The sequence below is a fragment of the Elephas maximus genome, chromosome 1 (assembly GCF_024166365.1).
Source record: "Elephas maximus indicus isolate mEleMax1 chromosome 1, mEleMax1 primary haplotype, whole genome shotgun sequence".
NCBI classification, from domain to species: domain Eukaryota; kingdom Metazoa; phylum Chordata; class Mammalia; order Proboscidea; family Elephantidae; genus Elephas; species Elephas maximus.
The window spans coordinates 38945577-39017665 of record NC_064819.1 but is presented as its reverse complement, the minus strand read 5'-3'; the positions used below and the strand labels follow the sequence as shown (position 1 = coordinate 39017665).

General features: G+C 40.7%; 1 pseudogene; it reads left to right on the top strand.

Moving 5' to 3' along the window:
- The first annotated feature begins 13097 nt into the window (after positions 1-13097).
- LOC126076600 (protein Shroom3-like) lies at positions 13098-57828 on the top strand (annotated as a pseudogene).
- The last annotated feature ends 14261 nt before the right edge of the window (positions 57829-72089 follow it).

Sequence of the window (72089 nt, the reverse complement as noted above, 5' to 3'; positions counted from 1 at the left end):
GTTGTCAGCCCCATTCCCTCCTCAGAGTGTGACCCCCTACTGCTACCAGAAACCTGTGTATACACCAATCACCACTGCTCCTCTAAGATTGTAGGTGAGAGCTTGCACCACACACTAGGTGACTGACTACTGGGACACCTAGCTGAATGTATATAAGAACAGTGAATGGACTCCTAGGCTCCTATACCTGGTAACAGCTCTAGCCATCTGGTAACAGGACATTAGTGCTTCACAGGCTCCGATAATCAAGTTAGCTCACTCTAGTGGCCTGTGTCAGTATATCAAAACAAAACAAAGCAAGAAGCTAGGACATAATGAGCCAACATAAAATAAATTAATACAATAACTTATAGATGGCTTGGAGACAGTGGTAGATATTAAATCACATAAAGAAGCAGATCATGATTGCCTCAACAAACTCCCAAAACAAAGAATCAAGGACTCTTCTGGATGAAGATGTGTTCCTGGATTACCAGGTGTAGAATACAAAAGATTAATATACAGAACTCTTTAAGACCTCTGGAAGGAGATCAGGCAAAATGCAGAACAAGCCAAGGAGCACACAGATAAATAAATAGAGGAAATTAAGATTATTCAAGAACACAGTGAAAAATTTAGTAGGCTGCAAGAATCCATACAGAGACAGCAATCAGAAATTCAGAAGATTAACAATAAAATTTCAGAATTAGAAAACTCAATAGAAAGTCAGCAGAGTAGAATTGAGGAGATGGAAGTCAGAATTAGCAAGGTGGAAGTTAAAACACTTGGCAACAGTATATTTGAAGAAAAAGCAGGTAAAAGAATTTTAAAAAATGAAGAAACCCTAAGAATCATGTGGGACTCTATCAAGAAGAATAACTTGTGTGTGATTGGAGTACCAGAACAGGGAGGGATAACAGAAAATACAGAGAGAATTGTGAAGATTTGTTGGCAGAGAAATTCCCTGATATTGTGAAAGAGGAAAGTATATCTATCCAAGATGCTCATCAAACCCCATACAAGATAGATTCCCCCCAAAAGTCAACAAGACATATTATAATCAAACTTGCCAAAATCAAAGATAAAAAGAAAATTTTAAGAGCAGCCAGGGATAAGCAAAAAATTACCTACAAAGGAGAATCAATAAGAATAAGCTCAGACTACTCAGCAGAAGCCATGCAGGCAAGAAGGCAATGGGATGGCTTATATAGAGCATTGAAGGAGAAAAACTGCCAGCCAAGAATCATATATCCAGCAAAACTGTTTCTCATATATGAACATGAAATTAGGACATTTCCAGATAAACAGAAGCTTAGGGAATTTGCAAAAACCAAACCCAAACCACAATATATACTAAAGGGAATTCTCCTGTTAGAAAATCAATAATATCAGATATCAACCCAACTCTAGAACACAGGACAGAACAGCCAGATATAAGCCCAGAGAGTGAAATCACAAAAATAAATCAAGATAAAAAAAGCTCAAAACAGGGAATCAGTGATGTCATTATGTAAAAGATGACCACATTAAATCAATAAAGAGGGTCTAAAGTAGGCATAGATCTTCCATAAGGAGAGGAAATCAAGGCAATATAGGGAGATACAAGTTAGGTTTAAACTTAGAAAAATAGGGGTAAATATTAAGATAACCACAAAGAAGATTAACAATCCTACACATCAAAATAAAATACAAAAAAAACCACAAAGACTCAGCAAAAACAAAATCAACAACAATTAAAAAGAGGAACACACAATTTACCAAGAAAAACTACTCAGCATGAAAAAAATAAGTGGAAAAATGAAACTGTCAACAACATACAAAAAAAGACATCAAAATGACAGCACTAAACTCATACCTATCTATGACACTGAATGTAAATGGACTAAATGCACCAATAAAGAGACAGAGAGTTGCAGAAAGGATAAAAAAAATCATATGTCTATATGCTGCCTACAGGAGACACACTTTAGACTTAAAGACACAAAAAATCTAAAACTCAAGGGATAGAAAAAACTTGTCAAGCAAACAACAATCAAAAAAGAGCAGGAATGGCTATACTAATTTCTGACAAAACAGACATCAAACTTAAATCTACCACAAAGGATAAGGAAGAATACTATATAATGATTAAAGGGACAATATACCAGGAGGTTATTACCATACTAAATATTTATGCATCCAATGACAGGGCTTCAAGGTGCATAAAACAAACTCTAACAGTATTGAAAAGCAAGATAGACAGCTCCACAATAATAGTAGGAGACTTCAACACAACACTTTCAGCAAAGGACAGAACATCCATAAAGAAGCTCAATAAAGACACGGAAGAGTTAAATGCCACAGTCAACCAAACTGATCTCCTAGACATATACAGAACACTCCACCCAACAGCAGCCAATTATACTTTCTTTTCCAATGCACATGGAACATTCTCCAGAACAGACCACATATTTTTTTTAGGTCATAAAGCAAGCCTTATCAGAATCCGAAATATTGAAACATTACAAAGCACCTTCTCTGACCATAAAGCCATAAAACCAGAAGTCAGTAACAGAAAAATCAGACAAAAGAAATCCAACACTTGGAAACTGAACAACACTTTGCTCAAAAGTGATTGGATTATAGAAGAAATTAAGGACGGAATAAAGAAATTCATAGAATCCAATGAGAATGAAAACACTTCCTATCAGAACCTTTGTGACACAGCGAAAGCGGTGCACAGAGGTCAATTTATATCAGTAAATGCACACATCCAAAAAGAAGAAAGGGCCAAAATCCAAGAATTATCACTACAACTTGAACAAATAGAGAGCAACAAAAGAAATTCTCAGGCACAAGAAGAAAGCAAATAATAAAAATTAAATGAAATAGAGAACAGAAAAACAATTGAAAGAGTTAATAATACCAAAACCCTTGGCCAGACTGACAAAAGAAAAACAGGAGATGGAGCAAATAACTCGAATAAGAAATGAGATGGGCAATATCACAACAGACACAACTGAAATTAAAAGAATCATAACAGAATACTATGAAAAATTGTACTCTAACAAATTTGAAAACCTAGAGGAAATGGACAAATTTCTAGAAACACATTACATACCTAAACTAACACAAACAGAGACAGAACAACTAAATAAACCCATAACGAAAAAAAAAAAAAAGAGAGAGAGAGATTGAAAAAGTAGTTTTAAAACTCCCAACAAAGGAAAGCCCGGGCCCTGACAGCTTCACTGGAGAATTCTACCAAACTTTCAGAGAAGATTTAACATCACCACTAATAAAGGTACCTCAGAGCATAGAAAAGGATGGAATACTCCCAAACCTATTCTATGAAGCCAGCATAGCCCTGATACGGGAGCCAGGTAAAGACACCACAAAAAGGAAGTCTACTTGGCTGCTGTTGGGTGGAGGGTTCTGTGTGTGTGCATGAGATCAAGTTGGTTGATTGTGGCATTTAGTTCTCCACGTCTTTATTGAGCTTTTTTTCTGGATGTTCTGTCCTTCGTGGAAAGCGGTGTGTTAAAGTATCCTACTATTATTGTGGAGTTATTTCTCTTTTCAATGCCGTTAGAGTTTGTTTTAGATATTTTGGAGCCCTATCTTTGTTTGCATATATATTTATTATGGTTATGTCTTCCTGGTGTATTGACCCTTTAATCATTATGTAGTGTCCTTCCTTATCCTTTGCGGTAGATTTTACTTTAAAGTCTATTTTGTCGGAGATAAATATTGCCACTCCTCTTTTTTGATTGTTGTTGGCTTGACATATTTTTTTTTTCCATCCTTTGAGCTTTATTTTGTGTCTTTAAGTCTAAGGTGTGTCTTCTTGTAGGCAGCATGTAGACGGATCATGCTTTTTTAATCCATTCTGCCACTCTCTGTCTCTTTACTGATGCATTTAGTCCATTTACATTCAGCGTAATTATTGATAGGTATGAGTTTTTAATTTTTTTTTTAGTTTATTGCTGTCATTTTGATGTATTTTGTGTGTGTGTTGTTGACAATTTCTTTGTTCCACTTAATTTTCTGTGCTGAGTTGTTTTTCTTTATGCATTTTCTTTTCATCCTTTTCATTGTTGTTGACATTGTATTTGCTGAGTCTTTATGTTTTCCTTGTTTTTCATTTTGATGTATAGGATTGTTAGTTTCCTTTATGGTTGCCTTAATATTTACCACTATTTTTCTAAGCTTAAACCAATTTTTTATTTCTTTATATTGCCTTGACTTCCTCTCCATATGAAAGATCTATGGCTACCTTATTTAGCCCCTCTTTTGTGTTTTAATGTTGCCATCTTTTACATATGGATGCCTCTGTTTCCTTATTTTAAGTATTTTAGCTTTGATTTATTTGTGACTTCTCTATCTGAGTTCATATCTGGTTGCTCTGCCCTGTGTTGTAGTCTTCGGTTGTTATCTGATGTCATTGATTTTCTAACCAGAGGACTCCCTTTAGTATTTTTTGTAATTTTGGTTTGGTTTTTACAAATTCCCTAAACGTCTGTTTATCTGGAAATTCCCTAATTTCGCCATTATATTTTAGAGACAGTTTTGCTGGATATATAATTCTTGGTTTGCAATTTTTTTTTCCTTCGAGGAAAAATAAATATGTCATCCCATCGCCTCCTTGCCTGCTTGGTTTCTGCCAAGTAGTCCAAGCTTAGTCTTATTGACTCTCCTTTGTAGGTGACTTTTCATTTATCCCTAACCACTCTTAAAAATCTCTCTTTATCTTTGGTTTTGGCAAGTGTGTTTATAATATATCTTGGTGACTCTCTTTTGGGATCTACCTTGTGTGGGGTTCGATGAGCTTCTTTGATAGATAAATTCTCATTTTTCATGATATCAGGGAAGCTTTCTGCCAACAAATCTTCAACAATTCTCTCTGTATTTTCTGTTATTCCCTCCCCCGCACCCCCCACCCCTGCCCCCACCACCCTGTTCTGGTACTCCAATCACTCATAGGTTTTTCCTCTTGATAGAGTCCCACATAATTTTTAGGGTTTCTTCATTTTTGAAATTTCTTTTATCTGATTTTTCCTCAAATAAGTTGATGAGTGCTTTATCTTCAGTCTCACTAATTCTGACTTCCATTGCCTCAATTCTCCTCCTATGACTTTGTTGAGTTATCTAATTCTGAAATTTTATTGTTAATCTTTTGAATTTCTGTTTGCTGGTTCTCTATGAATTCTTGCAGCCTGTTAAATTTGTCATTGTGCTCTTGTATAGCTTTCTTAAATTTCTCTATTGCTTTGTCTGTGCATTTCTTGGCTTGTTCTGCATTTTGCCTGATCTCCTTCCAGAGCTCTTGAAGAGCTCTGTATATTAATCTTTTGAATTCTACCTCTGGTAATTCCAAGAAGCTATCTTCCTCCAGAAGATTTCTTGATTCTTTCTTTTGGCACTTGCTGAAGCCATCATGGTCTGTCTCTTTATGTGATTTGATATTGACCGTTGTCTCTGAGCCATCAATAAGTTATTATATTTATTTATTTTATGTTTGCTTACTGTGTCTGAACTTCTTGTTTTGTTTTGATGTGCCCAAATAGGCTGCTAGTTTGATTATTGATGCCTTTTAAGCTCTCACATCCTGATGCCAGGTGGTTAGAGCTGTTACTAGTTATGTGAGCCCAGGAGTCCCTTTACTTTTCTTGTATTGATTCAGTGCAAGTGTCTAGGTAGTCTGTCACCAAATGTGTAGTGCAGTCTCTCACCTATAGTCCTAGATGGGCAGGGGTCATTGGAATAGACATAGGTATCTAGCAGCAGTAGGGGGTCATGTGCTGAGCAAGGCAGGGTGCTGACAGCTGCCCCTGAGTGTCCGGGAGGAAAGCATGTCCCTGTGCTCTAGTGCACATAGGTGGATGGGTTTTGTAGCTGGACTATGGGCTCCCGATGCTCTTGGCTGTAAGGACTGGGAGCCACCACTTATTCTTGGACTTCTGTCACAGGTGGCTAGGTGGCATTGGTGGAGCCACCAGTAATCAGGTCCTTGATTTGCATAGGTGTTATTGTTAGGTGCCGTCGAGTCAGTTCTGACTCATAGTGACCGTATGTACCATAGAACAAAACACTGCTCGGTCCGGTGCTATGCTCCAATCGTTACGCTTGAGCCCATTGTTGTAGCCACTGTGTCAGTCCATCTTGTCGAGGGTCTTTCTCTCTTTCTCTCTACTTTACTAAGCATGATGTTCTTCTCCAGGGAGAGATCCTTCCTGACAACTTGTCTAAAGTGTGTAACATGCAGTCTCACCATTCTTGCTTCTAAGGAGCATTCTGGTTGTACCTCTTCCAGACAGATTTGTTCATCCTTTTGGCAGTCCATGGTATATTTCGCCAACAGCACAATTCAAAGGTGTCAATTCTCCTTTGGTCTTCCTTATTCATCATCCAGCTTTCACATCTATATGATGCGACTGAAAATACCATGACTTGGGTCAGGTGCACCTTAGTCTTCAAGGTGACATCTTTACTTTTCAACTTTTTAAAGAGGTCTTTTGCAGCAGAGTTACCCAATGCAATGCATCTTTTTATTTCCTGACTGCTGCTTTCATGGGTGTTGATTGTCCACATAGAATGAAATCCTTGACAACTTCAATCTTTTCCCCATTTATCATGATGTTGTTTATTGGTCCAGTTGTGAGGATTCTTGTTTTCTTTATGTTGAGACGTAATCCATACTGAAGGCTATGGTCTTTGATCTTCATCAATAAGAGCTTCAAGTCCTCTTCACTTCAGCAAGCAAGGTTATGTCATCTGTGTAATGCAGGTTGTTAATGAGTCTTCCACCAATCCTGATGCCCCATTCTTCTTCATATAGTCCAGCTTCTCAGATTATTTGCTCAGCATACAGATTGAGTAGGTATGGTGGAAGGATACAACCCTGACTCACACCTTTCCTGACTTTAAACCATGCAGCATCTCCTTGTTCTCTCCAAACAACTGCCTCTTGACCTGTGTACAGGTTCCTCATGAGCACAATTAAGTGTTCTGGAATTCCCATTCTTTGCAATATTATCCATAATTCGTTATGATCCACACAGTCAAATGCCTTTGCATAGTCAATAAAACACAGGTAAACAACTTTTTTGTATTCTCTGCTTTCAGCCAGGATCCATCTGAAATCAGCAATGATATTCCTGGTCCCACGTCCTCTTCTGAATCTGGCTTGAATTTCTGGCAGTTGCCTGTTGATATACTGCTGTGGCCACTTTTGAATGATCTTCTGCAAATTTTTTCTTACATGTGATATTAATGATATTGTTAAATATTTTCCACATTCAGTTGAATCACCTTTCTTGGGAACAGGCACAAATATGGATCTCTTCCAGTCATCTGGCCAGGAAGCTGTCTTCCAAATTTCATAGCATAGATGACGGAACACTTCCAGTGCTATATCCATTTGTTGAAACATCTTAGTTGGTATTCCATCAATTCCTGCAGCTTTGTTTTTTGCCAGTGCCTTCAGTGCAGCTTGGACTTCTTCCTTCAGTACCATTGGTTCCTGATCATATGTTACCCTTGAAATGGCTGAATGTCAACCAACTGTTTTGGTATAATGACTCTGTGTTTTCCTTCCATCTTCTTTTGATGCTTCCTGCATCGTTTAATATTCTCCGCACAGAATCCTTCACTATTGCAACTCGAGGCTTGAATTTTTCTTCAAGTCTTTCAGCTTGAGAAATGTCAAGTGTGGCATGATTCAAAAAAGAAGAAACAGTTACAAACATCCATTAATAATTTGAATGGGGAATGTATGAAGTATGAATCTAGGAAAATTGGAAATCAACAAAAATGAAATACATAAACCTTGATATCCTAGGCATCCTAGGCTTTAGTGAGCTAAAATGGACTAGTTTTGGCCATTTTAAATTGGGTAATCATATGGCCTATTATGCCAGAAATGACAATTTGAGGAGGAATGGCATTGCATTCATCATCAAAAAGAACATTTCAAGATCCATCCTGAAGTACAACGTTGTCAGTGGTAGGATAATATCCATATGCCTACAAGGAAGACCAGTTAATATGACTATTATTCAAATTTATGCACCAATCACTAAGGCCAAAGATGAAGAAATTGAAGATATTTACCAGCTTCTTCAGTCTGAAATTGATCTAACATGCAATCAGGAAGCATTGATAATTATTGGTGATTGGAATGTGAAAGTTGTAAACAAAGAAGAAGGATTGGTAGTTGGAAAAATATGGCCTCGGTGATAGAAACTATGCCGGAGATTGCCTGGTAGAATTTTGGAAGACCAACAGCTTCTTCATTGCAAATACTTTTTTTCCTCAACATGAATGACAGCTATACACATGGGCCTTGCCAGATGGAATACAGAGGAATCAAATTGACTGCATCTGTGGAAAGAGACAATGGAAAAGCTCAATATCATCGGTAAGAACAAGGCCAGTGGCTGACTGTGGAGCAGACCACCAATTGCTCATATGTAAGTTCAAGTTGAAACTGGAGAAAATTGGGACAAGTCCATGACAGCCAAAGTATGACCCTGAGTATATCCCACCTGAATTTAGAGACCATCTCAAGAATAGATTTGACACATTGGACACTAATGACTGAAGACCAGACAAGTTGTGGAATGACATCAAGGACATCATACATGGAGAAAACAAGAGGTCATTACAAAGACAGGCAAGAAAGAAAAGACCAAAATGGGTGTCAGAAGAGACTCTGAAACTTGCTCTTGAACATCAAGGAAGCTAAAGCAAAAGGAAGAAATGATGACGTAAAATAACTGAAGATTTCAAAGGATGGCTTGAGAAGACAAAGTATTATAATCAATAGATGAGTACCCTGCTTAATGGGGAGAGCAGCGTCAAATGCCACGAACCTGCCACTCCACCTTATAGGTGATACTGTTGAAATTAGGCTTCAGGAATATATCTTGTTATACTGTGCTAATGAGGGCCTATGTTGTAGAAATGAGCTCACATAGGTCTATGCAGGGGTGAAAGGCATTCAAAGTCCATGGACCCCTTATGCTTGTGCCTAGGCAAAGGAGCTGTGCCTCTCCTGAGTTCCAGTTCCTTTTTCCCTGTTTGTTAATTTGTTGCCTCTCCAAAGCCAAGACAGCAGCTCAGTGCACTATATGGGTCCTACTTCTGGCCCAGGGGACACGGCAATCGCTGAAGCAGCCGGACCAGTGCAGAGTGGGGACAGAGTTTCTTCCCAAAAGGGGTATTTTTTGATCCAAGCAGTAGGTTAGACACACATACTTACCTTTTGCTGAGAGTGCTGCTTCTCACTGATTCTGGAGGTTTGAGCAGATCTCCACTGCTTGATCTCTTTTGATGTTGAAAACACATTCCTAGCACCACTGTTTGCCTCACAGTGCCTGCCAGCTGATCTGGCCTGCGGGGTGCTGGTTCCCACTGGGTCATGTCTGGCAACTCCTTGCTGTTTCTGAACCATCTCTCCCTCCCCCTGCCACTCAGTCTGATTCCTCAACTTTGCCTTTGATGTTCAGGGCTCCTAAATTGTCATATATAATTGATTCACATGTTTTTTTCAGGTCTTTGTTGTAAGAGGAACTTCAGGAAGCATCTGTCTACTTCACCATTTTAGGGCTGCCTCACGATTTTATTTTTAAATTGCTTTGTTGTCCTGAACAAAGTCATCATTTTCTCAGTATCCAACTAACTATTCTTATGAGAATTATACTTCCTCTGAATCCTGGCTTTCAGATTAATAAATTGCAAAAATTACCCTAAAGATATCAAGTAAATGACAAATGCCCCTTTATATGACTGTGGCTTATTTGAAAAGCCATGCTGTAGTTAATCACAGAGTCTATTTCCTGTGTCACAGTAAGTCACATAGGACAAACACATAGAAATATGTCCCTAAAAAGGTCAAGAAAAACCACGTATCTAGACTAAAAGAATGATCAGAAGTATGCTGAATCATGTTGCAGCTAAAAAGGGAACGGGGGAAATTTTCTTCACTTTGTTAATATGCTCAAGAGGTTTAAAGTAAGACTAGAAAAAGGAAACAAAGAAGAGAGAGAGGAAGGAAAATCTAGCAGATGCACATTGAGGAAGTTACTGTTTTGAAACGTGCACAGTGTCCCTCTGAGAGCGGGGGATCTGGAAGACTAGTCACCCTGTTCTAGGGAAATCGGTGCTCAGTGTGTAGGAGGCAGTTGTCAGTGGGAATAACCCAAGGTACTACACTTCTTTAAATTCACAAGGTAAAAAGCACTAACAAAATTGTGTAATCTTTCCACCCACAGAGCTATCTCAGAGAATAATTAGACTTAGGAATCATGTCTTGCAGTAATTATGATTTATGTATAATTGTTATTTGATAATATGTAACATTTATGGAGTATTTACTATGTGCCAAGCACCTCTGTGAACTAATTCATTTCATCTTCACACACAAGAAAAAACTCTAAAACCACTGATATTATTATTATTTCCATTTTACAGATGGAGAAACTAAGTACCAGAAACTCGCCAATGTCACCTAGTTAGAAAGTGATAGAAAGGAAGTTTGAACTTAAGCCTTCTGGCTGTAAAGCCAGAACACATAATTACCATGCAGTTCTGCCTCCACCTCACCTAGTCCTCAGGCATCCTTCATCATGAAGTGATCAGATTCTGCATGTGTGTGCACACACATGCACAAACATGCATGCACACATATATGTACACACACACTTGCACACATGCACACACAAAAACACACTCCATGGGGCAGCAGCCCTCAGTTGTACAGGTACCATTATCAATTGACATTATTTCCCACTGATCCCTGGGGGTGTCTCTCATTCTGGGTAGCCGCTATCTCATTTCTGCCTATATCCTTGGGGCCTGCCTTTTCCTCTCCTCTCCTCTCTTCTCTGCTCAGGGTCGGGAGGCCCGTTGTCTGCTCACCTGCTGCCTTCTCTGTCAGCTCTGGCCAACATAGCCCCCAGCTCCCTGCATGGGCCCTCCCAGTGCTCACTTCTTATTTTAGCCATGATCTGCTGTGAGTTTCACTGCAAGTCACTTGTTTCAAATGAGAGTCAAGCTTCCAAGTCAAAGAAAAGTTTATTTTTTATTGTATGCAACACCAATACACAAACCACATGAAAACTGAACGCTTAATACATTAGTATGAGCAACATCCAAACCTGGAAATAAAACCTGGCTGGCCAGCCTGGAAGTTCTCAGAATTTCCCCCCTCTACCAATACAAAAAAAAAAAAAATTTTTTTTTTTTACCAATCCCAAATTCTTCTTCTTCCAAGAGAAACTCTTCTCCGGAATTTATGCTTATCACTTCTTTACTTTTCTTCATTGTTTTGCCAGCACTACCACTTTCTAACTAGGTGGGGTTTTTATTTTGCTTATGGGGTTTCTAATTTTGTTTTGTTTTGGGAGGTTCTAGGAGGCATGTCCTTTAAGTGCCTTTTAATCTATAGTTTGTTTTTTTTTTTTTTTTCTCTCTCTCTCTCTTTCAGTTTACTTGTTGAAGAAACCCAGGTTGTTTCTTCTCTAGAGTCCCACAATCCAGGTTTTGCTGACTACATCTCCATGGTACAATTTAGCATATTCCTTTTCCCTCTGAATTTCTTGTAAATTTATAGGTGGATCAAGAGGCTTAATATCATTCTCATTTGATTTTTTTTTTTTTTTTTTTGGCAACCCTGCTTCGGAGGTGGTGAATGGCTCATTAAAAACATAATGAGGACTCAAAGTTATTTCATGACCCATTGACAAGTCTTGTTCACTGTATGTGAGCATTCCTTCCTGAGTGGGAGAAGAGTGGTATGCAGTCACTTTGTTAGGTGCTGTCCATTCTCTTGGGCACATCATAGTCTGTGTCACCTATGTGGGTGTCATCTGCCACATGTGCTACAGGAAGGAAAGGCTGAGAAACACAGGCCTATTCTCTTTCCAGAGAAAGACATCTTCCTGAAGCCCAGGGGACAGAAGAGTCTAAGGGAGGCCATGGAGCACAACTGGGATGAGACCGTGTAGCAGAAGGAGCCACCGGGAGAAACAATCCATCAGCAAATAACCAAGGAGCAGCAATCACTCCCAGCCAGAGGCGTGACTAGACCTGGATCAATGTGAAAAAGGGCTAGATTCCTGTTACCCTGAGGGGAGAATGAATGTGTGCATAGAAGGAAGTTTCCTGGTCTTTTATTGCAATCTTGGGGAAGCAGATGTGGGGGAAGGAAAGTGAGGCGGCGGGTAGTGGGAGCAGTTGCAAAAAAAAGGGGTCCATAATTTAATTGGACACAGCTATACTTGGTGTTGGACACAGCTATCCTTGGTGCAGAGTCCTGGTGGTGCAGTGGTTAAGCATTGGGCTGCTAATCAAAAAGGTCAGCAGTTCAAATCGACCAGCTGCCCCTTGGAAACCCTATGGGGCAGTTCTACTCTGTCATATAGGGTCCCTATGAGTCGGAATTGACTTGATGGCAACAGGTTTGGTTTGGTTTTGGTTTACTCTTGGTGTAGTTTACCATTAAAGACTGAGACCATTCCCGGAGACCTGTGGGCTGACCCCAACCCTCAGCCACTGATTCGACAACATCTCACTGGGCAACTTCCACGTGACAGGCACTGTTCTAGGCCCTGAGAGAGCAGCACCTCATAACACTTCCAAAAAGACAAACAGATAGATAAAATAATTTTGGTATAGCTTGACAATGTATTTTAAAAGCTTGATTCAATGCCAGCATTTACAGACAGAGAGAATTCATTTTTGAGAATCAGAATCAAGATTTGCAGTTTTTCTCAAAGAACAGGGAGCCTGACAACCCTGGGCTGTCACTGGCCCTGGGCAGGAATCAGGCAGCATGGCTGCCTTTAGAATGTCCCACTCTCTCTAGGAGATCCAGCCCCATCACTGTCTACCCTGACAGCACACCCTTTGCTCTTCACATCCCCTTCTTGACTGCTGTGGGCCCGGGCCCTTCCCAGGGCTTAGCCCTGCTCCCTACCACGGCCTACTGACACCTCCATGGGGATGCCATGTGGTGTCACTACAGATCCTGTCCTGGGCAATCTGCCTTTTGACCTCGTCTTGAGAGCTGAAGATGCAAACCTGAGAATACAGCCTATCCAAAGTTTTAGTACCAACCTGTGCAACAACCACAAAACATGACTTCGCCCTTCACCAATGTCATATCTGAGCCACTTGGCTTTTCCGAGGGCATCCAGGAGTCCTGGAAGCCCAGGGAGAGTACATCAACACCTGAGCTCCTTCCTTCATGTGGTACCATGGAACCAGAGGATTTCCAGGGGTGGCAAACTCCGGTATGACGGCCTTCCCTGAATTAGGCATGTGCCAGTTTATGTGCTGAAAGAAGGATTTCCTTAGAACTCACTGCTGCCTTCCCACCTTCCTTGGAGTTGAAATATGTCTTTCCTCCTTGGGAGTCAGTGGATGCAGCTTCTGTGTCCTGACTGGTGCTTTCCAGGCTGTGACAGGTGGCCAGCCTGCAAATGACAGGGTCATGCGCAAGCAGAGAACCTGCAGACCATTTCAAGAAATTTAAGGAAGTTGAAAGTATAACTCTTGGCATTTACAGTGTAATTCTTTGAATGCATGGTTTTCCCATGCATCACCAAAATGGCACTGCTGAGTGTTAGTTGGGGTGCAGAGAGGAAGAGTGAGCACAGGCTGTGGTTCTGGGGGTTGGACCTCCGGGGCAGCATATTTTTCCAGTGGACACATCAGAGCCCACAGGGCATCTCTTCCTGAGACCCAGCCCATCACTTGCAGTGGAGATGATTTTTTTTGGGGGGGGGGAAGGGAGAAAAGAGCTAGATCACAGAATTAAATGATTCTCATTCATAAGATAATAAAAGTATGGCATTTTAGACCTAGAGATCACCCAACATGTTATTTGTCTGGCTTTTTCTGTGACGCTAACTTTGCAATGAACCACTCGTGCCCTGACGGTCACATTCTTGACTCCTCTTTTTATTACTCAACTTAACAGCCCCTCACATCATTGCTCCAGCATTCATTCATTCAGTATCAATCAGCAATTATAGAGCACCATCCTGTGCTGGGAGCAGGGAGACCTTGCCCTGGAGGTGTTTTTTCAGCCTAGTACAAAATTTAAGACTTGACATGGTTATAATGTAAAAAGTTGCAAGTGCCTTAAAAGTTCTAGGTAAAGTGCTGTTGAGTCTGGTGGAGTGAGGGCTCCGACACCAGGGAATCACTGAAGGCTATACCAGAGTTGGTGGCAGAGCGAATCCTGTAGATTGGATTGGGGGAACACAACTGGCCTGGTGGGGAGGAGTGGGGTTCCAGTACTCTGAGTCAGGGAAGCAAGGCTGTGATCAGATACATCGAACACCTTGATTGGACAAGTGTGTGATCAAGGCCTTCACAGATGTCAAGGGCAGGCATGAAGTCTGTGTTGGGCAAGAGCCATGCTCAGAAGGAACCCTTGCTTGTTTTAGCGCTCTGTCCCTGATGTCTTGACATCCTTAATGTTTAAATAAGGGACTCCACCTGCACTTTGCACTAGGCCCATCAGTTCTTCCATTGCCATTGTTGGTGCCATCTTCAGGGCAGGGTGACCCTGTTGGAGGCAATTCTCCTTCCACGCTGGAAACTCTAACTTTTCCCAACTCCAGTCCTAACACAAGTTGAAGTAGGACCCTCAGAGAGAGTTTGAGATCTTCTGGCTCCCTCCTGCCCTAGGCCCTGTAGCAGCAGGCTCCCAAGGGTTCCCCCAGTTCATCCTATAACCCTGGTCTTCTAACTTGAGCCGAGAGTGGCCAGAGCCCTTCTTTCTCTGGGGGACTTTAAAATGCCAAATACTTTGCTTGCATTTTCATTAAGAGGAAACATCTGCTCTGGCGTTTGAGGGGCTTCAGGTGTTCAAGTAGAGATAGCCATAGTCTGAGGGCTGCTGTGGAGGTAAGAAGGTGGGCAATGACTTCTGATCCTGGAGGCCACCCTTCCCTTACTTGCCCTGTTGTTGAGGGCAATCAAGAATCCCCTTGGTTAGGGTGTTCTTTTGTTTTGTTTGTTTTTTAGCAATTTTAGTAGGTGCATACTAGTATCTCATTGTGGTTTTAATTTGTACTTCCCTAATGACTAGTGGGTTTTTTTGTTGTTTTAATGACTATAGGGAAACGCTGGTGGCATAGTGGCTAAGAGCTACAGCTGCTAACCAAAAGGTCAGCAGTTTGAATCCACCAGGCACTCCCTGGAAACCCCATGGTGCAGCTCTGCTCTGTCCCACAGGGTCATCCATGAGTTGGAATCAATGGGGTTTAGTTTTTTGGTTTAGCGACTAAAGATGTTGAGTAACTTTTCATGTGCTAATTTGCCATTGTATATATTGTTTTTTTTATATATATATTGTTTGGTGAAACTTCTCTCAAATCTTTTGCCCATGTTTTTATTGAGACTTGTGCTTTCTTCTTATTGAGCTGTGAGAGATCTTTAAGTAGTCTAGACATCAGTCCTTTATCAGATTTGTTCTGATATTTTCTTCCAGTATGTGGTTTGTCTTTTTGTTTTCTTAACAGTGTCTTTTGAGGATATAAAGTTTTAAATTTTCTTTTTTTTTAATTGTACTTTAGATGAAGATTTGCAGAACAAACTGCTTTCTCATCAAACAGTTAGTACACACATTGTTCTATGAAACTGATTAACAACCCCATGATATGTCACCACTCTCCCATCTCAACCCTGGGTTCCCTATTACCAGCTTTCCTGTTCCCTCCTGCCTTCCAGTCCCTGCTCCAGTGCTGGTGTACCTCTTTAGTCTTGTTTTTTACCATGGGCCTGTTCAATCTTTGGCTGAAGGGTGAACCTCAGGAATGACCTCATTACTGAGCTGAAAGGGTGTCTAGGGGCCATACTCTCAGGGCTTCTCCAGTCTCTGTCAGGCCAGCAAGTCTGGTCTTTCTTTTTGAGTTAGAATTTTGTTCTATGTTTTTCTCCATCTCTGTCCGGGACTCTCTCTTGTGATCTCTGTCAGAGCGGTAAGCAGTGGTAGTCAGGCACCATATAGTTATACGAGACTCAGTCTGGTGGAGGTTGTGGTAGATGTGGTGCATTAATCCTTTGGACTAATCTTCCCCTTGTATCTTTAGTTTTCTTCATTCTTCCTTGTTTCTGAAGGGGTGAGACCAGTGGAGTATCCTAGATAGCCTCTCACAAGCTTTTAAGACCCCAGAAGCTACTCACCAAAGTAGAATATAGAACAGGTTAGGGTATTCTTGAGCCAGGTTTTCACAGTACCTTGAACACTGACCAAGGTTAAACCTTTGTCTTTTTCTTTCACAGCACTTTGAGAAACATCTGAGCATTCCTTCTCCTGTCTCACAGCAGAAACTAGAAATTGAATCATGTTTGTCAAGGGCATGTGTAAGCCACTAGTCCAGGAATCATGACAAAATCCACCCAGGTACTTCAGATGACCACACCTGATTCTCCCCTGAAGATGTAAATAGCCCTGCCTGTGACTGTGGAGGGCAAGACTCTGTTCCATAAAAAAAGTTTGAGACTTAAGGCTATTAAGCCTCACATTTGGTGGTGTGGTGGCCTTCAGGTCTTTCTTCATTCCCTGGTTTGCCAGAGAACACTTGTGTGGCCATGTCAGCCTTCCAAATAAGGAGGAAGACAGGTGCGGCAATGCGCCTTAGGAAGCAAGAATTCATTCATTATACTGATCCCCTTATCATTATAAGTAAATATTCAGTGACTCCCCAAGTGGGTTCAGAACTGTACATTTAGCATTATCATTCATTTATGCAATCATTAGTTCAGCCATTCTTTCATGCACCATATCATTACTTCATTCAGGGAACATTTCAGACACCATGCTAGGCATGGAGCAGAACCCAAGAGAATTACCAGTCATGGCTCCTGCCCTTAAGCAGCTCTCAGCCTGCTTGGAAAGACACATACACATACTATTTTGGCCATTGTCAAAATGCAAGAGGCTATTTCTGTAGTTTTCTGTGAAGTCTGAATTTACACCTGCAGTGTGATGAATTACTTAGTATGGGCTTTCCTGCCTTGGTCTTGTAACTCCCACTCAAGTGATTGTATGGGACTATGCAAATAAGATAGTTGTGGCCCACCAAGGGGATTGGTCAGTTTTTCCTTAAAAGAAAGCTAATTCCAGAGCAGAGAGGAGAGCCTACCACCACCAAGAAAGGAGAGACCAGCAGGAAAGACCTGCAGGAGACAGCACATTGGGCTTCTTGGACCATGGAGCAAGAAAGCTGAGTGCCTTTGGGCAGAGATTGAGGGCCAGGGAGAAGCCTATGCCTGACCTATGAATTTGGGACTTGCCAGCCTCTGTAACTTCATAAGCCATTTCCTTTATGTGGTTCGTGAGTTCTGTGAGCCATTGCAGTGAATTAAGGAACCTAAAGACGGGAGGGAGAGTACTGAAAGGGAGATGGAGTAGTTGATGTTAGAGATGATAGAGTGGTACAGCAGCTTGGAAAAGTTGGACATTTGGGACATCTTTAACCTCCACCTCATAGGAACCAGCTTTGTGCTGGTCCTTCTAAAAGAAATTATTCATTTAAAACCTCAGCCCCTCAGCTTAATCATCACTCCTCAAGCTTTAGAGAACAAGATGTTCTTTTTTGCTTTCTCTCTCTTTTTTACTCTTAGAAACTCAATGAAAATCAACCACACTTCACATTTGGGTCATCAGATCTATGGACCACGAAAGATTTTCTGTGACACATTCACATTCTTACTCATTCATATAGTTGCAGCTCTATCAGCCTGGGAACTAGCCTCCAAAGGAAGGGTAGTTCTTGTAGGTATATTTTCAATGCAGGGCCAGAAAGTCTTATTTATTTATTTTTGCAAAGGACGTCTTCATTTTGAGCCACCTTTCCCTGGACAGTTTTAGGGGAGGAAAAGAACGTACTGTGTTCTGAAATAATAAAATTTCAGAGGCAGAGCCTCAAAGGCTTGTTTCGTCCTTCAAAACACACTTGCAGAGATACGGTGAAGCCAATGTTAGAATTAGCATTCACATGAGGAAGGGACCCTACCCATGAAGGCCCTACTGCTATATTTCATGGAAAGATCTGGAATTGTTACCCATGCTCAGATACTATTAGCAGACTCAGCATTCATTTCTACGTCAAATAAGGGAAGTCAAGAAAAAAAATCAGATTTGAAGGATCACTGAAAATATGTAATAATAATTTGTGGGCAGAGGACAACTCTGATTAAAACAAAAAGTTTTGTGAATGAGGCCTTGGCCAAACCATTGCATTGAAGTAAAAGCTTACCTGAAGTAAAGTTTGCTTCTCTCCCACAACTGTCTGGTTCCCTCCAGAGAACCTCTGAACCACTAGGAAGTGAGGGAGCAACTTTATGGTCTCACCCATGTTAGCTGACCTTCTTCAGGACATCAGTATCAACTCCTGCCCAGAGCAGAAGGGAGTCACTGAATATGATCTGTGGGCCTAAATCCAGGTGAATCTCTTAGCTCAAGTATCACCTTCTTTGTGAAGTCTTCCTTCATCTCTAACTCACTCGTGTGTGAACGTGTGACTTTAATCACACTTCTATTGTGGCATATGAGACATTGATGGTTCAGTGGTACAATTTTTGCCACTGAACGTGGGAGACCCTGGTTTGATTCCCAGCCAATGCGACTCATGTGCAGCCACCACCCATTTGTCAGTGGAGGCGTCCATGCTGCTATGTTGCCGAACAGGTTTCAGTGGAACTTCCAGACTAAGATGGACAAGGAAGAAAGACCTGTCGCTCTATTTTCAAAACTCAGCCAATGAAAATTCCATGGATCACAACAGTCCAATCTCCAACGAATCACGGGAATGACTCATAGGATTGGGTAGCTTTTCATTCCCATGTGCAGGAGGTCACCATGACTTGGGGGCTGACTCGATGTCAGCTAACAACAATTATGGCATAAATTATATAATAATTCTTAAAAAAAAAAAAAGCTGTTTTTTTTCTCTAGACCATGAATTACTTAAGTGTATGTATATGTATATTTTTGTTATTGTTGTTCATCTTTGTCTTTTTGGTACCTAGCCACAGTGCCTAAAATGCCTAAAACCCAGAACCCTAAAACGCATAGTACATAGTAAATGTTGACTGAATGAGTAAATTAATGCTAACATAATTCAGTCTTTTGCCTGACATATACAAATAAAAGATTGGCACTTTCAAGGTTAATATTCTGTAGATATAATAAAAATATGAGCATGATTTGTCACCAAAAAGCATAGAGGCCTCTGGGAATAAAATCATAAGACAGAAAAGTTTTGAATACGGCTTATTGGAAAAACCCAGTAGTGGCCTTGGGTAGCCAAGGGACAAAGGAGCACTCACTTGGGGATCTGATGTGACTGAAAAACCTCATGTTCTCCAGAGGGAGACACCAGCTCGTATCATGAGGAAATGATGCAACAGATGGTGTGTAAGAAACAGAGGAAAGAGGACCTCAGAGACCATCTGGCTCAGTCCTCTCACTGATGAGCAAAGTTCCTAGGGGAGATGAGACTGACAGACAGAGCCAGAGGGGGCTAGGACCAGGTCCACAGTCAGCCCCTTGGTTCAGAACCCCTACCTCTGAACCATGACCTCAGATTTGGCAATGTCAGTGTGAGAGCTCTGATCTCTTTTGTGCTATAGCCACAAGCTCACGAATACTGTTGGAAATTATACCCAAAGTTTGTTTGAGGTCATGGGCCAGAGTGAGGCAGCTTTATCAGAAGTTACCAGACAGGCAGAATTGATGAGTGCAGTCAGAAGCCTCAGGTGGCTGATCTGTAAACGTTCTCCAGTTACAGGAGCAGGATAAGAAAGGCTTTTGGGGTTGGTTAAGACTCTTGGATCTAGGGTTTGGTTTTTGGTTTAAGCAATGTTTAAACCAGGGTTTAAGTCCTAGCTCTGCTACTTACTAGCTGTGTAAACTCAACAGAGTGATTTACTCTTTCTAGCTATAATCTCCTCATCTGCCCTGGAGTATGACTGCCTGTTTTTATTCAAACATTGTCACTTAGCAACAGAGTGACCACAGAAAAGTGAGTTAACCACTTTGTGCTTTAATTTCCTCAGCTGTAAAATGGGGATAATAAAGTTACTTATTCATAGACTAGTAGTAGTGGTTAAACAAGGTAATACCCATGAGGAGCTTAGAAAACAGTGTGTGGTACATAGTAACTTCTCAATAAATGCTAGCCCTTATTTACTATTATTGTTTTCTATAACTTGGGGCTAATCAAACCTATTTTACCTAATACACAGAGTTGTGGCTGGGATCTAATGTATGTAAAAGCACTTTGTAATTTGGAACCTGGAGGGTATAAGTATTTAAACTTTGGAAAATCATCCAGAAGAGGACCTGGCCTGCAGGTGCTCAGTAGATAGTGGTAGTTGTAATTGTTACTGAGCATCAGGCAGGTGATTCCAAAGTGACAGTTTGGCCTTCAAACTCCACATTTGGGTTTGAATTCACTCTCAGAACTTGCTCCCTACATGCCTCTGCTTCTTCGATCCATCAACCAACAAATATTTGTTGAGGCTTACCCTGGGCCAGGCTCTCCTCTGGTGCTGGAAACACGGTGAGAACAGGACAGGTATAATTTTTAAACCCTAAAGTTTATAGTTTACTAAGAGAAGAGAAATACGAAACAGATAACTACATACTGATTTTACAATAATGTAAAAAATAAAGACTGTCAGCCTGAAATTTTATTTTGCCCTCCTTCTCAGTTAATATATTAGCTTCTCACTGCTTCATGGATGTTGGCGGAAGATAGGAAACTCCTGGGTCAGAGAAAAAAGGTTTATTACTTGCAGCAGAGCGTGCACATCTTGCCCCCAGTTCCCACAGGGGTGACATGATGCGCCTGGATGCAGGTTATGCAGGCAGTGGTTTTTAGTTGCAGCTAAGGAACACTGAGTTCAGGGATTCCACTGCTTTTATAAAAAGAAGTAAGCAAGCCTGCTCTTTGCCTTGGGGCAGTGTTACCTCATCTCTCAAGATTATCAGCTGTAGAAACAACCCTGAGAAATGGCCCAACTGAAGAAACAGTCAGGGCCTTTTAGTCTTGGCGTGCCCAGCAAGTGGTTAAGAGACCCAAGGAGGACTATCTCTTCTAACAAAGACACAAAAGACAAAAAATAATACCCATGATCCTACCACTTTAACAAAGCTGTTTTCTCTTTGTTTTTACCCTTCCAAAACTTATCTTTATGCATACATAGTTTTCAAAGTTGTAAACATAGCATATTTAATGTTCTAATGTTCTGCTTTATTTCATAAACTTTATATCATGAACAGTTGCCCATATTTCTTCACAGTTTTCACTGTTATCCTGCATATTTTGCTGGGTTGATGGACCATAGTAGTTGGGTGTTTAGGTTGTTTCTACTTTTGTTCTTAGCCTGTCTATTTTAAAAAGCAAGATAAGGCCCTAAGCACAGTAAAGAAAATGCATTGGGGTTGAGATGGGTGGGTGAGCAGAGCAGGCTCCATATGCCGTGCTTGCTTTCCAAGCCTGCACCTGCCCTTCCTCTTCCTTCCATCCCGCCACCACATTCAGCATCCTTCTCCAGGTAGCCAGGACCTCCTGGAGCTCTGAGGTAACTTCAGTTTGGAGAAGAAAATACCTGGTTCACTGCATCCCACTGTGGGAATAACTTGTAACGCTAGCTTTCAATTAGGTAGGACAGTTTCATTCTAAAAGAAAATGTCAAAGGCAGGCACTAACAAAACAAAAGGAAAGACTCATTAATACTGTGCTTATAGCCTTTTTTTTTATAGCCTTAGTGAAGAGGCATTAGGGACACAGGAGCTGCCCCTGAATTCTGAATCTCCTGTCCATGCTGGCTCATCAAGTGGTCCCTGGGGCTGACTGGGATCTTGCAACAAGTTTCTCCATCAATTGCTCCAAATCAGATATCTATAGTTCTTACCAAAAACAACATTACACATTGATATATTCTTTTCTCTTGTACAGTTGTCTGTTTTATGTAAGATTGATAATTTGTTTCAGGGTCCCAGCAAAAAACACATAATACATTCAATTAGGATAATTCAAGCAGGGCTTAATAAATGGACCTATTTATAGAGTTGTGGACAAGGTATTGGGAATTCTAAAAGGAAAGTGAAGTTTACTCCTGCCCTTGTGACAGGGATGTGCTTACCATTCTTCTGGGCCCAGCAGAAGCGAATAGATAGGACCACCTTGAGAGCACGTGTGACTTTACATGATTTGGGTGGAAGTTACTCTCCTTCTTTCTGCTCTCTTGTCTGGATTCCCACTGGCTGAAGCTGACTGGAAGCCAGTAGACAGCAAGTCCTTGTGGTGGTCTTTTCAGACGAGCCCCAGGACACCTAGCACATGCAGCAGGGTGAGCAGAGTAGAGAGTGGACTGTGGGGGGAGGGTGAGAAGAGACCTGGCACAGAATTCCTGTGACAGTAAATTTCTCAAATGGAACAGACCACATCCTGAATCCACAGCCTGCCAGTGGTAGACAGGAACATAAGAGTAACTTGGTTCATACCCCTTCATTTTCCAGATGAGGAAGTGAGAGCTAGGAAGATAAATTATTTTCTGAGGCCCCACAACCAGTTAGTGGCAAAGTTTTCACATTTTCCACAGTGAAACACACAGAGTAGTTGGCTCGGTAACTTTTTGTTGAATAAAACTGAAGCACAGAAGTCAGCTCTCCAAGGAGATAGCATAGGATTGTGATGCAGGATAATGGCTCTGGTATCAGACTTGCAAGGCCTCAGACTGCAGGCAGCCTCTCTGAGCTTAACTCTAATTTGTAAACAGGGATGACGACTGTGTTAGTCATCTAGTGCTGCTATAACAGAAATACCACAAGTGAATGACTTTAGCAAAGAGAAGTTTATTTCCTCGCAATAAAGTAGGCTAAAAGTCCAAATTCAGGGTGTTAGTTCCAGGGGAAGGCTTTCTCTCTCTTTTGGCTCTGGAGGAAGGTCCTTGTCCTCAATCTTCCCCAATCGAGGAGCTTCTCAGGTGCAGAAGCCCCGGGTCCAAAGGACTTGCTCTGCTCCCAGGGCTGCCTTCTTGGTGGTATGAGGTTTCCATTCTCTGTTAGCTTCCCTTTCCTTATCTCTTGAGAGATAAAAGGTGGTGCAGGCTACACCCCAGGGAAACTCCCTTTATACTGAATCAGGAATGTGACCTGGTAAGAGTGTTACAATCACACCCTAAGCCTCTATTAACATAAAATTACAATCACAAAATGGAGGACAACCACAGAATACTGGAAATCAATGCCTAACCAAGTTAATACATACATTGGGGGGGGGGACATAATTCAATCCATAACAATGACAATATCCACATCATATAGAATTTGTGATGATTAAATGGGATAAAGCAATATGAGGCGCTTAGCAGTATGCCTCTTTTTTTTTTTTTTTTTTTATTACGTAATAAGGGCTCAGTAAATGTTAGCTCTTTAAAAAAAGCAAGCAAAAAACCTCAGCTCATGAGTTGTCCCAAAGAGGACACTATGTGAAAATAAAGAATTTGGAAGAGGCTAGCCCAGCAAGTATGCAAATCCATCGAGAGAGGATGGAGTTGGAAAAGGGAAAATCTTAGTATCAGAAACAGAGAATGTTAAAATAGCGACCTCTGAACTTTTCATTCCCAGCCCCTCATTTTACAGATGAGGAAGATGTGACTGGGAGCCAAGTCAGGTTACAATCAGTGTGGGACAGATTGTCACCTCTGCCCTCCCCGTCCCCCCATGACTGAAAACGAGGTCAAGATCACTCCAGGAAATTACTCCAGCATCACTCCACTAAAAAAAAAAAAAAAAACTATAAGAGGTTTAGATGGATTAGTGGATGACAGAGGGCAGGTGGGTGATTTGGAGGTACTTTCCCTAAATGGTACTCTCCCTCATTCGCCTTGGTTTATGGTGTAGACATAACTTTTAGCAGCTGCTGCCCCTGGAGACCCACCTGGGGGGAAAGAGGCAGCAAAGGGCATATAAAGCAGCTTATTCTAGTGAATCTTTCCAAGTTACCTTTGATCAGTTCCTCTTAGCTTGTAGTTCTTGGAAACACCTTTTCTCCATTGATTTGCAATTGCCAGTGTGGAGGCCCTAAGTCTCCCCAGAAGTTGCCCAGCACCTGTTTGGCCAACCCACCCTCCAGCTGAGGGCCACAAGAGGAGGAACAAAAACAAAACAAAGGCGCTCTCTGAATGCATACCCTCTGCTCCTGCTTCCTGCTCCTCTTTAGTTAACTGATTCTTCAGGCCAAGATATAGAAGAGTTGGGCTTCAGATCAGACTCTTTTGGAAGCACGAAGTTGAGTTTCATAAGGAAACCTTGTGACAGAGAAGTGGAGGATGTTTCAACCCTCATTGACAGGGTTTCTAATCTTATGCTTGTGCCACATAGGACTTCAGAAGGAATATGAATATGGAAAGGGGTAGGCAAGGCTTGAGTGGGAGAACAGCCAAGAAATCAAAGCCCCAGGCTAACTCCTTGGTCAGCATTCCAGTTTGCCCTACATACTCATTTCTATGAATTAGAATGAAAAGTGATATACAATTACAATTTTTCCTGAATACATTTTCAATTGTATCCAATTGTATAAGGTTCCTTGGGGGTGAGGAGGGACAGAAGAGGGATAACTGCGTTATTGGCTTCTGAAAACAAGACCAAGGTCCCTCATCTGCAGCTCTTTCTTGAGGGAATGATTAGGCTGATGCTTTCTGAATCTTATAATTGGTGGGATATTAGACATCATCTCCTTAATCTTCCAGAAATGCCATCAGTCGCTTCATGTGAAGCTAATATCCTTACCTTCCAAAGTGGTCTATTCCTTTTCTCCTTTTTTAACAGTGCTTGCTGTTAGAAAAAGTTTCCTGATATTTAGCTGAATAACCTTAACACTAAGTCATCCAAATAAATTCCGTATGGCATTAAGTGGAAATAGAAAATTATAAGCCTCAGATATCTTGATCCAGCCTTGATTAAACTTAAAGTGAGTTTTGATGCCTCACACTTCCATGGGAGGAAACTTGAGAGAAACCAATTGCTTTTCAGATTGTTAAACACTGAATTAACCAGTAGTGTTTGCTTATATTGGGAGAGAAGTTTAACCAATATTTACATATGCTTTAAAATAAATTTTAAGTTTAATCTATACTTATCGTGTATGTTGCCATCATAAAATTGAGTTTATCAGTCTGCTTACATAGGGCAAAAGCTTTTTGGTAATATTGAAATTTTTTTTTAATTATTTCACCTTGAGACCATGGATGTTTGTCATAGGAAATGGTATTTGTTAGAGTGATTGTTGTAGAAAACAACCTCAATTTGTGATCTATGTTTTCCATAGAGGTCTGGCCTAATTTCCGAACTTTGAGATCATTAACTGGCTGACAACCACCCTGATGATCACTTCTGTGTATACTTAGGTGCTGTACAGACCCTCACAGAGACATTATCGTGGTTAAGGGTTTTCTCTCAGTAAAAATATTTGATTAATATAATATAGTGATTATTGAAGATTAACTTCATAATATAATGTAGAATCTCAATTTTTCTCAATAATCATAAAGACTAAAATGTATATACATTTCAGTATGTTTTTAAATCAGAAAATAATTAGTCGAAGAGCCCATATAATTTTTATGATACTTTTGTATTTTAAATTTAAGGTAAGTAAATGTACAGATTCTTCTTTCCCAGAATCACATGATATTTCATCAGACTACAACATAGCATCTTAGACAATAATGACAACTATTTTCTCAACAGAAATAAATTTTAATGCATATTGTGTCTCAGATATTAAATGGCAATGAACCCAAAAGCCCTGGAATTCTGTTTTCTGATACCAAGAGAGAAAATTTCTGAGATTATAGTTTTACTCAGCAAAAATATCCATAAGAATAGTCAGGGAGTTTTTCTTTTCTTTTTTTTTTTTTAATGTAACTTTCATAAAGGAAATGAGAGCTATGTGGAAATTGAAGCATAGTTTATTCACATATCTCTCAATACTGCACACATATTTGATTGTATTCTAAACAAGTTGGCCCACATTTTAGGTTTTCCATGTTCTGTGATTTTATTTATGCTAAGAAAGCATATACCACTATAAAGAATTATTACATCAACCTTCTACATAGTGAAAAACAAATCATAGATCCTTGCACCTTAGACACAGAATCACTAGTTTGAAAGAAATAACACTGCTGTAAGTCTCTCTCACAATGAGCTCATAAACACAGTTTTTCTGCCAATAAATAATGTGGTCCAAGCACCAGAAGCTGCTTAGTACCTTATTCAACAGGTATACCGTTATAGGAGTCTAATTGCAGCTAGCTGTTCTAAACATGGGTTTACAATAGTGTTAGTAGACAATGTGTTCCAAGCACTACAGAACACTTAAACACATTGTTGAAACAACATTAGAGTGTGTCTCCAGCAGCTAGCTGTGCTAAACACAGTTTTTCTACTTTTGTCAGTAGTGTGTTACAAGAACCTGAAATTTCTAAATGCACTATCTGTCAGAAATAACTTTATAAGGAGTCTTTCTTGCAACTAGGTCTGTTAAACATGGTTTTTCATGTTTTGTCAGTTAATAGGTTGTTACAAGCAACTGAAAGTGCTAAACACATTTTTGACAGACGTAACAATACAGTCCTTCTCACAATTATCTCTTAAACACAGTTTTTGAACTTTTGTCCATACTGTATTACATAATACAATAGGTAGCCTCTTGCAATTAATTGTATCGAACAGATTTCCAAACTTTTTCAGTAGATAGTGCATTATAAGCAGCACAAAGTGCTAAACACATTATTTGACAGAGATAACACTACAGAGAGTCTTTCTTCCAACTGAATATATTAGACTCAGTTTTTAAATTTTGTCACTAGATATTATGTTATATGCCCCAGAAAGTGCTAAACATGGTTTTTAACAGACATAGCACTACAGGAAATCGCTTTTGTAACTGTTGTTATATACTATCCAGTCAATTCTGACTCACAGCGACCCCATGTTGCCCAGTTCTGTGCCATTCTCTCCATATGGGTATGTTTAAGCCCATTGTTGCACCCACTGTGTCAAACAATGGCCTCTTGGTCTGTGTACAGGTTCTGCATGAGTACAATTAAGTGTTCTGGAATTCCTATTCTCCGCAATGTTATTCATAATTTGTTATGATCCACAAAGTTGGATGTTTTTGCATAGTCAATAAAACACAGGTAAACATCTTGATCTGAGAAGCTGGGCTATATGAAGAACGGGACATCAGGACTGGAGGAAGACTCATTAACAACCTGTGATATGCAAATGACACAATCTTGCTTGCTGAAAGCAAAGAGAACTTGAAGCACTTACTGATGAACATCAAAGAATACAGCCTTCAGTATGGATTACACCTCAACATAATGAAAACAAAAATCCTCACAACTGGACCAATAAGCAACATCGTGATAAATGGAGAAAGCATTGACATTGCCAAGGATTTTGTTTTACTTGGATCCACAATCAAAGCTCATGGAAGTAGCAGTTGAGAAATCGAAAGATATATTGCATTGGGCAAATCTGCTGCAAAAGACCTCTTTAAAGTGTTGAAAAGCTAAGGTGTCACTTTGAGGACAAGGGTGCACCTGACCCAAGCCTTGGTATTTTCAATTGCCTCCTATGCATGTGAAAGCTGAACAATGAATAAGGACGACCCAAGAAGAATTGATGCCTTTGAATCACAGTGTTGGTGAAGGACTAGAGTCAGAGTTAGGTCTAGGGCTAAGTTTATGGTTAGATTTAGAGTTAGGGCTGGGGCTAGGGCTAATGTCATGGTTAGAGTTAGGGCTAAGACTGGTGCTAGATCTAGAGTTTGGGATAAGGTTAAGTTTTGGCATTATCATTAGAGTTAGGGTTAGAATTGACATTGGAATTAGTGTAAGATTTAAGGTTAGAGATAGATCTAGGGTTAGGGTTAAGGTTGAGATTTGGGATAGAGCTATACTTAGGTGTTTGTTTAGGGAAAGGGCTAGACCAGGGGTTAGGGATTTGGTTAGGTTTAAGGACAGGTTAGGGTTTTTTTTTTTTTTTTTTTTTTTACTCTTAGGTTTACAGTTAGCCCTAGAGCTAGGGTAGCGTTTAGTGTTTTGCTAGGGCAAAGGTAAGGTTAAGGGTTAGGGTTAGGGCTAGGGCTGGGGGTAGGATTCGGTTTAGGGTTAGGGTTATGGCTAGGGTTATGGCTAGGGTTATGTCTAGGGCTAGGGCCCTGAATATTGTTAGTGTTAGGACTAGAACTTTTGCTAGATCTTGTCCTGGGGTTTGGGTTAGTTTTTAGGTTCGGGTTAGCGTTTGGATTGCAGCTAGAGCTAGGGATAAGGCTAGATTTTGAGCACTTTGGTTAAAGTTCAGGCTAACATTAGGGCCTGGGTTTGGGCTAGGGTTAGTGTTAACATTAAGGTTTAAGTTAGATTAGACTAAGTTAGATTTAGTTTGAGGATTTGGCCTAGGATTGGGCCTCTGGTTAAGGTTGTGATTCAAGTTAGCGCTAGGACTTGGGCCAAGGCTAAAGTTAGGGTTAGCACTAGGATTAGCATTATGGATAGGGTTAGGGCTGAGGCCTGTGACATAATTGTGGTTAGGATTGGGGCTAATGCTAGATCTAGGGCTAAGGTTTGGTTTAGTTTTAAGTTTAGAGCTGATTTCAGGATTTGAACTGCAGTTAGAACTAGGGCTAAGGCTAGTAATGGTAGGGCTAGGGTTCTGGTTTGTACTAATGGTAGGTTTTTCAGTAAGTGTGAGGGTGAGAGTTAGGGTTTAGGGTTAAATTTAAGGGTCAGGGTTATAATTAGGGATAGAACTTTGGTTAAGGTTTGATCTAGTATTAGGGCTAGGATGGCTAGGATAATGTTTAAGGTCAAAGTTATATTAATTTTAGAGTGAGGGCTTAGTCTAGGCTTAGGGCCCTGGTTAGGGTTAAGGTTAGAGCTAGATCTAGGGTTAGGGTTAGTGTTATGTTTAGGGTTAGGGGAACAGTTAGAAATAGCGTTAATGCTTGGTCAAACACCAAGTCTAGGGTTAGGTTTAGTGCCAATGCTAGCACTAGGAATAGAGTTAGATTTAGAGCTTGAGCTGAGACCAGGTCTAAGACTAGAATTAGTGTCAAAATTAGGTTTAGGGTTAGGGGGTAGAGCAAGGGTTAGGTTAAATTCTTAGGCTAGGGCTAGGTTTAGGGTTTGGTTTTTGGTTAGGGCTATGCAAGGTGAGGAAAGCTCTGTGTCGGTGTTTGGTGACAGCCCCAGTAAGGAAAGACCCTCACTGTGCATCCTGGCAGATAATCTGAAGAACTGACATGTAGCCCTTTCCAGATTCATGAGTTCAGGGAAACTTACTGACACGGGCAAGCAGCTGCTCTCCGGTAGCAGCCGGCTGGAGTATTTTCCGCAACCACCTAGCAAGGGACCCAAGCTTATATACCATTCCAGCTGGGACCAAGGCTCATCGTTTTCTCCCATGTTCTTGGGCAGTCAGTGTTCCCAGGGACTTCACGGCCAGGCCCAGATGTTTTCCTTCTTGTTGCTAAGGCATTCCTTGGCCTTGGCTGCTGGCCCAGTCATGCCACTCCCGACCTTAGCCCGAGTCCATCCCGAATTCATCCCCAGCATGCTTTGGGGAAGAGCAAAGCTGATTCCATTAGGGAGGGGATGCATATAGCTGAATAGCATTACCCTACAGTTGGAAACCCTCCCAGACCTCACCCAGAGGTGTAATGAGGGTGGGGGGAGAGGGGAGCACTTGCCCCTGGGCATAAGTCCAAGTGGGTACCAGATGAGGTTTGAATAACATTCTGAGGTGCCACAAATATAAAATGTGTCTGACTGAGGCAGCTGGACAACAAAGGGGGAGGAAGGCATTCAGTCTTGAATGTCTATTCATCTTGAAATTGGGGGGCAAAGAAATGCAACTTAGAAATTGCCTTGGGTGCTCATTAGCCTCTCTATGCCCTTGACCTCTCTTCATTTATATCCTTTTTGGCTATAATAAATCTCTAGTCATAAGTATGGTATACTGTTTAGGAGATCCTGTAGGTTGCTCCTGTAAATTATCAAGCCCAAAGAGGCAGCAGGAGCCACCAGATCAGAAAGTAAGAGTGTTGTGTGGACCCCCAAGCTTGTGACTGGCATACTGAAGGGGTAGTGGGAAATCAGCCCTGAATCTGTGGTTAGTGTTATGAATATGTTAGAGCTATGGTTACAACTTGGGTTCAGACATAGCAACGATTGCGAGGATGGCGTGGGACTTGGCAGTGTTTCTTTCTGTTGTACATAGGGTCTCTATGAGTCAAAACCAACTTAAGAGCACCTAACAACAACAAATATGTAAAACCCTAGGATGAAATGACTGAACTAAAATATTCTGTTATAAAAAGCATTAATACATTTCAGAATAAAAGTGGCTGAAAATTGTTAAATTCTTATTCTATGGCCAGCTTTGATCCTCACAAAAATCTTCAAAGTTGGTATCTTACTGCATTCCTAATTTTATAGATAAGGAAAAGAAAACATGGCAAGGTTACTTAACTTTCCCAAGACACAAATCTAATAGGTGGTAGAGCTGGGATTTGAACTCAGCTCTAGATGTATTCTGAACACACTCTTATTCTCTCAACCACTCTGCTAAATGCCCTCGCATATGGATACAGAAACAAGTGGTTAGGTGACTTGATTTTATTTGATGGGCTAATGATTATTGACCCATAGAACTTAGCATTTTAAAGTCCCTGGTTCACATATTTATTTAGGGGAACTATGAGGAAAGACAATACTTAGGGTACTTGAGATGGATTAAGGCAGCATCCCCAACCATGGATGTGACTACAGAAAGGCCTCTGATTTACAAAAGAATCAGCTACAAAGACAAAAAGTTTTCCATATTTTCAAGTCTTTATCTTACGGCATTGTTTTTGTTGCTGTTGTTAGTGGATGTCCAGTAGGTTCTAACCCATGATGACCCGGTGTGTTACAGAGTAGAATTGATACATAGGGTTTTCTTGGCTGTAATCATTAAATTTTAGTACAGGTTAAAATGCAAAATACCTTAATAGATGGGGCAACATACTGAGATATCATCATTCAAGAAGGTATTTACAGAACTTCACAAATTAAAGAACAGCAAGTACTCTAACAGAAGTGTCTTGGGTCTGGTTTCCTGAAAGGAGAATCTGAGACAGTGTGTTGTTGTTAAGTGCTGGCGAGTCGGTTCCTACTCACAGCGACCCTATGCACAACAGAATGAAACACCACCCAGTCCTGAACCATCCTTACAATCGTTGCTATGCTTGAGCGCATTGTTGCAGCCACTGTGTCAATCCACCTCGTTGAGGGTCTTCCTCTTTTCTGCTGACCCTGTACTCTGCCAAGCATGATGTCCTTCTCCAGGGACTGATCCCTCCTGACAACATGTCTAAAGTATGTAAGATGCAGTTACACCATCCTTGCTTCTAAGGAGCATTCTGGTTGTACTTCTTCTAAGACAGACTTGTTCATTCTTTTGGCAGTCCATGGTATAATTAATATTCTTTGCCGACACCACAATTCAAAGGTGTCAATTCTTCTTTGATCTTCCTTATTCATTGTCCAGCATTCACATGCATATGATGCGGTTGAAAATACCATGGCTTGGGTCAGACGCATCTTAGTCTTCGAGGTGACATCTTTGCTTTCCGAAATTTTAAAGAGGTCCTTTGTAGCAGATTTACCCAATGCAATGCGTCTTTTGATTTCTTGACTGCTGCTTCCGTGGCAGTTGATTGTGGATCCAAGTAAAATGAAATCCTTGAGACAGTGTAGAGTAATGCTATTCAGCTGTATGCATCCCCTCCTAATGGAGCCAGCTTTGCTCTTCCCCTAAGCATGCTCAAGATGAACTCAGGATGGACTTTGGCTAAGGTACAAGGCTGGGAGCGGTGTGACTGGGCCAGTGGCCAAGGCCAAGGAATGCCTTAGCAACAAGAAGAAAAACATCTGGGCCTGGACGTGAAGTCCCTGGGAATGCTGGCTGCCCAAGGATGTGGGAGAAAACAATGAGCCTTGGTCCCAGCTGGAATGGTATTTAAGCTGTGTCCCCTGCTAGGTAGGTGCGGAGAGCTAAACTGGTCCAGCCACCAATAAGCCCTAAGTAAGCTTCCCAATAAACCATGTCATGATCCCTGGTTCCAGAGTCTTCAGTCTCTTGGAGATACAGCCGACCTTAAGTTCAGGTGCCATGGGTTGTTACACAACAGACGGGATTCTTATGTAAGTGGATACTGAGCGAACATCCTCAGGTACAACCTGTAAGGGAAGGCAGGGCAGAACACAGGAAGGAGAACCTCAGTCTGATCCCATGGAGGGGCTCTGGAGTAAGAAAAGCTCCAAGGAGTTGAGGAAAGAAGTTGGTCTTTTGCATCACAAAAAAGCCAGTCATTGATCCCCCCTTTTTAACTCCTGCCCCTACCATGCCTGTGTAACTTGAAATCTCCCACTCCCAGGCATTGCCAGTAGAGGTGGCTTCCAGGGTATCAGGGTCACTCCTGGTAGAGGTTATGGTTGTGAATGATCGGCAGCCTGACTCATAAGAGCAGAGGGAAAGGGTGAATGCATCACCATTACCTTCTACTTCAAAAAAACTTGGACAAAATGCTCTGAGGAAACAGAAAGGAAAAATATTTTTTTCACCTGGTGAAGAGGTAATTTTTTAGTCATTAACACCATAATATGAATGAGGTACTAAAGAGTTAAATTTTATAAAGTAGTGTTGGAGAGGGGAAGGGAAGAGGGAGGGAAAGAGGGAAGGCTAGAGAGAGAAAGAGAAAGTATCAAAGGAAGAAAGGAAATGAAATGGATTAATGAACCAAACCACAGCCATTGCAATCTAGTCAATTTCAACCCACAAAGACCCTACAGGACATAGTGTAACTGCTCCACAGTGTTTCCAAGGCTGCAATCTTTACAGAAGCCAACTGCCATATCTTTCTCCCACAGAACTGCTGGTGGGTTTGAACCACCCACCTTTGGTTAGCAACTGAGTGCTGTACCACTGCACCACCAGGTCTCCTATGGAATGGATTACCTACATCAAAATGTGCTATGGTGTTTAAAAAGCTTAATTGTGTAGAGTTTTATGATCATTCATCAGAATAGGAATAGGTAACATTGATATGATGGCTAGATTAGTTACATGTATTTTCTCCCTGGAAGACCATAATTTAAAACCAGCTGTGGGGCTTTTAAATAACTTTGTGTCCTTAGCCTATTCTGCACATCTTAAAACCACAGGCTATCATTTGACAGCTTACTGCAAGGTGGACAGTATCTTCTCTGCAAGCATCTCAGATCAACCATCTTGACAGGTGAAAGGTTTTTCTGGGGGGCGTGGCAGGCCTAGGTAGACATCATTGGAAAATACCAGCAGTAGCTTTCCTCTAACCTTTTGATAAACAGTCCTAGAAAAAGGTCATCTTTCCACCAGTGCTAGTAAAGCAGAACTTTTTAGAGCACAAATACTTATTGTAAAAACTCCTCCATTATTTGCTAGTGGTCCCACACTTTCCAGAGCAGTATTAGCATAAATAAATTAACACTTTTCTACCTCTCCTTTCTCTGTTTGGGCATGTAGTGTAACTAATAGATCCACTTTTGAAGAACTTTAGTTTTTGCCAAGGTATTTATGAAATTACATTAGTGTTATTCCTTATTAGTTTAACCTGAGATCCTAATGACTTTTTCAAAGGGCAAGTATAAAAACTTACCCCAAGATCAAGTTGATTGTTATCACTGTGATTTTTTTTTTCCAAACATGTGTAAATTAAGTGACTGCAAGTTTGCAAAAAGGATGAATAAGCTGATAAAGATCAAAGTGACACCTTCCAGTGCTCACTGAATTCTAGGCTTGGAGCCTGCCTCCTTGTGTAGGACCTGTGATCTATTTTCTCTGGCCATAAGTCATATTTTCAATCTCACCCTGCTCGACATCTTAGGCAAATCGTGGTTTGAATTAAACCATCACTTTATAATATGATAAGAATCAGCAGTTCTTTTCTTAAAGAAAGAAAAAAAAAAAAAGACGTAATTATTCCACAAAGCACACCACCTCCTATGTCATAATACCTGTATTTATGGCAGTGGGATAGTCATGATCTTTGTTGCAACTATTTGATTCTGCTAGAGCTTTAGTTTTTTTTTTTTTTTAATTAACTTTTATTAAGCTTCAAGTGAACGTTTACAAATCCAATCAGTCTGTCACATATAAGTTTACATACATCTCACTCCCTACTCCCACTTGCTCTCCCCCTCTTGAGTCAGCCCTTTCAGTCTCTCCTTTCATGACAATTTTGCCGGCTTCTCTCTCTCTCTATCCTTCCATCCCCCCTCCAGACAAGAGTTGCCAACACAATCTCAAGTGTCCACCTGATATAATTAGCTCACTCTTCATCAGCGTCTCTCTCCCACCCGCTGACCAGTCCCTTTCATGCCTGATGAGTTGTCTTCGGGGATGGTTCCTGTCCTGTGCCAACAGAAGGTCCCTGGACCATGGCCGCCGGGATTCCTCTAGTCTCAGTCAGACCATTAAGTTTGGTCTTTTTATGAGAATTTGGGGTCTGTATCCCACTGATCTCCTGCTCCCTCAGGGGTCCTCTGTTGTGCTCCCTGTCAGGGCAGTCATCGATTGTGGCCGGGCACCAACTAGTTCTTCTGGTCTCAGGATGATGTAGGTCTCTGGTTCATGTGGCCCTTTCTCTCTCTTGGGCTCTTCATTGTCGTGTGGCCTTGGTGTTCTTCATTTTCCTTTGCTCCAGGTGGGTTGAGACCAATTGATGCATTTTAGATGGCCGCTTGTTAGCATTTAAGACCCCAGACACCACATTTCTAAGTGGGATGCAGAATGATTTCATAATACAATTATTTTGCCAATTGACTTAGAAGTCCCCACAAACCATGTTCCCCAGACCCCAGCCCTTGCTCTGCTGACCTTTGAAGCCTTCATTTTATCCCGGAAACTTCTTTGCTTTTGGTCCAGTCCAATTGAGCTCACCTTCCATGTATTGAGTGTTGTCTTTCCCTTCACCTAAAGCATTTCTTATCTACTGATTAATCAATAAAAAACCCTCTCCCTCCCTCCCTCCCTCCCCCCCCCCCCCGTAACCACAAAAGTATGTGTTCTTCTCAGGTTTACTATTACTCAAGATCTTATAATAGTGGTCTTATACAATATTTGTCCTTTTGCCTCTGACTCATTTCGCTCAGCATAATGCCTTCCAGGTTCCTCCATGTTATGAAATGTTTCACAGATTCGTCACTGTTCTTTATCGATGCGTAGTATTCCATTGTGTGAATATACCACAATTTATTTACCCATTCATCCGTTGATGGACACCTTGGTTGCTTCCAACTTTTTGCTATTGTAAACAGAGCTGCAATAAACATGGGTGTGCATATATCTGTATGTATGAAGGCTCTTGTATCTCTAGGGTATATTCCCAGGAGTGGGATTTCTGGGTTGTATGGTAGTTCTATTTCTAACTGTTTAAGATAACGCCAGATAGATTTCCAAAGTGGTTGTACCATTTTACATTCCCACCAGCAGTGTATAAGAGTTCCAATCTCTCCACAACCTCTCCAACATTTATTATTTTGTGTTTTTTGGATTGATGCCAGCCTTGCTGGTGTGAGATGGAATCTCATCGTAGTTTTAATTTCCATTTCTCTAATGGCTAATGATCGGGAGCATTTTCTCATGTATCTGTTGGCTGCCTGAATATCATCTTTAGTGAAATGTGTGTTCATATCCTTTACCCACTTTTTGATTGGGTTGTTTGTCTTTTTGTGGTTGACTTTTGACAGAATCATGTAGATTTTAGAGATCAGGCGCTGGTCGGAGATGTCATAGCTGAAAATTCTTTCCCAATCTTTTCCCAAAAAAAGAGTCTTTTTTACTCTTTTGGTGAAGTCTTTAGATGAGCATAGGTGTTTGATTTTTAGGAGCTCCCAGTTATCAGGTTTCTCTTCATCATTTTTGGTAATGTTTTGTATTCTGTTTATGCCTTGTATTAGGGCTCCTAGGGTTGTCCCAATTTTTTCTTCCATGATCTTTATCGTTTTAGTCTTTATGTTTAGGTCTTTGATCCACTTGGAGTTAGTTTTTGTGCATGGTGTAAGGTATGGGTCCTGTTTCATTTTTTTGCAAATGAATATCCAGTTTTGCCAGCACCAATTGTTAAAAAGGCTTTCTTTTCCCCAATTAATTCACACCGGTCCTTTGTCAAATATCAGCTGTTCATACATTTTTTTTTTTTTCATACGTGGATGGATCTATGTCTGGGTTCTCAATTCTGTTCCATTGGTCTATGTGCCTGTTGTTGTACCAGTACCAGGCTGTTTTGACTACTGTGGCTGTATAATAGCTTCTGAAATCAGGTAGAGTGAGGCCTCCCACTTTCTTCTTCTTTTTCAGTAGTGCTTTGCTTATCCGGGGCTTCTTTCCCTTCCATGTGAAATTGGTGATTTGTTTCTCTATCCCCTTAAAATATGACATTGGAATTTGGATCGGAAGTGCGTTAAATGTATAGATGGCTTTTGGTAGAATAGACATTTTTACTATGTTAAGTCTTCCTATCCATGAGCAAGATATGTTTTTCCACTTAAGTATATCCTTTTGAATTTCTTGTAGTGGAGATTTGTAGTTTTCTTTGTATAGGTCTTTTACACCCTTGGTAAGATTTATTCCTAAGTATTTTATCTTCTTGGGGGCTACTGTGAACGGTATTGATTTGGTTATTTCCTCTTCGGTGTTCTTTTTGTTGATGTAGAGGAATCCAAGTGATTTTTGTATGTTTATTTTATAACCTGAGACTCTGCCAAACTCTTCTATTAGTTTCAGTAGTTTTCTGGAGGATTCCTTAGGGTTTTCTGTGTATATAATCATGTCATCTGCAAATAGTGATAACTTTACTTCCTTCTTGCCAATCCGGATACCTTTTATTTCTTTGTCTAGCCTAATTGCCCTGGCTAGGACTTCCAGCACGATGTTGAATAAGAGCGGTGATAAAGGGCATCCTTGTCTGGTTCCCGTTCTCAAGGGAAATACTTTCAGGTTCTCTCCATTTAGAGTGATATTGGCTGTTGGCTTTGCATAGATGCCCTTTATTATGTTGAGGAATTTTCCTTCAGTTCCTATTTTGGTAAGATTTTTTATCATAAATGGGTGTTGGACTTTGTCAAATGCCTTTTCTGCATCAATTGATAAGATCATGTGGTTTTTGTCTTTTGTTTTATTTATGTGATGGATTACATTAATGGTTTTTCTGATATTAAACCAGCCTTGCATACCTGGTATAAATCCCACTTGATCAGGGTGAATTATTTTTTTGATGTGTTGTTGGGTTCTGTTGGCTAGAATTTTGTTGAGGATTTTTACATCTATGTCCATGAGGGATATAGGTCTATAATTTTCTTTTTTGGTAATGTCTTTACCTGGTTTTGGTATCAGGGAGATGGTGGCTTCATAGAATGAGTTGGGTAGTATTCCATCATATTCTATGCTTTGGAATACCTTCAGAAGTAGTGGTGTTAACTCTTCTCTGAAAGTTTGGTAGAACTCTGCAGTGAAGCCATCCGGGCCAGGGCTTTTTTTTGTTGGGAGTTTTTTGATTACCGTTTCAATCTCTTTTTTTGTTATGGGTCTATTTAGTTGTTCTACTTCTGAATGTGTTAGTTTAGGTAGGTAGTGTTTTTCCAAGAACTCATCCATTTCTTCTAGGTTTTCAAATTTGTTAGGGTACAATTTTTCATAATAATCTGAAATGATTCTTTTAATTTCATTTGGTTCTGTTGTGATGTGGTCCTTCTCGTTTCTTATTCGGGTTATTTGTTTCCTTTCCTGTTTTTCTTTAGTCAGTCTAGCCAATGGTTTATCAATTTTGTTAATTTTTTCAAAGAACCAGCTTTTGGCTTTGTTAATTCTTTCAATTGTTTTTCTGTTCTCTAATTCATTTAGTTCAGCTCTGATTTTTATTATTTGTTTTCTTCGGGTGCCTGATGGATTCTTTTCTTGCTCACTTTCTATTTGTTCAAGTTGTAGGGACAGTTCTCTGATTTTGGCTCTTTCTTCTTTTTGTATGTGTGCATTTATCGATATAAATTGGCCTCTGAGCACTGCTTTTGCTGTGTCCCAGAGGTTTTGATAGGAAGTATTTTCATTCTCGTTGCTTTCTAAGAATTTCCTTATTCCCTCCTTGATGTCTTCTATAACCCAGTCTTTTTTCAGGAGGGTATTGTTCATTTTCCAAGTATTTGATTTCTTTTCCCTCGTTTTTCTGTTATTGATCTCTAGTTTTATTGCCTTGTGGTCTGAGAAGATGCTTTGTAATATTTCGATGTTTTGGACTCTGCAAAGGTTTGTTTTATGACCTAATATGTGGTCTATTCTAGAGAATGTTCCATGTGCACTAGAAAAAAAAGTATATTTTGCAGCAGTTGGGTGGAGAGTTCTGTATAAGTCAATGAGGTCAAGTTGGTTGATTGTTGTAATTAGGTCTTCCGTGTCTCTATTGAGCTTCTTACTGGATGTCCTGTCCTTCTCCGAAAGTGGTGTATTGAAGTCTCCTACTATAATTGTGGAGGTGTCTATCTCACTTTTCAATTCTGTTAAAATTTGATTTATGTATCTTGCAGCCCTGTCATTGGGTGCATAAATATTTAATATGGTTATGTCTTCCTGACCAATTGTCCCTTTTATCATTACATAGTGTCCTTCTTTATCCTTTGTGGTGGATTTAAGTCTAAAGTCTATTTTGTCAGAAATTAATATTGCTACTCCTCTTCTTTTTTGCTTATTGTTTGCTTGATATATTTTTTTCCATCCTTTGAGTTTTAGTTTGTTTGTGTCTCTAAGTCTAAGGTGTGTCTCTTGTAGGCAACATATAGATGGATCGTGTTTCTTTATCCAGTCTGTGACTCTCTGTCTCTTTATTGGTGCATTTAGTCCATTTACATTCAGCGTAATTACAGATAAATAAGTTTTTAGTGCTGTCATTTTGATGCCTTTTTATGTGTGTTGTTGACAATTTCATTTTTCCACATACTTTTTTTGTGCTGAGGCGTTTTTCTTAGTAAATTGTGAGATCCTCATTTTCATAGTGTTTGACATTATGTTAGTTGAGTCGTTATGTTTTTCTTGGCTATTATCTTGAGTTATAGAGTTGTTATACCTTTTTGTGGTTACCTTATTATTTACCCCTATTTTTCTAAGTAAAAACCTAACTTGTATTGTTCTATATCGCCTTGTATCACTCTCCATATGGCAGTTCAATCCCTCCTGTATTTAGTCCCTCTTTTTGATTATTGTGATCTTTTACCTATTGACTTCCATGATTCCCTGTTATGTGTATTTTTTTTAATTAATCTTAATTTGTTTGTTTTTGTGATTTCCCTATTTGAGTTGATATCAGGACGTTCTGTTTTGTGACCTTGTGTTGTGTTGATATCTGATATTATTGGTTCTCTGACCAAACAATATCCTTTAGTATTTCTTGTAGCTTTGGTTTGGTTTTTGCAAATTCTCTAAACTTGTGTTTATCTGTAAATATCTTAATTTCGTCTTCATATTTCAGAGAGAGTTTTGCTGGATATATGATCCTTGGCTGGCAGTTTTTCTCCTTCAGTGTTCTGTATATGTCGTCCCATTCTCTTCTTGCCTGCATGGTTTCTGCTGAGTAGTCTAAACTTATTGATTCTCCCTTGAAGGAAACCTTTCTTTTCTCCCTGGCTGCTTTTAAAATGTTCTGTTTATCTTTGGTTTTGGCGAGTTTGATGATAATATGTCTTGGTGTTTTTCTTTTTGGATCAATCTTAAATGGGGTTCGATGAGCATCTTGGATAGATATCCTTTTGTCTTTCATGATGTCAGGGAAGTTTTGTGTTAGGAGTTCTTCAACTATTTTCTCTGTGTTTTCTGTCCCCCCTCCCTGTTCTGGAACTCCAATCACCCGCAAGTTATCCTTCTTGATAGAGTCCCACATGATTCTTAGGGTTTCTTCATTTTTTTAAATTCTTTTATCTGATTTTTTTTCAGCTATGTTGGTGTTGATTCCCTGGTCCTCCAGATGTCCCAGTCTGCATTCTAATTGCTCGAGTCTGCTCCTCTGACTTCCTATTGCGTTGTCTAATTCTGTAATTTTATTGTTAATCGTTTGGATTTCTACATGCTGTCTCTCTATGGATTCTTGCAACTTATTAATTTTTCCACTATGTTCTTGAATAATCTTTTTGAGTTCTTCAACAGTTTTATCAGTGTGTTCCTTGGCTTTTTCTGCAGTTTGCCTTATTTCATTTGTGATGTCTTGAAGCATTCTGTAAATTAGTTTTTTATATTCTGTATCTGATAATTCCAGGATTGTATCTTCATTTGGGAAAGATTTTGATTCTTTTGTTTGGGGGGCTGGAGAAGCTGTCATGGTCTGCTTCTTTAAGTTGTTTGATATGGATTGTTGTCTCTGAGCCATCACTGGGAAACTAGTTTTTCCAGGAAATCCGCTAAAAAAAAAATGCAGTCAGATCCCTATCAGAGTTCTCCCTCTGGCTCAGGCTATTCGGATGTTAATGAAGCCGCCTGGGGAGGGTGGGGGAGGGAACAGAGAGATAGGAGAGTAGCACCTCAGAATATAGCCAGAGTTGCTTGTCTTGCTTGGAATGACTATTATTTCTGAGATTCCCGCGGGGCGCATCGCCTATGTGTGCTGGCTGTGTGGAGATTGCCCCCGGGGGGTCTGGCCCGCTGGAGTCATGGTCAGATCCTCCGCTTCCAGCCCCACGCCCAGCGTCAAGGCTCCCCTACTGGGACGGTGCACTCTCAACTCCAAAATCAGTCGCTGCCTCCTGGGGACTTCTCGTCCCTCCAGCCACGTTGCCGTGCCGCCCCCGCGAACCAGTTGGGGGTTAGTTCAGGTGGGTGGAGCAGCTCCCCGTGCTTGTGCCGTGACGGAGTGTCCCAGCTGGGATGCTGCTCTCCCCGTTCCAAGACCAGTCACTGCCTCCCGGGGACTTTTCCTACTGGCTGCGTCCCACGCCGTCCATGGAACCGGCTGGTCCCCCTCCCGGGGTTAGTTCAGGGGGGTGGAGCAGCTCTCTGTGCTTGTGCCGTACCTGACTGGTACACTGGCTCCAGGCTCTGAAAACAATCGCTGCTTCCCGGTATTAGTTCATTCTCTGTCTCTAAATCTGTGTTTGTTGTTCAGGGTTCGTAGATTGTTATGTATGTGATCGATTCACTTGTTTTTCTGTGTCTTTGTTGTAAGAGGGATTCGAGGTAGCGTCTGCCTTGTCTGCCATCTTGGCCCCGCCTCCTCGAGCTTTAGTTTTTGAATCAGAGTCATAATATTAAGTATCTTATAGTAAGGCCAGATAAGAAATTAATGTGAACTACATTTAATTTTTACAAGTGTTTACTTAGTTTTTCACCAAATAAAACTTCAATAGATTTTTGGCACATAACGTTGCAAGATGTGAACAGTCTTCATCCAATTACTCTGAAGCAAAAACACTCCCAAAGTGTTGAAAAAAAAAATCTTAAATCTCTATACAACATTAAAAGTAGGATTAATGTAGTTAAACTATCATCTTGATTCGAATTCTCTCTGTTACCAAGGCACCTCATCTCTACTTTACTACCCAATTTGTCTCCAATTACATTCCACGGTATGTTCTTACAGTCAGTGTTGCCACTTGCTGGTCTCCCATTAACTCTCCAATTTTGGCTCTGACTGCCTCTCTGATTATACCGTTGACCTTCTAATAGCTGACTCCAGCGGATTCTCTGCACAGCGCAAGGCCTCATTCCTCTGGGAGAATTTTACCACCTCCTTCCCACCACTCCCCAAACTCTTTCTTCTGGTTGGGGGCAATCCTCTTTCCTTTTAAGTCTCTGCTTCCTTCCTTACATTGCTCCTGGGCTACCTTTTTTTAAAAAATAGGACCATTTCCCAGGTGCTCTTTTATTGTCTATGCAGCATAGGAGTTAAGAGCATTACAGTCAGAAAAAAGCCTATGTGTTAATCCTGATTCTGCTAATTACTAACTGTATGACTTGGAGAAAGTTATTTAAATTTTCAGATGCTCTGTTATCTTATGTGTAAATTGAAACTTTTATTCCTTATTTAACAACAATCTTGTACAATTAGGTGATTTTTTGGAAAAAAGCACTTTATATAGTATTGGCTTGTAAAATAAACTCACAAAAAAGTTATTTTTTTCTTTTATCTCTGGATAAACATATCTATATTCACTAGGTTGTAAACTTCATGAAGGCAGGGATACACGACTTTTTTTTTTTTTAGGCATCATATATTTTTATTACAAGATATTTTAAAATTGGAGTAGATACAACTGTGACAGAAAAACAGCTTCGTACAAAAAATACACTTTCAATTATTTTAACAAGCAAATAAAAACAATCTTCATTTATTTGCTTTTTCAAGAAGTTAATATATGGTAAAAAATTCAATATTTTATATAACAGACATGTAATTAAGCTTACATGGAAAATGATCTATATTTAATTTTTACAAGTGTACCAGGTATGACACCATCCATTAACTGGATGCCATCCTAGTCTACCTTTCTCTTTGGCATTCCTATCTATCTGGTTCCCAGATACTAATTATCTTTAGAATTTACCTCCTCCCCTCTATTTCTACTAATTCTTTTATGTGGATGGGTGCATAATTAGCTACATCTCTTTTTGTCTCTTTCAAAAACATTCCTACAGTGAGCTTTATCAAACTCAAAATAACCCTCATTTTACAAATGAAATAACGGAAACTCGTAAAGGTTGAGCATTGCTCACAGCCTCTCAGTAAGCAAGTGGCATAGTTGAATATAGAATTTTTTAAATATGTAATTCATTTCAATAAGACAAGATCAGAAGAATTCTTTTGCACTTTCCCTTAATTCCTTTTTTTAAATTTTATTGTGTTTTAGGTGAAATTTTACAGTGCAAATTAGTTTCTCACTCAAAAATACATACACAGATTGTTTTGTGATGTTGGTTGCAATCCCTGTAATTTGTCAGCCCTCTTCTTCTCCATTCCCTTTCCACCCTGAGTTCTCCATGTCTATACGTCCAGTTTTCCTGTCCCTTTCCGCCTTATCGTCTTTGCTTTTGGGCAGATGTTACCCAGTTGGTCTTGTACACTTGATTGAACTAAGAAGAACTTTCCTCAAGTGTGTTATTTTTTGTTTTATAGGCCTATCTAATATCTGATGGTTGTTTGCAGCTGTTTCTTCTCATTTTGAGTTGTGCCACATCCGCAAATGAAGGTCTTGAAAGCTTTACCCCATCCACTTCATTAAGGTCGATTCTACTTTGAGGAGGCAGCTCGTCCCCAGTCATCGTTTGAGTGCCTTCCAACATAGGGGTGTCATCTTCCAGCACTATGGCAGACAATGTTCCACTGCTATTCATAAGGTTTTCACTGGTTAATGTTTTTCAGAAGTAGACTACCTGGTCCTTCTTCCTAGTCTGTCTTAGTCTGGAAGCTCAGTTGAAACCTGTCCTCCATGTGTGACCCTGCTGATATCTGAATACTGGTGGCATAACTTCCAGCATCACAGCAACACACAAGCCCCCACAGTACGACAAAGTGACAGACACATGGAGGAAACATCCATTAAAAATCAGAACCTAGAATGTACGAAGTATGAATCTAGGAAAATTGGAAATTGTCGAAAATGAAATGGAACGCATAAACATCGATATCCTAGGCATTAGTGAGTTGAAATGGACTGGTATTGGCCATTTTGAATTGGAAAATCATATAGCCTACTATGCCGGGAATGACAACTTGAAGAGGAATGGTGTTGCATCCACTGTCAAAAACAACGTTTCAAAATCTATCCTGAAGTACAACACTGTCAGTGATGGGATAATATCCATACGCCTACAAGGAAGACCAGTTAATACGACTATTATTCAAATTTACACACCAACTGCTAAGGTCAAAGATGAAGAAATAGAAGATTTTTATCAGCTGCTGCAGTCTGAAATTGATTGAAAGTACAATCAAGATGCATTGATAATTACTGGTGATTGGAATGTGAAAGCTGGAAATAAAGAAGAAGGATTGGTAGTTGGAAAATATGACCTTGGTGATAGAAACAATGTCGGAGATCGAATGATAGACTTTTGCAAGACCAACGACTTCTTCGTTGCAAATACCTTCTTTCACCAACATAAATGGTGACTATAAACATGGACCTCTCCAGATGGAAAGCACAGAAATCAAATGACTACATCTGTTGAAAGAGATGATGGAAAAGCTCAATATCATCAGTCAGAACAAGGCCAGGGACCAACTGTGGAACAGATCATCAGTTGCTCATATGCAAGTTCAAGCTGAAACTGAAGAAAATCAGAGCAAGCCCAAGAAAGCCAAAATACATCCCACCTGAACTAAGAGACCATCTGAAGAATAGATTTGATGCATTGAACACTAGTGACCAAAGACCAGACGAATTGTGGAATGACATCAAGGACATCATCCATGAAGAAAGCAAGAGGTCATTGAAAAGACAGGAAAGAAAGAAAAGACCAAGATGGATGTCAGAGGAGACTCTGAAACTTGCTTTTGAGCATCGAGCAGCTAAAGCAAAAGGAAGAGCTGATGAAGTAAAAGAGCTGAACAGAAGATTTCAAAGGGCATCTCAAGAAGTCAAAGTAAAGTATTATAATGACATGTGCAAAGAGCTGGAAATGGAAAACCAAAAGGGAAGAACACGCTCGGCATTTCTCAACCTGAAAGAACTGAAGAAAAAATTCAAGCCTCGAGTTGCAATAGTGAAGGATTCTATGGGGAAAATATTAAACGACACAGGAAGCATCAAAAGAACATGGAAGGAATACACAGAGTCATTATAACAAAAAGAATTAGTCGATATTCAACCATTTCAAGAGGTGGCATATGATCAGGAACCGATGGTACTGAAGGAAGAAGTCCAAGCTGCCCTGAAGGCACTGGCGAAAAACAAAGCTCCTGGAATTGATGGAATATCAGTTGAGATGTTTCAACAAATAGATGCAGCACTGGAGGTGCTCATTCATCTATGCCAAGAAATATGGAAGACAGCTTCCTGGCCAACTGACTGGAAGAGATCCATATTAATGCCTATTCCCAAGAAAGGTGATCCAACCAAATGTGGAAATTATAGAACAATATCATTAATATCACATACAAGCAAAATTTTGCTGAAGATCATTCAAAAACGGCTGCAGCAGTATATCAACAGGGAACTGCCAGAAATTCAGGCCAGTTTCAGAAGAGGACGTGGAACCAGGAATATCATTGCTGATGTCAGATGGATCCTGACTGAAAGCAGAGAATACCAAAAGAATGTTTACCTGTGTTTTATTGACTATGCAAAGGCATTCAGCTGTGTGGATCATAAGAAATTATGGATAACATTGTGAAGAATGGGAATTCCAGGACATTTAATTGTGCTCATGAGGAACCTTTACATAGATCAAGAGGCAGTTGTTCAGACAGAACAATGAGATACTGATTGGTTTAAAGTCAGGAAAGGTGTGTGCCAGGGTTGTATTCCTTCACTATACCTATTCAACCTGTATGCTGAGCAAATAATCCGAGAAGCTGGACTATATGAAGAAGAACGGGGCATCAGGATTGGAGGAAGACTCATTAACAACCTGTGTTATGCAGATGACAACCTTGCTTGCTGAAAGTGAAGAGGAATTGAAGCGCTTACTAATGAAGATCAAAGACCACAGCCTTTGGTATGGATTGCACCTTAACATAAGGAAAACAAAAATCTTCATAACGGGACCAATGAGCAACATCATAATAAATGGAGAAAAGACTGACGCTGTCAAGGATTTCATTTTACCTGGATCCACAATCAACAGCCATGGAAGCAGCAGTCAAGAAATCAAAAGATGCATTGCATTGGGCAAATCTGCTGCAAAGGACCTCTTCAAAGTGTTGAAGAGCAAAGATGTCACCCTGTAGACTAAGGTGCACCTGACCCAAGCCATGGTATTTTGAATCACATCATATGCATGTGAAAACTGTACAATAAGGAAGACCGAAGAAGAGTTGATGCCTCTGAATTGTGGTGTTGGCAAAGAATATTGAATATACCATGGACTGCCAAAACAATGAACAAATCTGCCTTAGAAGAAGTACAGCCATACTTTGGACATGTTGTCAGGAGGGATCGATCCCTGGAGAAGGACATCATGCTTGGCAGAATACAGGGTCAGTGGAAAAGAGGAAGACCCTCAGCAAGGTGGATTGACACAGTGGCTGCAACAATGAGCTCAAGCATAACAATGATTTTAAGGATGGCTCAGGACCAGGCAGTGTTTTGTTCTGTTGTGCATGGGGTCACTCTGTGTTGGAACTGCCTGGACAGCACCTAACAACAACATCTAATATCTGGCTGAAATGTGGACTTCAGGAGTGGCTTCAGCACTAATTTGTGTCCAGGGCCATATTCTTGGGGACTTCTCCAGACTGTCAGACCTGTAGGTCTAGTCTTTTTCTATGTGAATTTGGATTTTTTTTTTTTCCTACGTTTTTTTCCTGCTCTGTCTGGGACCCTCTATTGAGATCTGTGTCAGAGCGGTTGGTGGTAGTCTGGCGCCATCTAGCTCTTCTGGCTTATTTTGGTGGAAGCTGTGGTTCATGAGATCCATTAGTGCTTTGGACTAATATTTTCCTTGTGTTTTTGGTTTTCTACATTCGCCTCTGCTTTTGGGAGCCAATACATGCATCTTAGATGGACTCTTGCAAGTTTTTAAGAACCCAGACTCTGCTCACCAAAAGCGGGATGTAAAATGTTTTCTTTATGAACTATGTTTTGCCAATTGACCTAAATGTCCCCCAAGACCATGGTCCCTAGCCCTCTGCCCCAGTAGCTCAATCCTTCAAGGTGTTTGGATGTGTCTAGGAAACTTCTATGATTTTGTCTTGGTCAAGTTGTGCTGGCTTCCCCTATATTGTGTGTTGTCTTTCCCTTCACACGTAAGTGGGTTCTCTCCTCCCTATCCTTTCCTTCACACATAACCATCAAAAATAGTTTTTTTTCTGTGTGTAAACCTTTTCTTAGGTTTTATAATATAATATTTCTCCTTTTGTGATTGACATATTTCACTCAGCATAATGCCCTCCAGATTCAACCGTGTTGTAAGATGTTTCACAGATTCATCAGTGTTCTTTATTGTTGCTTACTATTCCACTGTGTGTTATGTATCATAATTTGTTTATCTATTCATCTGTTTATGGCCACATAGATTGTTCCCAACTTTTTGTTATTGTGAAATATGCTGCAAATATGCTGTGCATATGCTTATTTGTGCGATGGCTCTTATTTCTAGAATATACTCCTAGCAGTGAAATTGCTGGATTTTTTTTTCTTGAGACTTATTTATTTACGCATTGCCTTGTCATGAAATCACTTCTTTGTAAAAGAGCTTTCTGGCATTGCGTGGAAACACTCTTTTTTTTTTGTACTTTAGATGAAGGTTTACAGAGCTAGCAAGTTTCTCATTAAACAATTTTGTACACATATTGTTTTGCCACATTGGTTGCCAACCCCACAACATGTCAATGCTCTCCCCTTCTTAAACTTGGGTTCCCCATTACCAGCTTTCCCATTACCTCCTACCTTCTCATCCTTGCCCCTGATCTGGTGTGCAAATTTAGTCTCATTTTGTTTTATAGACCTGCCTAGTCTTTGGTTGAAGGGTGAACCACATGTATGCTTCATTACGGAGCTAAAAGAATGTCCAAGGACCATATTCTTGGGTTTTCTTCAGTCTCTGTCAGACCGGTAACTCTGTTCGTGTGTGTGTGCATGTAGGTGTGTGTGAGTTTGAATTTTATTCTACATTTTTCTCCGCCTCTGTCTGGGACCATCTACTGTTATCCCTGTCAGAGCAGTCGGCGATGGTAGCAGGGCACCATCTAGTTTGCTGGACTCAGTCTGGTAGAGACTGTAGTACTTGTGGTCCATTCCCACTAGTCACTTGGACTAACCTTTCCCTTGTGTCTCTGATTTTCTTCCTTCTCCCTTGCTCCAGGTGGGGTGAGATCAGGGGAGTATCTTAGATGGCTGCTCGGAAGTGGTTAAGAATCCAGACACTACTCTCCAAAGCAGAATGTAGAACATTTTTTTATAAACTATGTTATGCCAACTGAGCTAGCTGTTCCCCGAGAAAGTGGTCCCCACAGCCTTCAGCCCAGTAATTCGATCCCTTAAGGAGTTTGGATGTGTCTATGGACCATCCATGACCTTGCCTTGGACAAGTTGTGCTGGCTTCCCCAGTATTGTGTACTGTCTTACCCTTCACCAAAATTACTACTTATCTATTGTCTATGTCGTGTTTTTCCATTTGCACTCCTTCCCTCCCTCATAACCATCAAAGATTGTATCTTTTCATGTGTAAACCTTTTCATGAGTTTTTGTAGTAGTGATCTCATATACTATTTGTCCTTTTGTGATTGACTTATTTCACTCATATAATGCCCTCCAAATTCATCAATGTTGTGAGATGCTTCACAGATTCACCATTGTTCTTTATCATTTTCCCAACACACAAATGATTGGAGCCCTTTTGGTGCTCAAGGGTAAGGTAAGGAGATCATTCAAAATGCAGTGAGTGGCCCCTGGGTCTAAGGAATTGTATTGGCCTTCCCTCTATTGTTAGCCTAACCCAGGGCTCTTCAGGGGAGATGATGACAGTCTCTCCCGCTTGGAGACAGTCTGTGGGAAGCCCCTGGCCCCTTCATGGTTGAGGTCACTCGCCATATGCTTTTCCGGCCAGCCTTGTTCCAACAGTAGCCACATTGTTCCCTTTTACAGAGGCCAAAGTTCTGCTGGCAGGGTTTCTTCCATTCTTGTGACTCTGGTTGGTGTTGTGAGGGGAATGGTTTCTAGGTTAAGGCTGTCACCAGCAGGGTAGCCTGTTGTTTTGTTCGGCGAGTCACCTTCTGCTCTTGTTCCTGGTCCATATTATTAAAAAATTTAAAGGGTATTTCAACTAACTGAGAGATAGGCACATTTGGCCTTCCATCCAATTTCTGGAGTTTTTTGTGGATATCGGTAGAGACTTGTCCTATGAAGATGATATTAAGCATTCGTTGATTCTCATTAGTTTCAGGATCCATGTTAGTGTGCCTCCAGAAGGTCTGAAAAATTCTTTTGATAAACTCTGAGGGGTTTTCTTTAGGTCCCTGAATTACTTCATAAGTTTTTGAGAGGTTTTTCTGTTTTGGTACCCCAGTTTTAAAGCCTTCTAGTCAGTACTTTCTATAATGCCTCAGCCTATTCATGCCCTCTTTCGAATTGTAATCCCACCCTGGATCAATTCCAAGGGCTGTGTTATTCACTGGAAATTTGTCAGGATTTTGGGGGTCCTGATTACATTTTTTATCAGCAAACTGTCTAGCCTTTTCCAAAACCATTCTCCTCTCTTCAGAAGAGAGAAGAACTTCTATCAGGAACTGGCAGTCTTCCCAGGTGGGCTGAAGGGCATTAAAGATGGTAGGTTGAGAGATTATCTTTCCGGTTAAACAAATCTGAAATGCTGAAGAGGACATGCACCAAAGTGTTCCTGACTCTCCCGTCTGCTCCTGTTCTGGCTGGTGTCTCTCTTAAAGGGAATTGGCCCACTTCTGGATTACCTTCCTTGTCAATACCCTGGCTAGTTGAAGAAATGGACTGGCCCTGGCCAAATGTAGCACCATTGCGGGTGAGAGGCGGGGAGGCCATTCCTGTTCCTGAGGTCCCAGGATCAGCAGGGGCTCTTCCCGAGGCCCCAGGGCTGGGGTGGGTGGGAACCACTTGGGGAATCTGAGAGTAAATAGGATTATATGGAGGTGGTGGTCCCACCACAATCTCAGACTCTTCTGCCTGGAGACCTTTCTTAGACTTCTTATTGACCTGAACCATCAATTTGCATTGCTGTTGTAATCCCTGATTATAACACAGAGTCATGAACATTTGAGCATAAGGTGCCTCATTCTACTTATGAGTTTTCTTACAAAACAAATCTAAATGTAAAATGGTATTATAATTCAGACCTCCCTTGGCCAACTACTTTTCCTGATCTTTTAAGGTATATTGAGGCCAAGCTGTGCCACAGAGGAACCTCAAACGCTTCCTCCCAGCGTCATCAGTTTTAAAAAAATCCCAACGGGTCAAGATGCACTCTAAGGGGGATGGTTTAAGGGTGGACTGACTGGTGCCCATCTTGTGTATAGATCTCATCCCCTCTAATTAGTTGGCCAGGGGAAGGATATATTCAAGAGGCCCTGGCTATACAGTGGTGCAGAGCTTGGTTACCCTGATAAATAATCTCATAAAACAGATGGCACAATTCTATCATCACACCCTCCAGAACCAATATTTGTAAAGGGCTAGGGATCAGGTTGTGTTTTTCAGAGTGTCTGCCCCAACTAAGTTGGTGTCTTATACAGGACTCAGTATCTAAAATTAGAAAGGATCTTTCAGTACACCCCTCAGAAGAGAGAGAGAGAGAAAGAGATGTGAATGAGGTTAGATAAAACCATCCTGCTGCAGGCAGGATCCTGGATGATTGAAACAAGACTTGAGCCAGTCAAGTCTACCTAGCTAACACAGAAGACATACATTAGAAGGAACAATCTGGTTGCGGGGGAAGACACAAAGACAATGTTCCTAAACCAGATCCTGACCAGAAAATATGCAGGGGTCAAGACAAGAGGCCAGGTGGAGACGGAAGTATAAACCCACAAGTCAGTCTCCCCAGGTGTCCTCCAGGTGTGAGGATCAAGGGCTGTGTCCTCATGCAAGTGGGGACTCAGCCCCAGGACACAGAGAGATGACCCAAGGCCCAATAACACCCGTTACCGAGGCCACAATCCACCACTTAGTATCGACTCCAAAATGAAACTTAAAATAGGTATCTGTTTCACAGAACTGTCAGAACATTTCAGTTCTCCCATGGATCACTCATAGGTTGCCTTGTCCAGGGTTAGTGCCACCCTGAAAGACCTCCTGACCCAATGGAGGGTCGAGGGTGCCCTTTGGAGGAGGTTTCAGAACCTAACTCACCCCAAGCTGGAGTCTCTGCTGAGTCCCATCTGGGTGCCAAATGAAGCCAGCAACTAATAAGTCCTTGTCAAGCAGACTAGCAAATTGAAGTCAGCCAGATGCAGAGTTGGAAGAACAGAAAAGTTTATTCACAGTTTGCAAACTAGGAGACAGGCAGGATCTCGTGACCTAAGGCTGCCAGCTCCCCTAACCAGGGCAGATTTGCTCCTTTTATAGGGAGTGACAGACATATGCATGGGCAGCAAGAGGAGGATCTTCAGTCTGGTGATAGGAAGATGCACATGCCGTCCATAAGTGTCCTATGCCTAATTCTTGGTGAATGGACCTTTGCCTATGGTCCTAAAATTGCAATTGCTCGCTAGTGCCACCCCCAGAAAGATCACATGGTGGGTGAATTCAGAGTCAGCACACCTGTGTCTCAGCCTCTTGCAGGAGAAGAGAAAAAACCTGGGAATTTGACCAATCATGGTGAAGTGCTGTAGCAAAAATGTAACAAGAGTAGGCTTTCTGAAAACAACTATTATAGGACGGTTAATAACTATTTCATAACCGTCTGCTTCAGACCTACCCAGTGTGCTGTGCCCTAGAACCTTTCGGCACAGTGGCTGCAAGGTATGGGAATGTGAAGCCCTGCCACCAGGGAACAGTGGTTGTGGGCTGCTCCCGAGGCCTCCATTCCCCCCCAGCCAGATTCAGCCCCCTGGAGCTCCATGTCTTGGGTCCTCCATGCCGAGGCTGCTGTAGCTGTGATATGGTGGAACAGGGCACAGCAGAGCTGCCCATCGTTGATAGCTGCAAGCCCCTTCAGGGGTGCCCTGCCCTGCCTCCTCCCAGCAGTGCAAGGTTTGGCCTTGGAGTTGGTACTGGCCTGGAGCCCGGTGTGGCCGGCAGGTGCTGACGGCTCAGCGAGCTGTGATGAGACACGTGTGCAGACCAGAGCCATGCAGATACTGCCACCTCTAACTTCTTCAGCCCTGAGCCTCATATCTGACCCCCAGCAGAGGAAAGCAACATGGTCGAGAGCAAGTAAACTTCTGCTAAAGCACAGGCACTGTAGTCAACCAAATTTGGGGAGAACCAACCTGATGCCAGCATGATGCAAATATCCCAGGGCATGACTGGCACTCCTTGGCACCAAGGCTACCATTCCAGCTCCTCTACAAGTCTCCAAATGTGACCATATTTATCTGAGGTGGAGCCCTGACCGATGCAGCTCCCAGGGGAGCATGGAGGGCCTGGAGCCCAGTAGGGGATACACAACTTGCCATCTTCTTTCCCTTGCCAAGTCACCCAGTAGCATTGATCAGCTCCGCCACCTGCATAACAAGAGAGACTCTGCTTACAGCTCCTTCTCTGCCAGCTCTAGCATCCTAGAGTATCTGCCTCCTGGAATCTCTGGCTGGGAACATTCAGGTGGCCTCCTGGAAGGGATGAGGGAGGCAGACATTCACTATGTCAAGACAGTCTATGAGATTCAGAGTGAAGTCTCAGAGGAGTATGAGGTAAATTCTTCAGCTTGGCTTCTTCAAGGTAGGGAGGCCAGAGCATCAGCAGAAGATCAGAGCTATGATAAATGCCATAATGTTCTTTGGGGCAAGAGAGTTCCATCCTCATCCTGGAACCAGCAGTGCCCCAGTTTCTTGGAAACTGCCACTGACAACCTACCTCCTAAGGTGGTTGCACCCCTTCCCCCAGCTTGGAGCCACAGACATGCAGCCATCTGGCACTTTGATTGGTCCCAGCTCCTGGTGTAGCCTTGATCGGAAACAGTTCTGCCAGCCTCAGGCAAACTCATCGGACCCCTAAAGTCTCCATTCATAGAGGAACGGCTTCATACTGCACTAGAGAAGAACCTAGAGAGCAGTCCCCCAGGGGAGCCCAAGTATAATTATACCAAGAAGGCACAACCAGGCCAACCTCTGCTCCGGAATGGCATCTACCCTGTACCTTCCATGGAGCCACATTTTGCCCAGGTGCCCCAGCTTTCCAGGAACAGTAATGGTATGCTCTATCCTACACTGGCTAAGAAGAGAGGATACACAGGCCCTCAGGCAGCTTGTGACAAGATGACCACCATTGCTCCCTGGCGGCAGGGTTTCACAATCCTGTACCTTGCAGCCAACTGTGCCAAAAGTTTCCAGTGCACAGTGCACTGGGTAGGTCTGAAGCAGATGGTTATGAAACGGTTATTAACCGTCCTATAAGAGTTGTTTTCAGAAAGCCTACTCTTGTTACGTTTTTGCTACAGCACTTCACTGTGATTGGTCAAATTCCCAGAATGGGTCTAGCAGGCCTGGGTTTGCCTTCTACCAGGCACTAGAATATGACTCACTGTTCCCAGCAGAGAGAAAACCAGAAACTACAGCCAAGTTGGTCCCCTACAAAGTCCATTTCCCATCAGTGCCTGAAAATGAGGAGGAGACCTCCTCGAGGAGACATCTCACATCTCCCCAAGGCAACAGCCCACATTCCAATGAAAGAAAGAGCACCCACAGCAACAAACCATATTCTAATCACCACAGCCATGAATCCCCTCAGGTTCAGACCTCGCAAGTGGAAGACAATTCATCTTCCAGGCCCTCAGAGCCCTCGGAGGTGGATTTCCAGGAAGACCACAATGCCAACTTCCAGAGGAGGCAGGCGAGAGAAGGCTTAGGCCAGCACCTGCCAAGAAACTTTGGCAAGACCAAGTCAGCCTTCTCATCTCTCAAGAACATTATGGAAAGTCTAAGAAGGCAAAGCAGCCTGGAGTTTGGAGCGGGATCTCAGGAAGGCTACCCAGATGGCAAACCAGCCTCTATAGTCAACACCAAGGCTGAGGACTCAAGAAGGAAAATCAGTTCTGACCACAGGAGCCATCTGGATAGGCCAGTTTCCTATCCAAGACACGAGGGGAGAACAAGCATTTCTGACTCTTTTCACAGTTCAGACCCAAGGTATGAAGAACCCTCCTCCCACTGCATCAGCAGACATCCAGTCTGGGCTGAAGGAGGCTCAGTTCAGGCATTGCCTTGGTTTTCCAGGGCTTTCAGTATGGGAAGCCCCACAGCTTGGTGCTGAAGAAGGTTTCCAAAATTGAGCAGCAAGAGCAAGGGAGCCAGAAATCAAGTGTAGCCTGTTCAGTTATGGTCAAACCTACAGGCCCAACAAGACAGCCTCAACTTCCAGTATTTCTGGGAATGAATTTGAGGAGGTAAGAGCCAATACCGTTTTTCTGAATGCATGGAGCCTCTAGGCAATGGGGAACAGCACTTCAAAAACGCAGAGACAAAGTTGGAAGAAGTTTCTGCCATGGGACAACAGCTGAGGAGGGGCTTAGGTGGTGGCCTGCCCTCCCTGCTCGGAGGAGGTGAGCCCCCTAGACAGGATGCTCATCTCCTCCGGAGCCAGAGCACCTTTCAGCTCTTCAGCGAGGCTGAGAAGGCGGCTGTGTGGCCAGATGATAGGACTGACACTCTCGAGTTGCCCCTGCTGGACGCCAACTTCAGCTGCGCCTACCAGAACAGCATCAAGGAGGCATAGTATCTTGTCCTGGGGACCACCTCATTTTGACGCAGGGACCTCGAACTGGGAGGTGCCTGGGGCACCCAGGCCCTGGCGGCCTGGCCAGCCTTGGCCCTCGTGGGGCTGCAGAGTCCCAAGGCGCCGGCGGTGGCCTCCCTGCCCCCACACAAGCCGGGTGAGTGGCACAACATGACCCCGGCTTAGAGTCAACCGGCCCAGCCAGAGCCCCCTGCTGCTCAGAGAGGGGCACACCGGCACCCGACCCCCTAGCAGAAGAAGGGTTCCTACTCAGAGCCCTAGAACGTGACCGAGATGGGGGTCTTGGAGGAGGCCAAGCCAACTCTCTTGGATCTGCAGAGGAAGGGGGTGCGTTTTCTGGAGACCACCATGGCCAACCGCCGCCAGATCTTTGAACGTGACAAGAGGGCCTGATGAACGCTCAGCCTCTAGGGCCTGGAGCTGAAGCAGTTCTAGCGCAGTGCCCTGATGGACTACTTTCTGTGCAAGACCGGCAAGAGGCCCTCGTCCTGCGGCCTCTTGTGGGTTCCAGCAGCCGGGAGTTCTGCAAGAGCTTGCCCAGAGCACCTATCTCCAGCCCAGCCCAGCTGCGCCAGAAGGCCCTGGCCTCGCCAGAGCCTGCAGCCCCGCAGGAAGGCCTCGGTCCTAAGGCCATAGCGCCGGTGGCCGGAGAGGAGCTCCCAAGGGCCCCTCAGAATAGCAGCAGCTCTTTTGCCAGTGGCCGTCTCCTCTGGGAATGGCTGCGAGGGTACCCGAGCCGAGCTGCTTGGCGGAGCCAACTGCAATCCTCGGGGTCCCCAGAGGGTCACAGGACCCCTGGGGAGCCATCTTCCCGGGGAGTCACAGCTGGAAGGACCAGGAAGTCCAAGTCCTCTGAGGACCTACTGGAGCGCTAGGATGCCCTGGCCGTCCCTGTACACATGCGGGTCCAGGTCATCTCCCATTGCAAACAAAAAAGCACCAGGATATGCTTTTGTGGGTTATGGTAGCTTCAGTCTTCTTGTGAAGGATCCATGCTCCTTGGCTGGCCCTGTATATAGGTTACTCAGTTGTTTAGAAAGAGACCTTGAAGAGATGCCACTGTTCACATACCATCCTAGCCCTAGTTGAGGTGGTGCAGGCTGCAGAGCAACTGGTGGCCCTTCAGTTCTCAGAGAATGTCCTGGAACCCTGGACCCTTAGAGAAAATCTAGCAGGACATCTTGCAACAGGCCATTGCCAGCAGGAATGCAGAGTCACCTTACAGACACCAGGATGGGACCACTGACCCCACTCAGCTCTGTTCTGCCTTCCATTGTGCCCTCTACCTACTGCTCACAGGCTGCTGCCGACTAGCAGGATGAGAAGGATGATCAGTCAGGGTGACAGCCTCTTTCACCCTGCACCTCTGCAGTAACCCCCAGAAGCAATGGTCCCACCCTGATCCAGCCTCCAAGTCCCAGAGGCTTAGAATTCACCAGCCCAGGGAATGGGATAGAGGAGGGGATGAGGAAAAAGTTCTGACTACCTCAGAGTCCTCCTCCCCAGAGTAAAATGGGTCTGTGCAGTCTGAGAGAACAGCCTTCCTGAGGAATCCTTGCCACCAGAGTTTGTAAACCTGAAGCACTATTAAAAAAAAAAAAAAAGAAAGGGAGGGGGGAGTCTTCCAAGTTCAAGCAGCACTTCTGACCCAGACACCCTGTTGGGGCCCCAAGCAGTCCAGAGAGGATCTCCCTCCAAATATCTGAGTTGGTCCTGCAGGCTTCCCCACCACCTTAGGAGGATTATGATGATGAGGCATTTGTGAAGGACTTGGAACCCAGTACCACTTCCAGCCCCATATTTGAAGCTCTTCTCCCACTCCTACCTCTTCCACTAAGCCTGGAAACCCCAGCGAATAGTTTGGATGACTTTCCTCCACCCCCTCCCCAAGCTGTGTGTGAGATACAGCTGGACAGTGAAGCTTATGAAGATCCCCATAGCAGAAGCTCTAGCAAATTTTCCAGTGCAAAAGAAAGGCCAGTGCAGCCCATTTGGTGGGTAGTCAGATACTGGCTTCTAGATCCCAATGAGACCAACCTACCGTCCATCATGGGTGACCAGCTCCAGCTGGCTTGATCTTTTGGCAAACAGCCAAGTCCAGGGTGGCCACTTCCCATCAAGACCCTGAGCCTCATTCACAGTCCAGTAAGTGGAACTCAGGGTTTAGAAAAGAAAGTCAGTGCTGGTCATCGGAAGATATCACAATAGAGGCTCTAACCTAGGAAATTGTCCACCAAAACAAATCCCTGGCAGTCATTTTGGATCCAGGCTCCAGAATAAAGACAACTATGGACTTGATGGAAGGTTTGTTTCCCCGAGACGTTAACTTAGTGAAGGAAAACAGCATAAAGAGGAAGGCCATGGAGACAGCTGCCAACTGCCCAGGATGCAAAGATATGAAGAGTGAAGAAAAAGAAACAGTGGGCATGTTGGTCAACTATCTTGCTTACTACAGTGAGTACATCTCCAAGACTGAGCTTCTGAACAAAATCGAAGATATGCCAAAAGAGGTGAATGAGGAAGAGGAGCAGGCAGGTGTCGATGAAAAGAAGGCAGAGCTCATTGGAAGCCTCACCCACATGCTTGAGACCCTCCAGGAAAAAAGGGAGTCTGCTGATGGACATAAAGCTCAATAATGCCTTGGGAGAAGAGGTGGAGGCTTTGATCCGTGAGCTCTGCAAGCCCAGTGATTTTGACAAGTACAAGATGTTCGTAGGGGACTTGGACAAAGTGGTAAACCTGCTGCCCTCTTGGGTCGCCTGGCCAGTGTTGTGAACATCATTAGTGGCCTTGGGGAAGATGCCAGTTATGAAGAACAGAGCTCTCTCAGTGAGAAGAGAAAGGTCCTGGCTGGGCAGCATGAGGATACCCAGGAGCTCAAGGAGAACCTCGATTGAAGAGGACAGGTGGTGCTGGACATCCTGGCCAATTACCTTTCAGAGGAGTAAATCCAGGACTACCAGCATTTTGCGACCATGCAGTCAGCACTCTTCACTGAGCAGCGAAAGCTGCATGACAAGTTCAGACTGTGCCAGGAGCAGGTCAAATATCTGCTGGAGAGCCTTCCTTTGGATTTCATTCCCAAGGCAGGGCCCTTGGCATAGCCCACAAACACTGCAAGCGGAAACTGCTCCTGCAGGGGGATGTATTTTCAGTAGTATTTATCCAGCATTAACCTCTCCACTTTAACCTCTTTTAAAACATCTAACCAGAAGATTGCCTTCTTTCTCAACACTGTTTATTCTGAAAAATGTTTCTGTACAAACCGCCATTTAAACTATATGGGTTACTGGGGTTTTTCTAGATAAAAGGAAACAAATTCTGTCCAGGAAAAAGCCTTTTTTTTTTTTCCTTCTTTCACGATTGATCCTCTGAGAGCTCAAATGCTGCTGGGAAATCACCCTTTTCTATTGTTATTTTGTAGTGGGAAGAAAATTAATGAAACTGTGAGAACTTGTTGGAGGATGTTTGATCTATTATTTAATTTTTAATAAGCTGAGGCAACATAGATCACTGTGTGCCACACTCAGGAATGTATCCACAGTTGCCTTCCTTTCTTGTGGGCACAGTATCCTGAAGGCAGGGTACAAGTCCTCATTAATGAAGGGTCTGCAACATAAAACCATAAAAGGACAGATACTCACACACACACACACACCCATACACACACCCTGAGAGAAAGAACTGTAAAACCTTGAACATTGTCATTATATTTTTAAAAATGAAAAAAGATCAGTTTGTGTGGTAACCACATATTTGACTCTATTTTGTGGTGGATGTACACAATTATGTTTGAGCTTTGTATTTTGTAAAAACGTTAATGAAAATGAAGAATTCCAAAGATTAAAAAAAGAATTATTGACCTATATAACAGCATTTTTAAGTTCCCGGTTCACATATTTATTTCAGGAAACTATAAGGAAAGGTGCTTGGGATGGATTAAGGCAGCATCCCCAGCCATGGATGTGACTTCAGAAAGGCCTCTGATGTGCAAAAAAATCACCTACTATGACAAAAACTTTACTCTTCATAGTTTCATGTCTTTATCTTAAGGCATTATTGTTGCTGTGATAGTTGATATCGAGTAGATTTTTATCTATGATGACCCCGTGTGTTAAAGAGTAGAATTGCAATATAGGATTTTCTTGGCTGTACTTTTTAATCATTAAAAATAAAAAAACTTTTAGTACAGGTTAAAATGCAAAATGCCTGAATAGGTGGGGCAATATACTGAAATACCATTCGAGCTGGTGTTTACAGAACTTGACAAGTTAAAGAGTGGCAAGTACTATAACGAAGTGTCTTGGGTCTGGTTTCCTGGAAGTAGAGTGTGAGACGGGTAAATATTACAGTGAGTGAATGTCCTCACGTGCAGCCTGTAAGGCAAGCCAGGACAGAACTCAGGAAGGAGAACCTCAGTCTGATCCCATGGAGGGGCTCTGGAGTAAGAAAGGCTCCAAGGAGTTCAGGAGAGAGGTTGGTCTTTTGCATCACAAATAAGCCAGTCACTGACATTCCCTTCTAACTCCCACTCCTATCCTTTCTGTGTAACTTGAAATCTCCCACTCCCAGGCATTGCCAGTAGAGGTGGCTTCCAGGGTATCAGGGTCACTCCTGGGAGAGGTTATGGTTGTGAATGATCGGCAGCCTGACTCATAACATCAGAGGGAAAGGGGGAATGCATCACCATTACCATCTACTACAAAAAACTTGGACAAAATACTCTGAGGAAACAGAAAGGAATAAGATTATTTTCACCTGGTGGAGAGGTAATTTTTTAGTCATTAACACCACAATATGAATGAGGTACTAAAGAGTTAAATTTTATAAAAGAGTGTTGGGGAGGGGAAGAGAAGAGGGAAGGGGAGAGAGAGAGAGTGAAAATATCAAATGGAAAAAGGAATGGAATAGACTAACCAAAACCAAAACAAAGCCATTGCAATCTAATCAATTTTGAATGACAAGGACCCTATAGGATAGAGTATAACTGCCCCATAGTTTTTCCAAGGCTGTAATCTTTATGGAAGCTAACTGTCACATCTTTCTCCTGCAGAGTTGCTGATGGGTTTGAACCATCCAGCTTTCCTTAGCAGCCAAGTGCTTTCCCACCAGGGCTCCTATGGTATGGATTGCCTATGTCAACATGTGCTATGGTGTTTAAAAAGCTTAATTGTGTAGAATTTTATAATCATTCATCAGAATAGGAATAAGTAACATTGATATGATGTCTAGATTAGTTACATGTATTTTCTCCCTGGAAGACCATAATTTAAAACCAGCTCTGGGGCTTTTTAATAATAACTTTTTGTCCTTAGTCTATTAAGCACATATTTAAACCACAGGCTATCATTTGACAACTTGCTACAAGGTGAACAGTGTCTCCTCTGCAAACAGATCAATCATCTTGACAGGTGACTATTTTCCTGGGGAGTGTGGCAGGCTGGGGTAGACATCATTGGAAATTTACCTCTAGAATCTTTCCAATAGCCTTGTTGATGAGAAAAATGTCATCTTTCCACCAGTGCCAGTAAAGTAGAGCTTTGGAGCCCAAATATTAATTTTAAAAACCTGATTTAAAAAATCCCTTCATTGTATGCTAGTTCTGCCATCTGGTCCCACACTTACCAGAGCAGTATTTGCATAAATAAATTAGCACTTATTTCTCTCATCTTTCTCTATTCTGACCTGTACCCACCCCCAGTGCCCACTGACCTGTACTGTAACTAATATATCCATTTTTGAGGAACATTAGTTTTTGCCAAGGTATTTATAAAATTACGTTAGTGTTATTCCTTATTAATTTAACCTGAAATGATTAAAGGATGGGCCCTTTAGAGATCATAATGACTTTTTCAAAGGGAAAGCATAAAAACTTACCCAAAGATCAAGGTGATTGTTATTACTGTGATTTTTTTTCTTTTTTCCAGGCATGGGTAAATTAAGTGACTGTACATTTGAAAAAACAGTGAATGAACTGATAGAGTTCAGGGTGAAGCCTTTAAGTGCTCATCAAATTTCAGTCTTGGGGCCTGCCTCCCTGTGTAGCACTTGTGATCTATTTTCTCCTGCCAGAAGTCATGTTTTCCATCTTGTTTTGCTCAGCATATTAGGCAAATCATGGTTTGAATTATACACATTTTATAAAATGATGAGATTCAGTAGTTATTTTCTTAAAAACAAGGTAGCTACATGTTTCTTCCACAAAGAACACCACACCCTATATCATAATACTCATAATTATGGTAGTGGGATATTTGCAACCTTTGTCATAACTACTCGTTTGGCTACAGCTTTAGTTTTTGAACCATAGTTATAGTATTAAGTATCTTATACAAAAGCCGGGTAAGAAATTAATGTAAATAACATTTAATTTTTCTAAGTCTTTGTTTCCTCAAATAAAACATCAATAGAATTCTGGCAGATATAAAACTGCAAGAAGAGAACAGTCTTCATCCAATTACTCTGAAACAAAAGTGCTCCCAAAGTGTAGTGATATGGAATTTTTTATTTTAAAAAAATCTGAAAATTTTCTACAACCAAGTAGGATTATTCCACTTAAACTACCATCTTGATTCTAGGTCCCCATTACAAGGGCAATGTATCTCTACCCTCCTCTCCAAATGCTGTCAATTATACTACGTGATATATTCTCACAGTCAATGTTGTCACTTGCCTATCTCCCATCAGCCCTCCATTTCTGCCTCTGGTTGCTCTCTGGTCACAACATTGACCTAATAGCTGACATCAGTAGATTCTCTGTGCACGGTGTGACCTCACATCTCTGGGAGCTTTTGACCCACTGTATTGTCCCATTACCTCCTCCCTACCTGTCCCCAAAGTCTCTCCTCTTGTTGGGGGCAATTCTCTCTTTTTAAGTCTCTGTTTCCTTCACTACATTGCTCCTGGGCTATCTTTTGCTGACCTCCCTAATACAGGAGCATTTCCCAAGGCTGCTCCTTCAGGGCTCTTTTATTTTCTACCCAGTGTAGGTGTTAAGAGCATTAGAGTCAGGAAAAAAACCTAGGTTAGAATTCTGATTCTGCTGACTAGTAACTGTATGACTTGGAGATAGTTATTTAAAATTTCAGATGCTCTATTATCTTATGTATAAATTGAAACTTTAATATTTATTCCTTATTTAACAATGGTCTTGTTGAATTAGGTGATTTTTTGGAAAAAACATACTTTGTACAGTATTGGCATTTGTAACAAACTCACAAAAATGGTAGTTATTTTTCTATCTCTGGGTAAATATATCTATATTCACTAGGTAGTAAATTTCATTAAGGCAGATAGACTTGTTTTAACACCAAATGTAGCATGGAATATAATAAGCCCTCACTAAATGGCTGTTGAATGAATGAGTGGGTATCCAAAGAAAAAAGGTTCAGTGAAATGTTGTTAGCTATTTTGGAGTCAGCCCCATGCACAACTGAATGAAATGCTGACCAATCCTGCACTATCTCCACGATCAATTGAAGATTGGACCATTGTCCAATTTCTTCCCAGTCTGCCTTAGTCTGGCAGAGTGGACGAAATCTGTTCACCATCACAGCAACACACAAGCCTCCACTGATAGACAGGTGCTGACTACACATGAGGTGCATTTTTGTTGTTGTTAGGGGCCATAGGGTCACTTATGACTCTCAGTGACTCTATGTACAACAGAAGGAAACACTGCCTGGCCATGCGCCATCCTCACACATGTTATAGTTGAGCCCATTGTTGCAGCCACTGTGTCATGCATCTCATCAGGGTCTTCCTCTTTTTCACTGATCCTCTAATTTACCAAGAATGATGCCCTTCTCCAAAGAATGGTCCCTTCTGATAACGTGCAAAGTACACCAGACAAAGTCTTGCCATTGTTGCTTCTGAAGAGTAATCTGGCTGTACTTCTTTCAAGACAGACTTGTTCATTCTTCTCCCATTGCGTGATATATTCAATATTCTTTGCCAACACAGTAATTTAAAGACATCAATTCATCTTTTGTCTTCCATATTTATTGTCCAGGTTTCGCATGCATATGAGGTGACTGAACATACCATGGCTTTGGTTAGGTGCACCTTAGTCCTCAAGTGACAGCTTTGCTTCTGAACATTTTAAATATTAATTTTGCAATAAAATTGCTCAGTGCAATATGTTATTTTATTTTTTGACTGCTGCTGCCTTGCGTGTTGATTGTGGATCCAGTATGAAATCCTTGACTACTTCAATATATTCTCTGTTTATCATGATGTTGCTCATTGGTCCAGTTGTGAAGATTTTTGTTTCTTTATGTTGAGGTGTTATCCATACTAAAGATTGTAGTCTTTGATCTTCATCGGTAAGTGCTTCAAGTTCTCGTTCTTGAAGCATGCAAGGTTGTGTTTTCTGCATATTGCAGGTTATTTGTGTGTGTGTGTGTGTGTGTGCTGGTGGATTCTTTGTTTAATTTTTTGGTTGAGTTCTTCTCATTTATAGATTAGAAAATCTAATTGTTTCACCATTGTTGTTTCTGTGTTTGCTGAGTTTTTGTTTTTCTTCTTTATTTTGATAAGATAAATATATCATAAAATATATTTATTTTAAATGTATTTCATATATAGAAATATTTCATATGTAAAAAGATTTCTTATGTAAGAATACACCTTATATAAAAATACTTCACATATGAATATTTATTGTATATAAAATATTTCACGCAAAAATATTACATATATGAAAGTTTAATATATAACATATTCCATTTATAAAAATACGTAATATATAAACATATTTCATGTATTAAAATATTTCAAATTTAAAAACATTACAAGTAAATATTTCATATATAAAACTACATATGTTAAAATTTTCATATATAAAAACATTGCACACATAAAATATTTCATATAAAAATTGTTAACATACAAAAGCATTTCTTATATAAAATATTTCACATATAAAAATATTCAAAATATAAATATATTTCATAGGTAAACTATATCGAATGTAAAAATATTTCCTATATAAAAAAGTTTCATATATAAAAATATTTCAAATATACTTCATATATGTATTTCACATATACATATGTGTTTCTCACATAAAGATGTATTTCACAAAAAATGATGTGTCTCACAATGATGACATGTCTCACAAATAAAATATTTCACATATTAAAAAATTTCATTTATAAATATTTCAAACATAAAAATATTTCATATATAAAAACATTTAGTATTTAAAACACCACGAACAAAAACATTTCAGGAGGTGGGGTCAAGATGGTGGAGTAGTCAGACACTTCTGGTGAACCCTCTTTCAACAAAGACCTGAAAAAACTAGTGAAACAATTACATTTATGACAAGCTAGAAGCCCCAAATACCAAAGGCAAAGTTAGAAAATGGACTGAGTGGAAAAGGGAGGAAGAGACAGTTCAGAAGTGGAGAGGAGTTGCTGGACCCTATTTTCCCGGATCCCTCAGGCACCATTCCTGGAAGTGGTGCGGCAGGCTGCTGGCAGCATTTGGCTGTAGTTTCCTCAGGGAGAAACAGCCAGCCACGCAGCCTACTCATACCTCTGGAACCAGAGGAGAACAGTGCTTTCAGCAAAAGCTAAGCACTTGTGTATATTTTACCATGCCCCCAGCCCTGAACCTGCCTTCAGTGGCTGTCGATTTCCCTACACCTGAGATAGGTCCTACTGCATGTCCTGAGCCATTCTCCAAGCCTTGGAGAAGGAATGAATTCACAACTAGGGAAAAGATAGTCTGCTAGCTCCACTAACCTGGCAGTCTCAGGAGAGAAGTGGCTCCTGTCCAGCCATAAATGGTCCATGGACTTTGAATATCTTTCCCCTCTGCATGGACCTGTGTGGGCCTATTTCAGGAGACTAGGCCCTTGTTGGCAGACTGCAACTGTTTCAGCTTTGTGGTGGAGAGGTGGGTGTTTGATGTTTGACACCACTTTGCCTATTAAACAGGGTCCTCACCTACCCACATTAGGGGCTTAAGGACTGGTGGCTCCACTCATGTCACCCAGGCACCCATGACAGGGGTCCAAGGATAACTGGTACCTCTCAGTCCCTACAACCAAAAGCATTGGGTGCCCAAAGTCTGTATGCAGAACCCACCCACCTTTACACTCTAGGGAACAGGGACATGCTTTCCTCACAGACACTTGTGGGACAGTTGTCAGCCTCCTGCCTAGTTCAGACCATGACCCCCTGCTGCAACCAGATACTGGTACCTACACCAATCACCCCTGCCCATCTAAGACTGTATGACAGAGCCTGTCCAACTACATGGATACCTGAGCTGAATTAATACAAGAGAAGTGAATGGACTCTTAGGCTCATATACCTGGTAAAAGCTCTAGCCATCTGGTGACAGGAAGTTAGAGCTTTAAAGGCAAAAATAATCAAGATAGCTCACTCAAGCAACCTGTTTGGACACATCAAAACAAAACAAAGCAAGATGCTAGGATATAAAAAGAAAACATAAAATAAATTAATACAATAACTTATAGATGACATGGAAACAGTGGTCAATATCAAATCACATAAAGAAGCAGATCATGATCACATCAACAAGCTCTCAGAACAAAGAATCAAGGGATCTTCTGGATGAAGGTGCCTTCCTGGAATTACTGGATGCAGAATATGAAAGATTAATATACAGAATTCTTCAAGACATCAGGAAGATCAGACAATATACAGAACAAGCCAAGGAACACATAGATAAAGCAGTTGAAGAAATTAAAAAGGTTATACAAGAACATAATGAAAAATTTAATAAGCTGCAAGAATCCATACATAGACAGCAATCAGAAATTCAGAAGATTAACAATAAAATTACAGAAGTAGACAACTCAGTAGAAAGTCAGAGGAGCAGAATTGAGCAAGTGGGAGGCAGAATTGGTGAGACTGAAGATAAAGCACATGGCACCAATATAGATGAAGAAAAATCAGATGAAAGAATTTTTAAAAAATGAAGAAACCTGAAGAATCATGTGGAACTCTATCATGGGAAATAACCTATGAGCGAATGGAAAGCCAGAACAGGGAGGGATAGCAAAAAATACAGAGAGAATTGTTGAAGATTTGTTGACAGAAAACTTGCCTGTTATCATGAAAGATGAGAAGATGTCTATCCAAGATGCTCATCGATCTCTACATAAGGCAGCTCTTAAAAGAAAGTCACCTAGACATATTATAATCAAACTTTCCAAAACAAAAGATAGAGAATTTTAAGAGCAGCTAGGGATAAATGAAAAGTCACCTACAAAGGAGAGTTAATAAGAATAAGCTTGGACTACTCAGCAGAAACCATGCAGGCAAGAAGGCAGTGGGATGACTTATATAAAGCATTGAAGGAAAAAAATTGCCAGCCAAGAATCATATATCCAGCAAAACTGTCTCTCAAATATGAAGGCAAAATTAAGACATTCCAGATAAACAGAAGTTTAGGGAATTTGTAAAAACCAAACCAAAACTACAAGAAATACTAAAGGGAGTTCTCTGGTTAGAAAATCAATAATATCAGATATCCCACTGCCTTCCTGCCTGCATAATAACAGAAAAAGCAGGGAAAATAAATAAAACACTTGGAAATCGAATAACACCCTGTTTGAAAACGACTGGGTTATAGAAGACATCAAGGATCAATAAAGAAATTCACAGACTCCAATGAGAATAAAAACACTTCCTATCAGAACCTTTGGGACACAGCAAAAGCAATGCTCAAAGGTCAATTTATATCAATAAATGCACACATACAAAAAAGAAGAAAGGGCCAAAATCAAAGAATTACCCTTACAACTTGAACAAATAGAAAGAGAGCAACATAAGAAACCCTCAGGCACCAGAGAAACAAATAATAAAAATTAGAGTAGAATTAAATGAAATAGAGAACAGAAAAACAATTGAAAGAGTTAACAAGACAAAAACTGGTTCTTTGAAAAAATTAACAAAATTGCTAAACCACTGGCCAAACTGAAAAAAGAAAAACAGGAGAGAAAGCAAATAACCCAAATAAGAAATGAGATGGGCGATATTACAACAGACCCAACTGAAATTAAAAGAATCATTTCAGATTACTATGAAAAATTGTACTCTAACAAATTTGAAAACCTAGAAGAAATGGATGAGTTTCTCAAAACCTAACCTAAACTAACACAAGCAGAAGTAGAGCAATTAAACAAACCCATTAAAAAAGAGAGAGAGAGATTGAAAAGGTAATTTAAAAACTCCCAAGAAAAAAAAAAAAAGCCCTGGCCTGGATGGCTTCACTGCAGAGTTCTACCAAACTTCCAGAGAGGAGTTAACACCACTACTACTAAAGGTATTTCAGAGCATAGAAAAGGATGGAATATTCTCAAACTCCTTTTATGTAGCCAGCATAACCCTGATACCAAAACAAGGTAAAGGCACCAAAAAAAGGAAATTACAGACCTATAACCCTCATGAATTTTTTTATATCCCTCATGAATTTAGATGCAAAAATCCTCAACAAAATTCTAGCCAACAGAATTCCACAACATATCACACGACCAAGTGGGATTCATACTAATTTTTTTTTTTTTTATGCAGGGGTGGTTCAACATTAGAAGAACTATTAATGTAATCCATCATACAAATAAAAGACAAGAACCACATGATTTTATCAATTGATGCAGAAAAGGCATTCGACAAAGTTCAACATACATTTATGATGAAAGCTCTCAGCAAAATAGGAATAGAAGGGAAATTCCTCAACATAATAAAGGGCATTTATACAAAGCCAATAGCCAACATCACCCTAAGTGGAGAGAGCCTAAAAGCATTCCCCTTGAGATCAGGAACCAGACAAGGATGCCCTTTATCACCATTCTTATTCGACATTGTGCTAGAGGGCCTAGCCACAGCAGTAAGGCTACATAAAGAAAAAAAGGCATCTAGATTGGCAAGGAAGAAGTAAAAGTATCTCTATTTGCAGACGACATGATCTTATACACAGAAAACCCTACGGAATCCTCAAGAAAACTACTGAAACTTATAGAAGAGTTCAGCAGAGTAACGGGATACAAGATGAACATACAAAAATGAGTTGGACTCCTCTACACCAACAGAAAGAACATTGAAGAGGAAATCACCAAATCAATACCATTTACAGTAGCCCCCAAGAAGATAAAATACTTAAGAATAAATCTTAACAAGATGTAAAAGACTTATACAAAGAAAACTACAAGACGCTACTGCAAGAAACCAAAAGAGACCCACATAAGTGGAAATATATACCTTGCTTACAGATAGGAAGAATGAACGTTGTAAAAATGTCTATTCTACCAAAAGCCATATATAGATACAACACCATTCCGATCCAAATTCCAAAGACATTTTTTAATGAGATGGAGAAACAAATCACTAACTTCATATGAAAAGGAGGAAGGCCCCGGATAAGTAAAGCATTACTGATAAAGAAAAACAAAGTGGGATGCCTCACTCTACCTGATTTTAAAACCTATTATTCTGCCACAGTAGTCAAAACAGCCTGGTACTGGTACAACAGGTACATAGGTTAATGGAACAGAATTTAGAATCCAGACATAAATCCATCCACATATGAGCAGCTGATATTGATAAAGGCCCAAAGTCAGTTAAATGGGGGAAAAGACAGCCTGTTTAACATGGTGCTGGCATAACTGGATATCCATCTGCAAAAAAATGAAACAAAACCCATACCTCACACCACGCACAAAAACAAACTCAAAATGCATCAAAGACCTAAAAATAAAATCTAAAACGATAAAGATTATGGAAGGAAAAAATAGGGACAAGGGACAATGCTAGGAGCCCTAAATCATGGCATAAACAATATACAAAACATTACTAACAGTGCAGAAGAGAAACTAGAGAACTGGGAGCTCCTAAATATCAAACACCTATGCTCATCTAAAGACTTCACCAAAACAGTAAAAAGATTACCTACAGTCTGGGAAATAGTTTTTAGCTATGACATTTCTGATCAACATATGATCTCTGAAATCTACATGATATCGCAAAACCTCAACAAAAAAGACAAATAACCCAATTAAAAAATGAAAAAGGATATGAACAGGCACTTCACTAAAGACAACATTCAGGTAGCTAACAGATACATGAGGAAATGCTCACAATCATTAGCCATTAGAGAAATGCAAATCAAAGCTACAATGAGATGCCATCTCACTCTAACAAGGCTGGCATTAATCCAAAAAACACAAAATAATAAATGTTGGAGAGGTTGTGGAGAGACTGGAACACTTATGCATTGCTGGTGGGAATGTAAAATAGTACAACCACTCTGGAAATCAATTTGGCACTTCCTTTAAAAACTAGAAATAGAACTATCATACGATCCAGTAATCCCATTCCTTGGAATATACCGTAAAGAAATAAGAACCTTTACATGAACAGATATATGCACAGCCATGTTCATTGCACCACTGTTTACAATAGCAAAAATGGAAGCAACCGAGGTGCCCATCAATGGATGAATGGATAAATTATGATATATTCATACAATGGAATACTATGCATTGATAAAGAACAATGATGAATGTGTGAAACATTTCATAACATGGAGGAATCTGGAAGGCATTATGCTGAGTGAAATTAGTCAGTTGCAAAAGGACAAATATTGTATAAGACCACTATTATAAGAACTCAAGAAATAGTTTAAACAGAGAAGAAAATATTCTTTGATGGTTAAGAGAGGGGGGAGGAAGGTAGGATGGGAGAGGGATATTCACTAATTAGATAGTAGATAAGAACGGCTTTAGGTGAAGGGAAAGACAGCACATAATACAGGAGAGGTCAGCACAACTGGACTAAACCAAAAGCAAAGAAGTTTCCTGAATAAACTGAATTCTTTGAAGGCCAGTGTAGCAGGAGCGGGGGATTGGGGACCATGGTTTCAGGGGACATCTAAGTCAATTGGCATAATAAAACTTATTAAGAAAACATTCTGCATCCCACTTTGGAGAGTGACATCTGGGGTCTTTCACACTAGCAAGTGGCCATCTAAGATGCATCAATTGGTCTCAACCCACCTGGAGCAAAGGAGAATGAAGAACACCAAAGACACAAGGTAATTATGAGCCCAAGAGGCAGAAATGGCCATGTAAACCAGAGGCTACATCAGCCTGAGACCAGAATAACTAGATGGTGCCCAGCTACAACCGATGCCTGCCCTGACAGGGAACAAAATAGAGAACCTCTGAGGGAGCAGGAAAGCAGTGGGATTCAGACCCCAAATTCTTGTAAAAAGACCAGACTTAATAGTCTGAGTGAGACTGGAAGGACCCAGAGGGAATGGTGCCCAGACCTTCTGTTAGCCCAAGGCAGGAACCATTTCCAAAGCCAACTTTTCAGATAGTGATTGGACTGGGGTATGGGATAGAAAATGATACTGGTGATGAGTGAGCATCTTGGGTCAAGTAGACACAAGAGACTATGTGGGCAGCTCCTGTCTGGAGGGGGGATGAGAGGGCAGAGGGGGTCAGAAGCTAGCCAAAAGGACATGAAAACAGACAGTGGAGGGCAGGAGTGTGCTGTCTCATTACAGGGAGAGCAGCTAGGAGTATATAATAAGGTGTATATAAGTTTTTGTATGAGAGGCTGCCTTGGTTTGTAAACTTTCATGTAAAGCACTGTAAAAAAAAAAGCATTTCGTATATAAAAACATTTCCTGCATAAAAATATTTCATACATTAAACATTTTCATATATAAAATATTATCTTACATAAGAATATTTCTTATAAAAAGATGTAAAAAATTATATAACATTTCTTATATAAAATATTTTGTAAAGACATTTCATATATATTTAATAATTCATACATAAAAATATTTCATGTAAAAAAGTCATATACTTGTATATAAAAATCATTTCATATATAAAAACATTTCATATATAAAAATATTCATAAATAAAAACATTTCATATATACAATTATTTCTTATATGTTATACACAAATATTTCATAGGAAAAATATTTCATATATTACTTACATAAATATAATTCACTTATAATTATACTTCACATATGAAACTATTCATATATACAAATATTTCTTATCCAAAAATTTTCATAAACCTATATTTAATAAAACCCCCCATGTAACTATATTTCAAATATGACTATATATCATGTATAACTATATTTTAGATATGAGTTTCCCACATACATTTGTGTTTCATATATAAAGACGTGATGCTCACATAACGACATGTTTCATAATTAAGACATGTTTCACACATAGATGTGTATTACACATAAAGACATGTTTGACACATAAAGAAGTGTTTCACATGAGGACTTGTTTCACACATAAAAATGTGTTTCACACATAAAATTATGTTTAACACAAAATATTCCATATATAAAAATTTTTCATATATTTCTTACATACAAATATTTCATATATAAAACCTATTCATATATAAATATATTTCTTATGTAAAACTCATATTAAAAATTTTCATATGTAAGAATTTTTCTTATATAAATATATTTCATATTTTAAAATATTTCATATATACAGAATATCATATATGAAAATATTTCTTATTTCAATATTATTCATATATATTTCATATACATGTCACATAGACACACACAGGTTTCACACATGAAATGTGTTTCACATATGAAGATGTGTTTCACATATAAAGATGTGTTTCAACATAAAGACATATTTCAACATAAAGAGGTGTTTCACACAAAAAGATGCGTTTTGCATATTAAGACGTTTAAACATAAAGATGCATTTCGGCACAAAGATGTATTTCAATATAAATAAAGATGTGTCTCAACATAAATAAGTATTTCAACATAAAAACGTGTTTCACACATAACATGTTTCACAAATAACTTGAGTTTCACACATAAAGATGTACTTCAACATAAAGATATGTTTGACACATAAAGACGTTTTTCATACAAAAAGACATGTTTCAACATAAAGACGTGTTGCACACTTAAAGATGGTTTACAACATAAAATATTTCATATATAAAAACAATTCATATGTTAAAATTTCATATATAAAAATATTTATTAAAGCATTTCATATATAAAAACATTTCATATTTAAAGACATTTTTATATGTAAAAACATTTTACATAAAAATGATTTTTTATATACAAATATTTCCTATATAAAATATTTCCTATATAAAAATATTTCATCTGTAAAAATTTCACATGTAAAAATATCCATATGTAAAATATTTCATATATAAAAATCACGTATAGAAATACTTCATAAATAAAAATTATTTCACTATAAAATCATTTAATCTGTAAAAACATTTTATGTATATAATTATTTCTTATATAAAAATCTTTCATATGTAAAAACATTTCAAATATAAAAATATTTCATAAATAAAAATATATCTTATATTATTTTCAGTCAACTGATGATAAGGAACTTCCCACGATGCCATAGATGCATACTGGGAG